The sequence below is a fragment of the Triturus cristatus genome, chromosome 7, assembly GCF_964204655.1.
Source record: "Triturus cristatus chromosome 7, aTriCri1.1, whole genome shotgun sequence".
Taxonomy (NCBI): domain Eukaryota; kingdom Metazoa; phylum Chordata; class Amphibia; order Caudata; family Salamandridae; genus Triturus; species Triturus cristatus.
The window spans coordinates 1259730736-1259802824 of record NC_140590.1 but is presented as its reverse complement, the minus strand read 5'-3'; the positions used below and the strand labels follow the sequence as shown (position 1 = coordinate 1259802824).

Below are 72089 nucleotides of genomic sequence, written 5' to 3'. Positions count from 1 at the left end.
TAACATAATGTTACTGCGACTGAAACCCCATCCTATTCAGGGCATGACTCCCAACGGGATTTTGTTTTTTTAATCACTTTTAATTTCAGCATCTGATTTCTTTTTATTTTTGTTCCATTTCACTCATTACATTTTCCCATTTTTAACAAACTTTTAACAACATTTTAAGTAATTTAGGGTCATTTTTATTAAGGGCTTGCATTGCTATTGCGTCACACAAGGTGATGCTAGGCAAACCCTTACCTGGGATTTAGTAAGCCACACAAAACCACCTTGCAGTGCTAAAATGGTTTAGTAAATCCAAAGTAATGCAGAGCAGCACATTTCACATCCTTGCCTTATCTTGCAGCAGGAAGGTGTTATATTTGTAATATATGTATAGCTAAAATTTAATGGAAGAAGACATGGGCAAATAAGTGTCTAAATACAGTATTAGCATCAGCAGAGGATTACGGTCGCGTGAGTTATAGTTGCCTACAGTAACTATAACGGGGGAATTTCATTGGTTTTTTATCAGTAAAATGTACAGCTAACTATAACATGTGTGAAACCTATGGTTTTTTCAGTGAATATATATATATATATATCTACATATCTATATATATATATATATATATATATATGTAGATATATATATATATATATATATATATATTAATATATATATATAGAGTTTTGATGCCTGAGTTGCTGTACTGTCCCAACACACAGGTACAAACCACTTAGATTCTTCAAGATGTTGAAAAAACCGCTTCAAACAACCGGGGTAGCTTCTTAGTTTTGGTTTATTCAGCCATTGTAATAAAAACAGACAAGTGTCCGCCCTGGACGAGTTTCGTTCGACAAAGCGATCTTGATCACTTGACGCGCCTGTGACGGGTTACCATATTTAAATTACATTCAACCAATGAAAGTCTCTCAACAATTGAATCCTCATGGAGATTTAAAGCAATACCAGCATTTAAAGTGACACAAAGGTTGTTAGCAGATTGCTTCGAATTCAAATGATTACAAAGTAACATGCAAAATGTAGCAAAGTCCGGTGCCAAACAGATAAATATAAATATCATGGAACTAAGATGCAGAATATTGACAAACAGTTATTTGCAGAGAACTCGCATCTGAATATTAATGTGAGCAGTGACTAATCATTTTTAAAGAGTGAATGTTAGACCTGTCAGCCCTTTGGGTGGTCCCTCCTCATCATTATTTATTTTGTCCCACTTTTGCCTCAAACCCTGTTTGAATTTTTCCTTTTTGGGAACCACCAGACTTTTTAGTGTTGCTGCAGATTCAGGGAGCCATTTTAGCTACCCCTGAAACTTCTGTCTGAGGGCCTGGAGCACAAAATGGTGGCCACCTGTGACATCACCAGCATCCACTGGAACCTACCAGCACCTTCCAGAACATTCCAGAACCCTGTGACAGTTGGAGGCGGTTTAGAATGTTGGGAAGCTAAGACAGAGAGTTGGCAGTTGGAGCTGGCAGTTGGCACCTGACTGGTGAAGAGTGAGCAGCAGAAACTTGAAGGAGGAAGGAGTGAAGCAGCAGGGGTGGAAACTTGTGCCTGGAGTGGGGTCCATAAACCCACCCTTGATACTAGTCCCTACTGACTGAGCCCAGCCTGGAGCCCTGTGTGGGAAGAAGCAAGAAAACCCATCCTAAGGACCTGGACAGCAGGAACAGGCCTTAGAAACAGAGAATAGCAAGATCCTGACCTGGAAACTGGTTTCCCTGGAGTCCGACGTCGAGTAGCCTGAGACCGGGAGCCCGAGGTGGAGAAGCGGCGCCGACTGGAAAGCGGACGTCGTCCCCGGAGCCGCCAGAGGTCGAGAGAGGGCGCCGTCAGAGGTCGTGAGGAATACCAGAGGTCGAGGAGGAAGTCACCCGAGGTCGAGTGAGCGGCGTCATCGGAGGAGTGAAGTCCGCCCTCCGGAGTCGTCGGAGACCGAGGTGAGGTGTACCGGAGGTCGGGAGTGAGGATCGCACTCCGGAGTCGCCGGAACCTGTGAGAATCGTGCCGGAGGTCGGGAGTGGAGGTCGCACTCCGGAGTCGCCGGAAACCTAAGGAGAGGAGCACCGGAGGTCGGGAGCGGAGATCGCACTCCGGAGCCGCCGGAAGTCGACATCGAGCCAAGGCCGGCCGGCCGACGTCATCGAATCCGAGGTCGCCATCGGACCGGAGCCGCCCGAGGTCGACATCGAGTAAAGACTGCCCGACGCCATCGAATCGGAGGTCGAACCGGAACCGCCTACCGGCGTTGTCAAGAACTGACATTGTGCCGAGGCCGCCGACATCGAACCGGAACCGCCTCACGGCGTCGACACGACTCCAGCGGCGTCGGAGCATCAGAAAAAGGGCAGTAAGTGGAGTAGAGGGCGCCTAAGGCCCTGTGGAGACCGGAGAGACTGCTCTAAGGGGCTAGGGAGGTGCTGGAACCAACCTGACTGTGCCAGGGGTGAGCTGGGACTAATCTAGAGAAGTTGTGTGGAGGGAGAGAGCCAGGTCTCTGGTATCCCCCCCTTGATCTACCTCAGTTTAGGCCTCAGCCTTGTCCAAGCCAGGGAGTAGACACCCCCAAGCCTTCCACATCCCCACAAGCTGTGCCTGGGCCAAATCAGCCCTTAGGAATTCAAAAGTGAACTGATTCTATGAGTGTCACTGTCAGCTTTTAAGTATTTATTAGGGGCACTGGATTTATTGTATTTAACCTATTTATTGCTTCACTGTATTTATTGGTCCACAGTATTTATTGATGCACAATATTGATTGGTTTACAGTATTTATTGCCTCAGAATATTTAATTGCCTGTATGTATTGCATTTATATTTATGTCTTCATTATTTATGATCACCCCTATTTATTGAATCATTAAGCCAGTATTTATTTGACCTGCACTATTTAAAGTTTGTATATTGTGATTGTTATTTATTTATCCAATCAGCAACTAAGAGAAAAAGAAGATAAAGAAAGATATTTTCATATTTTTTACGGTGTAGAGTCGTTTTTGGAACGGATGCACGCATGGTTATTGTATGGGTATGTCGTATGCTTAGCACGGAGCCTGATTCCTGACCACTCGAGCCAAGCTACCACAGTGTGTCCGGAAGACCACCACCACCCTTTCAGAGTGGGGGAGTTTTTTTCCAACAGTGAACATATAATCTCTGTCCACCAAGCAAATACAAATTTGAAATTGAGAACTAAAACGAACAAATTCATATATACAGCCCGGCAAAGGACCCCAGAACATGGATTATATTGTAGCTAAGGCAAGTGCCTAGTGAAACATCGCTGCAAATGTAATATAACTGAGTTCATATTTCTATTGTAAAGGCAGATGCCCAATATTGTCATTGATTTCTTAAATAAGATATTTATATAGAATGCATCAATGATCTAATCCACTTATTTCTCATGTGAGACTATTACCTTGAATTGACACCTGCTATTATTTGCTGTGCACTTCTCAAAGCATGTTATTGTGCCAGATTGTATCAACCTCCATGAATGAGAAAAATTATTTTGAAAGGATAAATCAGGGTTGATTTTTAGAGATTAAAATTACTTTGGGTGGTGCAGCTGGGAACAATATTTGTGAATGCCATCCACTAAATATATAAGAATTAATACATAGATACGGGCATCAGACATTGAAGTTTAATCATGTGTGCTGTGGCGATATTAGACAATCTCACTAATAGCCAGAATGACACCAACTCCACAAAAAATGTTTAGTAGATTAGACATGGAGAGAATTAAATCCCCATATTGCATTGCTTATGGCTTGACAGTGGGTTCACCTCCATAAACACATGGTACTCATAAATAAAGGTCTCCAAATACAAGTACAGATTTTTTTACACATACTGTATGTTAATTAGATTTGAAACTAAGACCTTTCATACTGTTTATAGAAAATGATGTAAGTCCTCACTAGTGTTCAATCCATGCGGTATACGCGTATCCAACATGAGAATGAACGAGGACTCCAACTGCCTCAATCTTTTCTCCCTGTTGCCTCCCCGAAAGTAAGGAGGAACTGCCCCTATTACGGAATAAGTTAAATCTTGTAACCTATTATTGTGAACTGCTTTAAAATGTCGTGCTACAGGATAATTTTCATCCGAGTTAACAATAGCACGCAGATGTTGAAGAATCCGGTTAAAAACCGGAAGCTTGGTGCTGCCAATGTACTTCAGTTGGCATGTACACTGCAGTTGATATACAGCGTAGTCAGTTCTACATGTGTAGTGTTCTTTTATGCAAATTGGAGAATCACTAAAGGCTGTACAGTATTCCGACAGGTTCAAACCAAATTTACATGCTCGGCATGACGAGCACTTAAAAAAACCCGGTCTGACCAACCAATTGGTTTTAGGCATGATCTCAGGGCATGTCTTAACAAGTGCATCCCTCATAGAGGGTGCCCTCCTGAAAGTTATAGCGGGAAGTTTTGGCAACAAGAATCTCAGAGTTAAGTCTGTCAAGACAATAGGCCAATGTTTATAGACAATGTGTCTTATGTTTTTTTCCTGTCTACTAAATGTAGTAATAAGGCGGATAGTTTGAGTTGTTTCTAGAGTGGGCTCATCTTGTGTTGAATTGATAAGGCAATTTTTAGAAATTAAACATGATTCTCGTGGTTGCGAACTAGCTTTATCCAAAGCCTTGGTTAAGTCTGAATGTGCATAACCTCTCATCAAGAATCGTGAAAAAGCCTCTTTCTGACACTTAACTAGATCTAAGTCTAGACTACAAATTTTGCGATGCAGGGCGCGCAACGAAATTCGTTTTATTTATTTAATTGTTTACTTACCTCCAATTATCCATATTCCGGTTTTTAGTACCCCCCACCCTGCCCCTCCCCCACCCCGCCTTTCCGCCCCACGGAACTCCCTCCACGGGCCGCGGCTGCCGAACACAACTTTGAGAAAGCCATCAGCTTTCATGTAGGCAAGATTTATTTGCTTGCCACGGCTTACTTTTAGCTGACAATATTTTGCAGACTGGAACATGTAGCTAACAGCGCCCCACTATAAATTTTAGCACGCTTAGAGTTGTAGGGTGAAAAAGAAGAACTGGCTGGAAGTTGTCCTATACATGCCATGGAGGAAGCTATGCCTAGTTCTGCTCGTGTTTCATTAGCAGTCAGCTACTTTGCTTGCATGGTTTTCATGTCTCCACCCGAGTGTTTATAAATCAGTCCTATCTCAGAAGAAATTGTGTCTTTTTAGGTGGAGCCTGGGCAGCGCATGCGCTGGTCTACGAGGTATGCTGTGTTTGAGTATGGACTTGAAGCTCCGACCCACTCTCCGCCCATAATTTTCATTGGCTGGTGTCATAGTCCTTCGTAAATGCTGGCTGAGCACTTTACCAGGGCCGGTTCTGGTTCCTAGTCCGGCCCTGTTCTCAGGGGCAGCCTTGAGCTATCGAGGCCCAGCTTGGCCAAGGCAGGTTCCCCGCAAAAATATTAATCCTATTTGAAATATCCAAACTTGCTTAAACTAACACATGGTAAAAGCATATAAACCCCCCCCCCCCCCCCCCACTGCTCCCCCACCCAAAAAAATAACCTAAAAGCAGAGTTATCCAGCACTATTCTTGATTAATAGCCCTGGAAACCCATAATAGCAGCTGACTGCTTACTCCTCTCTAGCCCAAACTATTGAAGGAAACTACCAACTGACATGTTGTTACAGTCAGTGCACGGGTGGAAGCAGACCTAGATCTGGAGACTAATTGATAATAACCAGGCGCTATGGGTTCGAATCATCATGACTTAAGTGATTCTTCAAGTTCCGTCTTATGACTTAGGTTGGTCATCTATCTACTTAAGCACCAAAAGCGATTCTGTCCGTGTGCACGCTGTACATAGGGGCATATTTATGAGTTTGTCACGCAGCGCCAGCGCAGCAAGTTACCTTGGTGCATCATTGCATGACAGGGAACGGGCTGGAATGTGCGGTATTTAATAGAGTGCGGTGCATTCCTGCCGTTTTCCCTGCGCTGCTGTTGTTTTGGCTGCCTAGCGACAACGCAGGCACCCTTGCATCATGGCACAAGGGTGCCTGCGTTGTAAGGTGGATTGATTATCTCCATGAAGGTGCACCTTCATGCACAAAAACAATCCCCTCAGGCATTTTCTGTTTCTATGTGTGCGGCAGAAGGCAGCACATGTAGAAAGAGGCAAAAACGATAAAAAATAAACATATTTCTCCTTGTTCCACCTCACCTGGGGAAGGATAGAGTTTTGGTGCATTACAAGGTCTACCAATTCTGGTAAATCTGGGAATGCATCGAAATCCATGGCTGTTGCATGGAAACACCCATGCAATACCCATGGATCGCCTCCCTGGCGAGAGTAAGCCAACACAGAGATTTGTGCTGCGTTGCTTTACTCGAGATTTATGAAGCCACTCAGGGCCCAGCGAGGTGGCCTTGCGTGGTTCATAAATCCCATTTTTAAGTTGCATCGTTCTTGCACCACGTTGCCTGGTACAAGAGTGACACAACGGGGCTTGTAAAAATGCCCCAGAAAGTGCCTTTCCTGCAGAATAGGGTGGACAGCAGGAATGAGCCCAGACACTGCAGGTACTTCACTCCAGACATCAAGGAGGAGCAGACCCACTGTACACAGACACTAGAAGTTAAGCAAGCATTGGCAAAGCCAATAGGTCTTGCCTATGCAAGAGCTGTTGGCTTTGCTAATGTGTTTAAGCCATGTTCTACACCAGTGTGGCTGCTGTTCAGTGTGGCTATAAGTTAGTGGTGTAGAAGAGAGTGACGTGGAGTGGAGTGGAATGTGAAAGAGTGGTGTGGCGTAGAGTGTTGTGGAGTGGAGTGGAGTAGAGTAGAGTGGATGGTTGTGGAGTTGTGTAGAGTGGAAAGGAGTGTCCTGGAGTGTTATAGAGTGGAGTGGCATAGATTGGCGTGGAGTGTCATATAGCAGAGTGTTGTCGAGTAGAGTGGGTTGGTGTGGGATAGAGTAGATTGTCGTGGAGTGGAGTGTCGTAGAGTGGCGTACAGTGGAGTGGAGTACAGTGGAGTGAAGTGATGTTGTATAGAGTGGAGTTAAGTGTCATAGAGTGGAATACAGTAGAGTGGCATACAGCAGAGTAGGATGGCGGAGAGTGCCTTGGCATAGACTGTCATGTAGTGTCATAGAGTGGACTGGCTTAGAGTGTCATAGAGTGGAAGGGTGTAGAGTGGGATAGGGTGGTGTAGAGTGGAGTGGTGTGGAGTAGAATGTTTTAGAGTGGAGCATCGTAAAGTTGAGTGGAGTGTCGTAGAGTGGAGTGTCATAGAATGGAGTGTGGTAGAGTGGATTGGTATAGAGTGTTGTGAAATAGTGTGATAGAGTGGAGTGGTGTACAGTGGAGCAGAGTGGTTTAGAGTAGAGAGGTGTAGTGCGCGACACTGCATGACACTTGGTACTACCCAACTGTGGCATAGAGTAAAGTAGAGTGGCGTAGAGTAAATTAGAGTGATGTGGAGTGTCGTATAGTAGCTTGGAGTGTTGAAGAGTAGAGGGTCGTACAGTGGTGTGGTGTGGAGTGGAGCGGAGTAAAGTAACCTAGAGTTAAGTGACGTAGAGTGGCTTAGACTGGAGTGGCATACAGTGGCACTGTGCAGAGTACAGTGTCATAGAGTGAATTCACGTAGAGTGGTGTGGAGTGGCATCGAGTGGTGTATCATGGATTAGAGTAGAGAGGTTTAGAGTCGTATAAAGTTGAATGTTGTAGAGTGTTGTGGCGTGTATTAGAGTGTCGTGAAGTGTTGCAGAGTGGCGTAGAGAAGAGAAGAGTGGCGTAGAGTGGAGTGGTGTAGAGGGTCGTGGAGTGGCATAGAGTGGAGGGTCATAGAGTGGAGTGCCGTAGAGTGGAGTGGAATCGAAGAGTGGAGTGAAGTAAAGTGGAGCAGACTGGAGTGACATAGAGTGGTGTAGTGCAGAGTGGAGTAAAATGTCATAGAATGGAGTGCTGAAAGGAGCAAAGTTGTATGGAGTGCAGAAGAGTGGAGTTGCATAGAGTGTCGTAGATTGGGGTGTTAAAGTGCAGAGTAATGTAAAAAAGAGTGTCATAGAGTGAAGTGGCATAGAGTGCTGTGGAGTGTCATAGAGTGGAGTAGAGTAGTGTGTTATTGAGTGACATAGAGTGGAGTGGCGTAGAGTCGAACAGCGTAGAGTGGAGTGGCGGGGGTGGAGTAGAGCAGCATAGACTGAAGTGATGTAGAATAGAGTAGAGTGTCCTAGAGTGGAGTGACGAAGAGTGGAGGAGCATAGAGTGAAGTGATGTAGTGTAGAGTAAAGTGGCATAGAGTGGAGTGGCATAGAATGGAGTGGTGTAGAAGGCAGTGCAGTAGAGTGGAGTAAAGTATCATAGAGTGGAGTGGCATAGCGTGGAGTGGAGTAGAGTGAAGTAAAGTTGCAAGGAGTGTAGTAGAGTGGCGTGTGAGAATGTTTTAGAGTGAAGTGTCATAGAGTGGAGTAGCATGGAGTGAAGTTGAGTGTTGTAGATTTAAATGGTGTAAAGAGTCATTGAATGGAGTGGTGTAGAGTGGAATGACATAGAGTGGTGTGACGGAAGTGGAGTAGAGTGGCATAGAATGAAGTAGAGTTGTAATGAATCTGCGTTTCACAAAAAGGACACACCCAAACTCCAACCCTCCCAAAAGGCAAGGCAAGACCCAGCACTAATGATGAAAATGGTGACGCCCCATTGCCGGCCCTTCAAAGGCCAAGGATCCACCAACCATATGGCAGAACCGTTTAAATGACTGTGTTGTTTTATTGACGGCTTTTCCGCACTGATGACAACAAGAGCCAGAAACACGTCTGCGGATGTTTTATAGCCGACACATACCCCGTGAGTGCACCTGACCTTGGGAGTATCATGAACTCCTTGTTTTTGCTGTTTCATAAGGGGTTTCCACCACCGCTTTCTGGTTGCACCTGCCGGGAGTTCGGCTGGCCCCAGGTGGAATACTGTGTTTTGGATATATATATATACACAGCAGAGGATTACTCTGGATGTGCACCTCCCACACCACAAAGCAAACACCTCAAATTATCAAAACCACTGGCTAAACATCACAATGGCAATAACTACAAAACTCAATACATCACCTAGTGCTAGCACTGGGGGGGATATTATCAACGCTTCGTGTTAAACATCGCAAATCACGCTTAGCGCGATTTTGAATATCGCCGCCTATCGCCTACTGCCATGTTAGCGGTGTATTTACAATGTCTTGCTCACAGGCGATGTACAAACCTGCAATAGACGGTGATATTCATCATTAGCGTGTGAAATCAAGCGATGATTTCACACGCTAATGAAAAGCTTGATAATAGGGGAGTGTGAACGTAACCAAACAATCCACCTCCCATTCAAAACATGCCTAAGTCAAGTTTTGACCAGGTGTTAAGGATCCTGCGAAAACCGCCGTTAGCGCTGCTTTCATCATTGCTTCGTGGTTCCGGGGCCGTGTTGTAAATAATGCAATGTCCTGTTCGCGACCTTTTGTCGTGGTGTTACAGGAAGGTATGCCTACTTTGCATCTCATTAGCGATGCATATTGCTAAGATGCGTGGCATTACAAAAACGGCAGCTAACATGAGCTAATGCATGTTAGCGCCGCCTTGCTAATAGGGTGATGAAATTATCGCCGCTTCAGCTGCAAAAAGTGCGGCTAAAGCAACGATAATGCCCTTGTAAATATGGCCCTGGATCTGCATCTTAGCCCACTTCTGGCCGGGGAAGTTCACAGCCGGGGCTCAGAGCTCAGCAACCAGGGTCACTCTGAGATAGACACGTCTGTCCTCGCTCGGATTCCAAACTCCCAGTTTCTCAGTCTGCAACCCTCAGCTTTAAACACACTAGAAGATTTGCGAAAGACCTCCTCCCAGCGCCAGAGGAATTTTACCAGAACTGGCCAAGTTCCAAGCAAGCATCCCCATGGCAGTAAGGAGCTCTCACGTCCCTTCCTCCATTCTCACATCTTCCAGCCTCTATCTTAACGAAGCTTCCACACGGCCTTCCAGAGTACATTAAACAAAAGCAATCGCTAGAAAAACAGAAAGACCTTGAATGTGAATAACCCTAACAACTTGCAAGCACTGCCGTGCACGCAGCAACAAGGCAGTCAGAAAGCAAGAAGACATGAGGCCATGTCAAAGCCAATAGTCAGAGCTCATAATTCTCACCAATGTACAACACCAAGCACATGTGTGTGAACCCCCGCTCACAACACTGCACTTCGAGACTAAAGAGTGCATTCCACACCTCTCTCTCTCTCTCTCTCTCTCTCTCTCTCTCTCACGCCTTCAAATGCACATCCCACACCTTCTGTTCTTGGCAAGAATATTCTACTCCATGACAGGTCCCACTGAAAGACAGCAAGATTTCAGGACAGAAGAGAAGCAGGCATATGCAGGACCATCCTACATCAAGGCTATGGCAAAATAACACACTGAAGTCAGTTAAAATGATGGGAGTCAGGGGTCATCATAGGGTACCAAATCACAAGAGCTCCTCTTTTATTACAAGAGTGGAGTGGAATAAAGTGGAGGGGCATAGAGTTGTTTAGAGTGGATTAGAGTGCTGTAGAGTGGAATAGCATAGAGTGGAGTATACATGGGGTGGTAGTGCACTGCCATATTATTAATGGAAATGACCATTACATTTACACAGGCATACTATTTTAATGATAAAACTATGCAGTGCACAAACAACTATGTGTGGAAATGGCATCACCTAGGGGGTCATAACGATGGCGGGCGGACTGGAGTCCGCCCACCATCGTGGTGGGCATCAGGACCGTCCGCTATGCATGCGGTGGTCCCGAGTACAAATTAGGATGCGAACGCCACCATGGTGGTCGCATCTTGCCATTTAACATTGTGGCGGGTGCTGCTGACTACAGCACCAGCCGCGGTACCAAAAGAGCAGGTTGTGCATTTCACTGCACTACATGGCAGGCACCACGCAGGGCTGTGAAATGTAGGGGGTACCATGGGTACCCCCCCCCCAGTACACCCTAATCTCCACCAACACAAGGGAGGCCCGCAATGGGCCCCCAAATCAAATCCCCATCAGCCTTTCCATGGTGGTTTCGCCACCATGGAAAGGCTGGCTGCAGCCAGCATCCTAATTTGGCGGAGGGTGCCTGCTAGGCACCGCCACCATTTTGGCCTATCTAAACCGTCTGCCAGGCAATCGTACCGATTGCCTGTGGCGGTTCCATGGTGGATGGTCTTTGTGTCCGCTACGGTCGCAGTCTGGATCCCCCGCCATCATAACGTGCCGGGGAAAATCGCAGTCCGATGGCGGAAGCCCCCCCACCGCCAGCCGTGCCTGGATCCCTCCGCCATCATAATGACCCCCCTAGTGTTTGGATTTAAAACATTTGTTTCCAGCACACTTGAGAATTAAAATAAAATATGCTTCATTTGTGCTTTCCTAATTATGATGTATTCTGAAATATTTGTAGTTCATTTACAGACATTTAAAATTTGTTGTGTGCTAGAAAAAAGCCTTTCCTTTCACATCCCAGATTGTCAGATCAAGCCTCTCACTTTGAAGTTAAAGAAAGAAAAGTAAACACCAAACTCCCTCAGAAGACAAAGGCTGACATTTGACCCCTGTCTTTGAATGTGCAGCAAATGTGACAAGATAGGAACACAATCTAAAGGCCTGTTTACAGACAGTGACCAGTTGTGGAAAAATACAGTGAACAGGCAGTTATAAACAAATAAAGCCAGCAAATAGAAGGGGAGAAAATGTGAGTTACCAACGCAAAGCAATGGGCAGTATGCATTCTTAGGTCAACTTTCAGAATGTCCCCAAGAAGTGTTAAGCAAACCAGACAACTGCGCTGGTAGGCTTTGACTCAAAACATCAGAGGCTACCAGAGTAGTCTGGGGACTAGAGTCCACCCCCTCCTCCTCACTATCCCAAACCTGAAGGAACAGGCATTGGCAAATCCAGCAGCTCTCGGCTACCAGCACCATTGGCTTTGTCAATTTCTTTTAGCCATCATGCAAAGTAGTCCGACTGCTGTGCAGCAAAGCAAAACGTTGGAAAAAAGCTGACCACACAATTTATTTTGTAATGGCATGCCAACACAGACAGTGAGACTAGCGTGGAAGGGGGCTAGCAACATTAGGGATAGACAAAGGAAGGTGATGGAGGCTAGGGCCAAGTCAGAGAGTGGAGGGAGGGAGAAGCAAGAGGGGCATTTTCCTCCTTTTATGTGTGCTGCAGAATAGACGAAGCCATAGTAGCATCCTTGCACAACTTACACACAGGGCTTGAACCTGCAGTAAGATTTGGCCCATCTGGAGAATGCACCAAGTACTTTCATTTAAGGATGAGGGCTCTGCCTAGGATGTATTTTAGCTCCTTTCCTTTTTATTTTATATACAAATTAATTAGATCAGTTTTTAAGGGATCATTGCATAGATGCCGTGAGGAAAGGACATTGAATGGTTCCCGCTTTGTGGTATGCGGATGATTCTGTTCTTATTTCCCGGACAGCAAATGGCCTGCAAATTCTACTAAACCATTTTCATGATTTTATGGAAAATTTGGGGTTAAAAATCAAGTATTTTAAATCACATACTATTACATTATACCCAAAGGTACTTAGTCTAAAAAATATGTGATAAAAGATAATACTATAGGCAAGGTGGATAGGTTCAGCTACTTAGGTATACTGTTGGATGATAGATCATCCTGGGAACCGTTACTCAAATCACATGTACAATCATATATTATGATTATTTTTAGCACCAATGCTTTTTCCATGTGTTTAGGCTATAGTCACATAAAATCTATATTACGCCTTTATAATGCTAAGTGTGTCCCAACTGTTACTTATGGGGAAAAAATCTGGGGATATCAATCGGCCATTTCAATACAAATAGCAGAAAATAAATATCTAAGGAAATTGTTACGAATCCCGCAGAATGTCCCTGCAGAAATAGCACATGAAGAGTTAGGGGCAGGGTATATAGCTGACTATATACGCTGGCGCCCTATACTTCTATGGTGCTCTATATGGACTGAAAAAGAACTGAATTTTAACATATTAATATTTAGAGATTGTTTAATTTGAACTATAGCTTGCGTATACCATGGCTGAGCTATATAGAAACTACCTTGTCAAATCTGGGCCTATCGCATGTTTTTACCTTGCCAGAGCGAATTTCCAAATCGGATATTGCAGGAGTCAAGAGAGCTTTTTATAAGTTTACCCAAGAAGCGAGAATGCTAGACTCACAGCGTAAACTTTTCTGTACGCATTATGCTATGGTAAAATCGATTGATAAAATTGATTTTTATTTAACATTCAATATGCCAGTTAACCATAGAAGATTTTTAACACATCTTCGTTTTAACATGTTTCCTCAACTTGTAGCAGGCTGACATAAGCAACAAGACCCTCCCATATGTTCATGTGATGAGTTCACTGCACTGGGCACTTTACATATTGTATTACTTTGTCCTAAATGGGCCAATTTAAGACAAAAGTATATTCGCCCATTACTTGTACATAGGAATTTTAACCGAGCGAGACCAGCTCTCCTATACCTACAATTTTAAAATAATTTTACTGTTTGCTATTATGTCTTGAGATTCTTAAAAGCTGTGTACCATGCCTATGCTTGAGACTGCATCCATATGGAACTTACTATATGAAATGATATAAATTGATGTGCTCATTATACTTTTATGATTGTTTTTATTGCAGTTTTATGATTGCTGATGTCAATCGAATGAAGTAAATATTGATTGATTGATTGATTGATTGCGTACAGAGATGACTGTGCCATACAAGCACACACCGAATCCCTAAAAACCCAACTACAAATGGCGGCGTCAGTGGTCGCTTTGAAGACAGGAATGTGTATAAGCCAGAAAGAAAATTTGATATTGTCCCCTCTCCAACAAAAACTCTCCTTTTTGTCATCAGATCAACAAGCACACCTGTATGTTCAAATAGTCCATCTGCTGGTTTGTCTAATTTAAAAAAATACTAGAATTTCAAAGAAAAATAAAGTGCATTGGTGAGTGTGGTTGGTTCCTACCTGGAAAATACAATTCCGTTTGGTGCTTCTAATATAACAACCTTTGCCATCATTCCCTCCTAAAAAAACACACCAAACGAAGTTTAATATCCTACCTTTCATTCTAACCACGTCTTTAGCTTGTACTGACGTTTCCGCAGCACCCATTCAATGAAAAAACACGAGGGAAAACGTGCAGGTTTTCACATCAGGGGTCCCTTCCAGGGCTTATTTCGTAGTCTGTGATCTAAAGTGTAGAAGAGTGGTGGTTAAGAGATCTCTCAACAAGCAATGTGGGTCCAGATGCCTGGATCTAATGTGGCGTAGGGAAAACAGTCGAGGATTCGTCCCAGGGAATTGTTTGGAAAAGTGAGTCCGAAAAGTCAAATAGAGCAGTGGTTTGAACAGATTAATCCAACAATTCAGGCCCTCTTTTTCAGATGTAGATCAAATTGCATCACCATGTGATCCAGAAGATGGGTTCAGCACACAGCCCGATCCAACCGCAGAGGACTCTCTTCATCCTGTAAGGTACTCGGTACAGTAGTGAATTGCCGGGAAGTATACAAGCCATAGTCCATTCTTACAGAGAGAGCCTACTCCAGTGGTGGATCTACTCTGATCACTCATCTTTAACTGGGAGAGGTGGGCGTAGAATGCCTTACTACCCAGAGGAGGTGCTATGTGCATGGGCAGCTCAAACCGAGCAGCACATCTTTATCGATTTGTGTTACGACAGCATGGCCCCATGGAAGGTTGTGCTGACTGTGGGGTTCAGAATGACCAGAAGGTCCACAAAGCATTGTTATTGCAACGAAGGAGAGCATACTTTGCCATGCATAGGCCGATTGCCCTGGTTGCGGCGGTGGGGTCTTTCGGCAGCTCAGGCAGTTGGCCCGTAGATCTCAGTTGGAGAGCCGACATGCAACATAAACCTCTGTCGCATCGCAAGGTGTATAAGTGCGGACCAAACGAGCATTCCTGCAGGTGCCAGTTCAGCAGGGTTGTCGGAGGGTCTGGGAATTGGTCAGGGAGATCCGACATGGACAAAACTTGCCTTTTCTAGGTGTCCTCCAGGAGGGGTCCACATGCCAGAGATACTGAACGGATCCCCATGTTCCCCTAAGGGATCATCCTCCTTTTTCAGCAAAGGGCTGGAGGGAGACAAATTAACATAGAGAGTGGCCACATGTCCCTCCTAAACTCTTTGTTCCAATCCAAAAGCAGGAATCAAACAATGGGAGAAGATTATTCTAGGAAGAACTAATCTGTACGTGGGGTGGAGCAAAAGGTAGATCCACGGGTGGATCACAAGGTATATAAACAAGGCAGCACACCTAGTCAGTGAGATCATAATGGACTATGAGGGAATGCACCAGCTGAACTCTATTCTTTTTGAAGGGGGATAGAATGTGACCCCAAAAGCAACAGGAGGAGACCTATGAATAGTCGACCCTTGAACTGACTTCTAAAGGAATATTTGTACCTGGGACAAGACTGACAGCCCAGGCAGTGTTCTTCAACATAAATTAGGAGATAAATGATTAAGTATGAATAAAAGACCACTAACCATAGAACTAAGAACATGAAGCAATTGTTGTAATATAATTATGACCAGCAAATAAAGCACAACTTCCGAAGAAGGAACTGTTGCCTCTGTGCTAACAGCCAAAGGTAGACAGGCAGTAGTATAGTTTCTTTTGTTGAGAAGTGCTGTAACTAGTACATCAACTCCTGAGAAGTGCTGACAATTGACTTATATTACAGAGCAGCCTGACAGGGAAGTGCCAATGCGCTCCCACTGAAAGTAAGCCATCTTCTGCTCAGATTTGCCTGCTCTTTCCCAACTAAACAACAGCAACCATGCTGAAAAATGTTACATTGTTTTGTAATAAATCCGACAGTCCTAATGAGAAGTGCGGGTGCTGTATCAATGACCATGAGTGTGTAAATATGCATCATTTCAGATCTAGAGGGTGAGGGTGGCCAGTCTGCGCACATCACATCTTTAGCATGTCATCTGTAACTGCTAAAAAGCGTCAGTGCTGTATCCATGAAACTGGAGAAGTGTGACTTATACTGTCCCATAAATGACTAAAAGTACTCAGTTGAGACCTGTGAATATTAAACCTGTGAGGATTTGAAGTGTTTTGGCTTCGATTGTGGGGTTTCAAGTCCAAACTTCACACCAGGTGCTTCCAAGGGCCATCTTTAGTGAACTCTGGGACAAAAAAGACCCTAAATAGGTCTTCGCTCCCCACTGTCTCCAAGGGATTTCCCCCCCCCCGACCCTTTAACCGATGCAGGTGACAGGGCAATTCATCGATGATGCACTGTATGGTGAGGCCTACTGGACCCCTATTGTAAATTACTCTGATTGACTTCTGTTACAATGGCCCTTTTGTGTGTGTATTCTTTTATATGAATGATGTCTCCTACCTTGAAGTTTGTTGCAGTCGCCTTAATGATCACAAACATCAGAACAAGCATGAATGGAGAACTGTGATCACTTCTAGTACATCGATCCTTGGGTTTACCCATGGCTGAACGCAAACATCTGTGTTTTAGACAAATGATCAGTGCGAGAAGGAGGATGGCCCACATATGTCTTCAACAGACACTCTCTGGAGTGAATGCACACATTTCTTACCAGAGATGCGTTCCTGGGCTAGCTTTATGTGACGTTACACACAGCACGAGACCGGCGTATACTTGCTGGAAGTAACGCAAGTTTGCCGCTAACCAGAAGGGGGGCTCTGAAGCCAGTCGTCTAGGCTATGCCTGTGTGTACCCTGCCCTGGCACCTTCTTGAATATGCAGTTGAGTGCTGTCTGTTTCCTCTAGGCTTGGACTAAACCTGATGCCCTACTGAAGTTCTGCTGGCCTGCCATGCTACTGGCCCTCAACCAGCTTACGGATAAAAGAGATGACAACCCAGCGCTCTAAGAATCCTCCTCTACCCATCACCAGAGCCCAGGCGAGGGCTGCCCAAGATTAACCTAAAGGTGCAGGTGAGCTGAGGAGTGATTGTTCCTGGCAAGCACCCTCCCATAATGCCAACATCTGATTGTTTTCACCTTTGTGAGTACGCTTACCTTGCCCTATCTCAATACCTACTACACCCCATCTGGCGTGGCACTGAGCACAGGCCCATCACCAACCACAGAGGCCTGGTGCCGTCACACGGGCCACTGAGCCGCACTTGGGTTATACTTACCTCACCCAGGGTACCCTGACCTAGCAGGCTCACTAGCCAGCCACACCCAAAGCTTGAGAAATGCTCCAAATGATGCTTGTGTGTGATCTTCGTCCTTGAGGGGAGGGGTTTCATGCTCTAGTTTTATCTGAGAGTCAGGACTCAGTCCTCTCCTCCTCATGATCAAGATCTAGCCTCCGCGGCCATGGAAACCTTGATCCAATGTAACCAAGAACACGGGGTCACAAGCTAAGGGTCACAAGCTAACCAAATATAAAGCACCAGTGAAAACCCTTTACCACAATCAGAGAAAAAAACCATTAATGCCAAAGTAAAGGATCTTGCGATTACTTTATCAATTTCTTGAAATTCCGCACAGGTTACACACATTTTTCTGCGCTTTACTCATAAGCTTACCTATGGTCGTGGTTATCTTGTGGTCACAGCCAACGTACCAGCTTGTCCTTTGAACATCCCAAGGAGCAGTGCTTAATTTGGGCTGGTGGTTTCCGGTGCTCGGCACCAGCACTTCATTGGTTTCTGGTGCTCGGCACCGGCACATACTTGGCATCACCACACTTATGACAGTCTGCCACATGGGGGCGCTGCTCATCTAATTTAGAGATGAGCAGAACAACGGTTGTTTATGAATACAATATACATTAAAAAGTACTTTTACCTGCCTCCCCAGCCATTTCTTTAGCCTTGGGGACATGGGATAATCTGACCTGTCGCACTTGCAGGTGAGAGAGATGGTTAGTAATTTTGGTCCCGTCATTAGCAGCAATGACAGGGCAATGGGAGGTGCAAGCTGCAGTGGCCTCCTGGTCTGGGCCCTTGCACGTATTATTTTACAAATTAAGCACGGCTAAGGAGGAAAAGCTGACTACTACAAATAAAAAAGTACAGAATTGTATTTTCTGCAGCAAAACTGAGTAGAAATCTGTAGACTGCATTTTGTGATATTCTGTGATTTTCAAGGCTTTTTATCTAATTAGTCCAATAATGGAATTGTCTTCTTTAACCTATTTGTGCAGCATGGTCTCCTACCTAAGTGGTTGGGATACAAATCTGCAATACTGGCTTTTGCACACAACTATCCACAATACACAGAATTTCAAGAAGTCCAGCAGTTATTTGGCCAAAGATATTGGAACCTGTTAACTGCTGTTGAAAATATACAACCACAATAACACACAGAAGAACTGCACAGAACACCAAGCCTTGTAGCACTCATTAAACTTTAAACACATTTTTTTGTGCAGATTTCAGACTCACATATTTGATAATTTCGCCATTACTCTTCCCTAAACCACAAACCTGACACATTTTTGGGAGGAGTGTGGTAGAGATATTTTCTGATTTTGTGCACTTTCAAATACATCACATTTGCCCAAATGGGAAAATCCAACTTTGGAAAAAAACAGAAAATGAATGAAGAGATTTTCACAAACAGAGTGAGAGATAGAAAGCATGCACTATAACAGAGAACATCTTCCCGGAATTCCCCCTCAATGGAAATAAAAAAAAGCATGTTTCAGGGAAGTCATTACAACACTTTGTTTGTACCGCTGAGTTCAATGAGTATCGTACAATATATAGAAGGTTAGGGGTGAGCTAGCATTACTGTCAGGTTCTGGATTAAGAATTGTGGTTACATTTAAGGTTTTTGTAAGGGTAACTGGGATCTGACCTTGTACAATGAAAACTGAGGCTCATGTACAGCGCTGTAATGCCCTTGAGACAAAATTGCGCTATATAAAATGCAAAACAAATGTTTAGATTGAAGGATAACGTGAGGATTAGAGTAGGGATAAAGTTAAGGAAAGTGTTAGGGGTGGACACAAATGTATCAGTAGGGGCTGAGGTTAAGAAAATGACAAGGGTTAGAGAAAGTGATTGGTTAGGACTGAGGCCTGTTAATGCTTATGTTTGGAGCAATACAAAGTTATGATGGAGGCTGGGATATGGGGCAGGTCGGGGATAGTGGGATAGAAGGGATATGTGCAAAACACAATTTATCCTGGAAAACGTCGTTGTTGCAGCAGATAATCTAATGTACGTCAGTAAAATTCATGTGAAAGGTTCAAGTTAAACGAGTTTATGTCATGGTAATGTGCCTTCATTACATTTTTGGCGAAGACATCATAACATAGAATCTAAGCTACCCTTCTCCCTTGCGAAGACATTTGCTGCCACTAGTGGTAACATGTGCCCTTTACTTGAGGCACTCCAGTTGGCTTCCTAGCATTGCGGTGCCCTTGCCACTGGATTCAAGCTAGCCTGGCTGATGAGGAGTGATGACCCGAAACCGGTCCCAGGATGCTTGTTTCCGCTCCGGGGAGGACCTGGTTCGGCAGTTCGGGCTGGACTGTTCCCATGAGGAGCAGGGTTAAGACTGATTTGCATATGGCTGGGTCTGGACTGGGGTGCCGAAGTGAGCTAAAGAAAGATGGATTTAACCTGGATCTCTTGACTGGGGGTGAATTTTAGATTTGCTCTGCATTCCATTGTGTCTTGTGCCGTTGACAGTGGTATAACAAAGGCACACACGCCCCGCAGTGCAGGGGGTGAGCACCAGGTGGCCCCCTCAGCACAGTACCCTGGCCAGAGAACTCCAGAGTAAGTCCGGAAGGGGGCCCCTCCCTGTACTTTGCAGGGGAGACCCTCAAGCTTCATTGCACCACTGACCCTTGAGTCACATCTGGGTTGATTTCACAGTGCAAAATCGATGGCTCTTAATTACTTTTAATGCCAGAGATGGTAACATGGCTTCTCCTCAGGCCTTTCCCAGCCCTGAGTCCTGCGCAGCACTGGAACAGGTCTGTTGGATGGTTCCACCCTTCTTCTCGCCTTGTGTCTAGCAACTGATGTGCAGACAGTGCATTTAGGCTTATGTACTTGGCATGTGGATTTATCCACTGATGATAAGAGTGCATGTAAAATGCAAAAGGAGGTTCTCTCCCTGTACACATATGTCACCACCATGAGTACAAGTGTTGCAAAGTAAAGTACCAAGGTTTCAAGATGCAATGAGAAGAGCCTGTCTCTGCATTGGGGCACAAATTGACCAAGTTGTTTATCCCTAAAGAGTAAGTGATGCAGCAGAGACAGCTGCTGGTTCTAGGCTGGTGCATGTGTAGGTAGCACAATTTTAGTGTTGAGTTAAAGGCACTCATTTTGTAACCATCGAAAGCAGTACCACAATCCCTGACTATCAAACCTCCCACACGGCCTACTTTTTCCGACACCTGCTCAGCTGCACAACCTCCATGATAGCGGATATGACGCAGACCACTATGTTGATGCCGGCAGTGAATGCTAGAGTGGCCAGGGCCATCTGCTTATCAGTGCGGCCGAAGATGGCGCACTCCACATTCTCAGGGCACAAGTCAGCCCAGCATGGAAAGGTGTGAGGGAACACTTTGGGCAGTTGCAACGCAACCAGAGCCCACAGGAAGACTAGCTCAATGGACAACAGGAAGAGTATGCAAGCAATGTGCAGAATAACAACGGATGTGCTCTGCGGTGGCAGCAGCGTGGATGATTTGGGGAAAGCCTCTCTAACAGGATCCATCAGTTCAATGTCCTTCTTCTGTGAAGCAGCCTTGTGGGAGCCTCGCTGGACGAGACGCATGAGCAGCACCGGCACGACGACAGCCAGGAAGCTGAAGCTCCAGAGAGGGGACAGTGGGACATCAAAGTGATTATTAAAGCAGAGGGTGGTGCAGAAGGCACTCATCGAATGGTTGCAGGTGAAGTCAGGCTTCAGAGAGGACCAAGGGTTGTCGGCTGTGAAGAGGGCGACCAGCCGGAGGCTCAGCAGGGCATACCAGAGCACGGGGCCTTGGCTGTCACCCATCGAGGCCAATGAGGGTTGGAAGAGACGCACCAGGCTGGTCACAATGGCTGCCATCTACAGAGAGAAACAACACCAGAGACAGATCAATCACAGCAAGACATCCACCGCACAACCCAAGAGGGAGATAATAATGAACAATACAATTTACTCACATTCTTAATTGTTTTCCTTCAGTCTTTGACGTTATGCATGTGCAAGTCTAGTCCTTGTCCACTATTTTATTAAATATCAACTCTGCAAAAGTCACATCCTGTGTAACTTATACTAATGAACAGAGTAATGTTTACTCGTGATGAGACGAGGATAATCAGCGATTACACCATCTCAGCTATCTTACTTTATGTTCCACTTGACATTCATTTTGTCCGCGTCTATGGACCATGCATCAGCGTATGGAAATTTGCACTCAGAGTGGACACATTTTCTTTATTGTTCATTGACTACCTATCCAAACCTGGTAGAGACAAAATGTTGTTTGGCCATACTTTAACTCTGACTGTGAGGGACCTGTGGGTTAAATTAACCAGTTATTTTTACAATGCTAATTGTCCTCCAGATAATGATGCTTCATTACTCCCAGTGTAGCACTGTGCAACTTGTACTCATGATTGTTATTCATGCACCGGTACAGAGCCAAAAAATCTACCTCCATTATTCCAACATTTGAATATTTTCAGTCTGTGATCCTACAGGGTGAAGGCAGCGTCAAAATACATTTAAAACGTATAGAACTGTGAAACTGAGTGCAATGTGGTGGTGGGGTCAGTGAGCGTGGAGCAGGGTCAAAGGGGTGCCTAAAAAGAGGAAAATATTCTGCAACTATTCTGCCGTTTTTTCACCTTTAGGTAACCCCATATAAAATAAAGCACACCTTAAATGAAACATTAATACAAGTTAAAATAACCAGTGGGAAATTCACTATTACACACAGTATCAGATATGCTACCAAAAATACACAAAAAGGTTTAGGTTGAAGATAAAAAAATGATTCCAAAAGGTCGATATAGGTAGTTCGCAGACTATACCAAGTACACACAATTTTCAACAATACATTAAAAGCACACACTCCAAAGCTCATCTGGTAACATCCCTACACTACTTCTCAAAAAGAATGCATCTTTTTCAAGTGATTCCACCAATTAAGGCTAACAGCTCTTCCAGGGTGGCAGGGTCTTGGAGTTGGCAGGTTTGCTGTCTCACAACTGTAACCCAGACGGTGACCTTCAGTTCCACCTTTAACTTTACTAGACCCTTATCCACCCCTAACCATGACCCCGCCTTACCTCCAACCATAACCCTTGCCATGATTCTGAACCTAACATGACTCTAACCACCTACTTGACCCTCTTCCTCACTTTATCGCCCTAATTGTGTTTCAGTGATTTTGATTTCGAAGTCACATACTTTTTCAATGAAATGGTTCTTTAATTAAATGTTTTTATATGAAAAAAGAAGTGGAATGAAGTGATAGGTAGTATTTTGGTCGGTAATGTCCTGGTTACAAGTTTGGTGGAGATGAATCACTGGATGAGGCGGCAGCCTCAAAAGTTTTGATTTTTGTTTTTCTTTTGAGGGGAGGCATCGTGGGAGGCCTGTTGTGGGAGGGGGCTGTGGATTTAGAAGTGTCTTGGGTTGTGCTTGGTGATAAGCCCCGCTCTCTTCTTGACGACGCCCCCCTTCTCACACGGTGAAAACAAATCACAAGTTGCCTGGTCTGAGATAGTTAGGGCAAGAGTTACAGAAAAACTGTCATGGTGGATTAGGGTCAGGATAGGGACCAGATACAATTAGGCTCAGGTCTGGTGTCAGTTTTGGCTCGGGGTTACGGTTATGTTAGAGTTGTGGGTTAAGGTCATGGTTTCTGTTAGTTTAGCTCCAGGATAAGGATTAGCGGCTGTGTTAGGGGCTGGGCTGGGTTCAGTTACTAAGTACATTAAGATTAAGAAAGAGTTGGGATCCGGGCTGGTTTTAGGGTAGTACGACTGGTGCAGCCTCACCTGCCACTGACCAATGGGGGCGGTGGGGGTGCTGTGTTTAGAAATAACTTATGGTTTTAAAAGCACCCGCTACAGACCTCCTTGTGCATCCAGCAGTTGCCATGCAGCATTAAAAACGTCAAGAGAACTCGGGTGATTAATGATCCTGCTGGAAAGAAATTAGAGTTTTTTCTAGTGGAGTTTTGACTCATCTTAACCCCTTGCCTGCTCATGACGGAACCACTCCGTCATGAGCCACGGGCGCCGTGTGCTCATGACGGAGTGGTTCCGTCATGCTGCGGCCGTTGGCGGCCGCTCCTCCCACACGGCACTGATTCCCCGCCTGTGCGGGCGAACAATGCAAGTGGGCGGAGTAGTGACGGACCCACTCCGTCATGAGCACAGCACGCCCGTGGCTCATGACGGAGTGGTTCCGTCACGAGCATGGCGGCGCCGCGCTGACCCCGAACCCCCCCAGCACCGCGGCGGAATTCGTACCGCGGCAAAGGGGTTAAAGTAGGAGATGGTTAATATGCTGCTGCAAAGAACACATACCATGCAGATCACATAACTGTATTTTATGTGGATAGCTCAGTGGGTTGCTGCGTTTGCCACAAGATCCTATAGCAGTTCCTAAATTACAATCCTAATATGGAACATTGACTCATGTACTGGCATCAAAGAGCTGCATAAAAAAACTCATTGGATAGGTTATGACGTTATGTTTTTTGCTCTTTAAGCCACATTAAATGCATGTGAGAAAGGCGCTATGGCGAGATGAGGGTTACTGTCAGAAGGTGGGAATATGTGGATTAGGTTATTGGTGCATGCAATGGAACATGGGAAGACCTGGAAAGAGGGAGATTTTAAAACAAAATCGGGAGAATATATTTTTCCCATTGACTTCTATTGAAGCAGAGGCAATTTCAGGCTGTAGCCAGCTATAATAAGGCAATTTTTTCCATGAAAATCAAGATTCTCTCGCCTGAATCATGTCTGTTGGCATGCATGTTGGTGGGGGGCACCAAAAACTGATGTCGACAGGGCACCACCAGCGATAAAGCTGTCCCTGATTGGGCACACCTCATTTTTAGGGTTAGGGTCAAAGTCAAGGTAAGGTCGGCCTTAGGGTTAAGTCGGGGCCAGGCTAAATTGATTAGGCTTGGATTTGGGTGTTCGGTGAGTTTAAAAGTTAAGGAAGTGCCAGGATTTGTGGGAGGGTAGGCTCAAAGGTATTTCTAAAAAACATTTAGATAATTATACAAAATGACATTGCACAGGATTTGGAGGGCAGTTTAATCTAAAATCATAAATGTTTTGCTTAATTATTATTTTTATTTTTTTAAAGAGGCGTGTTGTGAAATTTGAAACTAGTGGGCTCAAAAATCCAAGAGTGTATTGCACCAACGAAAAGAGTGCAGCTACAAAGCCCAAACTGTGTGTGCAGAACCCACAGCTGGAGGGATTTCTCATCTGATGAAATATTGAAAAAATGAGCCAAATTGAGTATTTTGAGCACACTTTTCCAAAATAATTGTCTAATGGTGAAACGATTTTACATTTAATGGAAAAACTTGTGAATGGAAGTTGGCACCGCCTCTTTTTAAAGACTCTCTCGTCCTGTCTGCCTCATATTTCCTTTCAATTTACCATCATGCCTCTCTAAGTAACATAGAAGTTGTATCATAGGAGCAATAATCTACTTAAAATTGTGACAAGAAGGAGGAAATAAATTACTCAGATCTCACAACCTAATGCCATGGACTACAGAGCTGTTCAACAAGTTCGAGAGATCTCTAAGGCACAGAAAGCAGACAATCTCTTCTGCTTACACCAGTAAATGCAGGCATGCCTCAGACAGCCTTCAAATGATGTCTTAAGATATTATAAATTACTACACATGGGTCGTGAAATAAGGTCCAGAGCAGAATGTGCCCATTGGCACAAAGAAACTAACATCAGCAGTAAGTTTTCCTAGCTCGGCATGCACTGTCACTCACACACCAGCTTTGGACGTAAAATACACACATTAGCCCTCTTATAATAGCTTCTCATTTTTGGTGAATTCCACCATTTTCTCGAACTCCCATTATAAATAAATCATCAATGTCCCCTTAGTTTAGTCACACTATTGTGCAGAACCTGTTGGCCTTTGTTTATAATTGGAAGGGAGGAGCCCCAATGCCCATTATAAAGGAGCCTTCAATGAAAAAAACTCAAACTCAAATAGTTTTCAATGAAACACCAATCGGTGTGCAAACTGCAATAGATCCGACATCTTCCAATGAAAGAACTTTCAAATAAATTGATTGCCTTTGAAGTGTGCCTGCCTAGATTGATGTAGATCAAACCGAGATTTAAATTTGGTTTGATGGGATTTTTTAGTCATCATAACCTGTTGGAGTGGGAACGACCCCTGCATGGCCCAGAGGTGCCCCTTAGTTTCCCATAGCAAGTCTCTATTTCTCTTTAATGATTTTTTGCTTAAGTGCCTATAGAATAAGGTTTGTATGCTTAAGGTCTGTGGCATGATGTGGGTCCCAGAATCACTTTCAAAGCACAGAGATGCATCATATTTACAACAATATGTCGCATCTCTGCGCTTTCCCCTACGCTGGAGAACAATTGCATTGCCATGCGCCAACGCAGGCACGCTTGCACCATGGTGCAAGGTTGTTTGCGTTTTAGGGGAGATTGGTTTTGGCTAGGGAGGGGCAGCTTCCTGAACAAAAACAGTCACTTGAGGTGTTTTTCTCTTTCTATGTGTGCTGCAAAATGCAGCACTGCATAGAAATAGAAAAAAACAAGAAGAAATATAAGTATTTCTCCTTGTTAATGCCTCCTTACGACTCCCCTGGAGAGGCGTAGGATTCTGACACATCCCCAGGTTTACAAAATGTTGTAAATCTGGGAATACAACAGAATCCATGGGTGTTGCATGGGATCAGGCCCAGCAACACCCAAGGCATGGACCTTTGTACGCACTGAGTGAAAAGGCCCCATATATACAAGGCCACGTAAAGCTTTACGTGGCCTTCTAAATATGGAGCAACACACTGCACCACTGGCGCGTCAAAAAAAGTGGCGCACTAGTGGCGCAAGGGGCTTGTAAATATGCCCGCAAGTGCTTACTGGGAGTACTTGGTGCTCAGTTTGGGGCCCAATAGTAGGTTCGCCCTGAAACATTGGAGGCAAAAGCCCGAGTTGATACAATCGATGCTCATTAAACTTTGGTGTCCCAGATCCCGACAGCCGTACCCGCACATCCCTAGAAAGACTGGAGCTAACGAAAGAAGAGGAAAGGAACAGTGGGAAAGAATAAATATGTTATTTATCTCACCTAAAACACTTGGATAAACTACAACCCTCCAAGAGGGAACTGCTATGTACAAAACATGCAGTACAAACATGCCAATTGTCATACAGATAAAGAGATAAAACGATTAATTGATCAGGAAAAATGACAGCCCTGCTGATTCGATTTGTATAGAATCTGAGGGGAATGCACAATAAAATATATATTTTGAGCTGTTTGCCATATATAAGGGATCAGCAGAAGCAGAACCGAACAGACAGAGGAGCCCATGCTTAAAAAACTAGAGCAAATGACTTTCAGTTTGGAAATTTCGGCAAGACCAGCCTCTTTACTTGATTGTTAGGAGGAATACTTTCACCCTCCAGCCACCCTGAGGTCTGCAAACCATCGACAAGTGCCTCACCCAAGGACAAGTGCCTTGAAAGCCAAGCAGCAAACCTTGAAAAGTGCAAAAAGAGAACCAGTGTACCTGTGATGCGATCAAATGTATGCATGCAGAGAGGACTCAGCCCACAAAGAGACGTGTAGATCTTGGTGTGGCCGGTGGAGAGGAAGTAAAACCAGCAAAAATAGCATTTCCGCTACCCAGAAGGAAGAGAACCATGACATGGACAGCGAAACAGAAGTCACTCAGATCCCCAAAAGACTGCAGTAAAAATGTGGCTTGAATTAAGTTGTAGTATGAGAGTAAACGTGTAAGTTAACATTCGGCACTGGAATAAAAATCAAAGACTGTCGGAAGGATTTGAAGACATATACCCGAAGAACAGCTCCAGAATCCGCACTCTTTGAGTATCTTCAAGGTATATATGGCATCAAAAAGAGTGAATCTACACTTAGCTTTGTACACGTGGATTGAGACCAGGAAGACACTGTTGTGTTCTGGGTCCCTTTTTTCTAAATTACACCAAATTACTACCTAGCTCCCCTTGGTAGTAAACTGTGTATACAAAATGCCTCTTTTGTGGCTATTAGCTAACTGCATATCTTTCATTCATCAAACTTGTGATTTCCTGTTTGTAAAGCAAAAATAAGTTAGCCCTATTTTGAATCTGTAATTTAATGCATCACAGTTTGTTCAATTTGCTATGGCTTTACTCAGAATTGCATTTAGCATTTAGGAGTCACAAACCAGTTTGTTACTAGTTTGTTAATCGCTAAACCTTGGTACATCTGGCCTTTAATGCCTGTGGGTCCTGGGTTATGATGGCAAGTGACAGAAGGTCCGTGAGACTCTAAGGCATGGGTACTCACAAACTGTCTCTCGGGGGCCAAATTTACGGTGTGGTTTATGGCCGAGGGCCGCACCGGTGGGGGCGGGGGTAGTGGGGGAGGGGGGCAAGGCTAGAGCAACAAAAAAAACTATGCTCTCTCTCTTTCGCTCTGTCTCCCTCTGTCTCACTCACTCTGCTTGTCTCCCTCTCTCTCTTTCTCTCTGTCTCCCTACCTCTCTCTCTCTTTCTTTCTCTCTCTGTCTCCCTCTCTGTGTCTCCCTCCCTCTCTCTCCCTCTGTCTCCCTCCCTCTGTCTCCCTCTGGTTGTCTCTGTCTCCCTCCCTCTGTCTCCCACCCTCCTCCCTCTGTCTCCCGCTGTCTGTCTCCCTCCCTCTCCCTCCCTCTGTCTCCCTATGTCTGTCTCCCTCCCTCTGTCTGTCGCCCTCCTCCCTCTCTCTATTTCTCCCTCCCTCTCTCTCACTGTCCCTCCCTCTCTCTCTCCATCTCCCTCCCTCTATCACTCTCTCTCTCTCTCCCTCTCTCCCTCTCTCTCTCTCTGTCTCCCTCTGTCTCCCTCTGTCTCACTCTGCCTGTCTCCCTCTCTCTCTCTGTCTCCCTCCCCCTCTCTCTCTCTGTCTCCCTCCCTATCTCTCTGTGTCTCCCTCCCTATCTCTGTCTCCCCCTCTCTCTCCCTCTCCTTCAGTCTCCCTCCTTCAGTCTCCCTCCCTCTATCTCCCTCCCTCTGTCTGTCTCTGTCTGTCTCCCTCCGTCTGTGTCTGTCTCCCTCGGGTTGTCTCCTTTCGTCTCCCTCTATCTGTCTCCCTCCCTCTGTCTGTCACCCTCCTCCCTCTGTCTGTCCCCCTCCCTCTGTCTCCCTCCCTCTGTCAGTCCCGCTCTCTCTGTCTCCCTCCCTCTGTCTCCCTCCCTCTGTTTCCCTCCCTCTGACTCCCTCCCTCTGTCTCCCTCTGTCTGTCTCCCTCTCTCTCGGTCTCCCTCTCTCTCTGTCTCCCTCTCTCTCTGTCTCCCTCCCTCTGTCTCCCTCCCTCTCTCTGTCTCCATCTCTCTGTCTCCCTCTCTCTGACTCCGTCCCTCTGTCTCCCTCTGTCTGTCTCCCTCTCTCTCGGTCTCCCTCTCTCTCTGTCTCCCTCCCTCTGTCTCCCTCCCTCTGTCTCTGTCTCCCTCCCTCTGTCTCCCTCCCTCCATCTCCCGCTCTCTGTCCCCATCTGTCTCCCTCTGTCACCTCACCCGCTGCTCTCACTCTCTGCTGCCCTCCGTCACCTCACCCACTTCTCTCACACCCTGCTGTCCTCCTCACCCTCTGTCACCTCACCCTGCGTGTGTCACCCCGGGCTGAGACTGCTTCCTGGGCACACAGACAGCTGCACCCGAGTACTTCACAGGTCTTTAAAAGACCATTCACTTGTTAATGAGGCTTTGTTGTATTTCACCTCTTCTTAGCGCCCCTGTATCTCCACTCAATCAGAGGGGAGATGCAGGGCGCTAAGAAGAGGTGAAATACAACAAAGCCTCATTAACAAGTGAATGGTCTTTAAAAGAATCGCCCGGCCCCCATAGCTCCGCGCTGCTGCAACCGGCGGTGTTTGTGGACACTCTTTCTTTTTAAAAAAAGCACAGGTATGATGTCTGCAAGGTCCGCGGGCCGCCAAGGAAGGCTTGCCGGGCCGCTGGCGGCCCGCGTGCCGTACTATGCGTACCCGTGCTCTAAGGTGTGTTATTTTACATCTTTATCTTGCTTTGTGATTCAGGCCTAGGGTTAGTGTCATTAGACTTGGCTATTTATACTAATGGAGGCTAAAAGTGCCTTGTGCATGCTTCAATTTGTAGAAGGCACTGTCCAAGCTATGTCCCGGCTGAGGTATTCATGTCTGATCCAGTTTTGTCAGTGCTAGTCACAGCCTGCAAGGCAAATGTGATTCTTGCAAGGGGAGCCGTTCTTCAATGAAGGTGGACTGTAGCAAGAATTCCCATTCACAATCAGGAAGGAGTAACTGATGCTACAAGTATGGACCAATTTCCTCACAAGACTCATTGGGTCACATTTTTGGACAGATAGTTCTTTCCGAGTATTATCTTGGATAGAAATCAAAAGATCTGTCAAACATGTTGTTCTTTGGCCAATAGTTTTCATCTTTTTGTGATTATCATAAAATATAGAAATATTTAAAAAGATACCTAAATGTCAAGCTTTATTTAACTTTGGAAGATCATTCGATTAGGCCAATGGGACAAACCTCTTGTTACCAGGCGTGCAGATGGGATCTTCCCAATATTAGATGAACTGGTTAGGCTTTTGAATTCAATCAACAAATCAACTTTATTTGGCTAAAACAAAATAGTGATACAAGTACATAACTAGAACAATATATATAAAAACATATTTAAAATACAGATTAAAAAGGTAAAAAAATGCATGCACAAAAAACATGGTTCAAAAACATCTTGTGGTGGCTGTATTACTCTAATTGAGATAATCACAATGTAAACATCATTAATGGGAAAAAAATCATTACAAATAATAAGCCGAGTAGCGAAAGTGCATTAGGTAATTTCAAAAATTTGTTCTTGTAATAAACAAATATTTTATAAAGTGTCACAGCATAGCAAACCTGGGGGCTCCTCAACTGCTGTAAAAAAAAGAAAGCATGTTAGAACCCGAGTTGGGTAGGCAAAGCCGGACCCGATGGGGGCTCGGGTAAAACGCAGTCTGGAGGCGGGTGGCCCTCCCTCTGCTCCCATTTGCATGGCTGCTAGGCCGGCCGGGCTAGGATTGGCCCCCCTCATACAAGGCGATCCCTCCCCAATCAGGGGGCGAGCTAGTTAAGGCGAGGGTTGGCTAAAAGGGGTCCAAAGGCCCAAGCGAGCACATACACCCTCCCCTCGCATTCAAGGAAGAAGAAGAACCCCACCCATCCACACCTAAGATACGGGCGTCGCAGCCGCATGGGTAGAGGGGAGGCAGAACAAACACAACAAAGTTAGTACAAGGGGAAAATTTACTAGAAGGTAGAGGGAAGGCCCTCGCAGTGTCCTTTGGATGCCTCATGGCAGGGGCACTGAGTGAGCCAAGGGGCGGCGTGCCGCCAGAGAAAAATTAGATGTGATGCTCCCGCAGGACCCTTGGGATGCCTCACGGCAGGGGTACAGAGGTGGAAGATGGCAAGGGCTCAGCCTCAGGAAAGGTAGAGTAGATGCTCAAGTATGGTCCTTGGGATGCCACATGGCAGGGACCCCTGGCAGAAGGGAGGGCCCACGAAAGGGTTACAGGGCGAGCGGGACGGCACTTGCAGCCCAGGCAGGTCCAGATGGACACCCTCCAAACTGGTAGCATGCTGAAGCCTAGACCTGTGAATCGGAAGCCCAATAAAAGGGGCCCCTCCCCTCCCAGGATATTGAGGAGGCTGGGTCCATAATGCAAGGAAAAGGTTTAAAGAGCAATGATGTAAATATATAACATGGACAATGAATGTAGATATGACCATAAACTATTTGAAATGTATAAAGTGATGTTGATGAATAAACTGCGACCTTTGCAGGCACCAAAGAACGTGATCAGTGGTGATTTTGGTAAAAAGAGCGCAGTTGGTAAAGGCAAGGGGAGCGGGCGGAACGACTCGCCGCCTGGAGGGGGTTTATAAAATTTAGTTTTTGCAATTCTTAAAATTAGGATCAAAAATTCTTTCCGAAGGGTGGTATAAAGCGTCAAAAACAATGTAAAGTGCAATGTGCTTTGCCTAGAGCGGCCATCACAGGAACACAGAGGAATGTTTGTGAACCAAACACCATGAATGGGAAAGGCAAGCAAAAAATTAACAAGATTAAAGTGTGGTCTTGTGAGAAGAAATGTACACCATGGGTTTGAGATAAAGCATAGATAGGGCTATGGAGCAGGTCTTAGATTTGCGTTCCAGAGAGACCCGCCAGACAGTCTGGCACGTATTTCCTCCTTCCACGCATTATGACACACGTTTAAAAACTGGCCTTTGCCCAAATCCATTGAGTGATGCAGAGTACTCTCTGGATTTGTTTTCAGTTCAGGGTCCCCTCCAAATCACTGAAGGTTTGCTTTATATATGTGAGATGCACGGTCCAGAGAGAGACACTTGTTTATATTACAGCTCTATTAAAATGGGCTTCCGGGTTTTCCACACTCAAAGCCACAGCAATAGAGGTTGCAATTTGATATAATCCTCCATAAATCCTAAACCAACCTCTGCATGACAAAATTGTGGGTGAGGATTGTGGCAGAGGGGAAATAGCAAATACCACGACCACTGAACAACGTGTTGCCTCTGTAATGTGGGCAGTACAACTAATGCATCTGAACCACGCATTCCTTTACAACGCAATTGTTACAATGACATGCCTTAGGTAAAGCGGCGTTGGACTTTAAAGTCCATCACTTCCTCTACTGTTGCAGGGAGTAGAGTTGGAATAGAATTGGGCTTTGGGGGGGCGGCCGACCATCGGGAGGCCTGCACCTCCCAGGGGGTTTTGGGGCGGTGGGGGCAGCCAGAGCCCAGTTGGGCTTGTTGGGCTACCCCGGGCTATGTTGGGCTGATTTGGGCTGGTGGTTGGCCTACCTTTGGGCTGTATAGCATATAGCCAGCCATGTTGTCACCAGCCACCATTTTGGTGGTTGTGACACGACAGTCGGACATAGGGGTAATCAGAGTGAATTTGTCAATCGGAGTGAATTTGTTGAATTTGTGTAGTTACGGTTGTTTGGTGCGCGTGTTAGTTGTGGTAGGGTTTCCTTACGGAAGCGGTGTGGAGATCGCGGATGGCGCGTACTCAGGATCCCGGGTACTGGAGGCGCTTCGGCTGCTGGAGGACGTGGGCCGCATGGACATACTGCGGCCCAACGTCAAAGTGCGGCCCTATAGGAGGGCAGCGAGTGGCGTCGCGGCGGCGGTAATGGCCTGCGAGCCGCCGCGAGCCTGCAAATGGGTGAGTGCTGAGGCAGGAGGGCACGGCCACACAGCTCACGCGGCCGTGCCTGGTAAGCGCGTTCGAGGCGGGAGGCGGGGCTCTGCTCACTGAGATTCCGGGAGGGGGTGGGGGGTGCCGAAAGTGCAAAATGTGGAGAGGAGCGCCAGGCACTGGGCAGCGGGGGGCCCACCACCACGATGGTTGACAGCGGGTGGTCCTCACCATTACTGATCGATAGTGGGGAGGAGAGGGAGGAGGTCGGGGGGTTTCTCAGCGGGCATGAGCATTAGGGGAAGCAGGTGGGGGGTGCTGGGGCCCTCGCGAAGACAGCCACGAGGCCGCAGGTTGGGGTGCGGGTGATAGGGGTGGGGCAAGGGGGAGGGGGGACGGCACGGGGGTGCAGGGCTCGCCTGGCAGGTCCAGGAGGGGAGGGGAAGGGGGCGGAGATGACGGTCCCGGAGGGGGCACGTTGGGGGCCGAAGCAACTACTGGAGGCAGGGGGATGGCTGGAAAGGGCCCAGGAGGGCCTTCGCACTTGGTGGTCAGATGCAATGGGTTGGGGACAGCCGTTGGGGGCGGTGGGAGGTGGGAGGAGTGAGGGGGCCGGAGGGGGGTCACGGGACTGTGGCGAGGTGCGGCGGGTGTTTGAGTCCTGGGAATGGAGTGATGGGGAGGGGGGGAAGGGGTTGGCGTGGGGGTGTGGGGCGCCTGGGGCGGGGGGACAGGACTGGGCGGTCCACTCCATGATGGTGGGGGGCCATTCCTCCAGTGCATCGGGGGCGGGTCGGGGGATCCCACGGGTGGGAGGTTTTGGGGAAGGTTTAACCCCGGCATGTCGGACTCCACTTCTTTTTGGCAGGACAGCCTGGTGAGGTGCTCGGGAGAGCTTCATGCGGCACCAACCCACCGAGAGGATGGGCCGGCTCTGCCTTATGCAGGCAGCCACGCTCACATGAGGGACCTGACGGCAGTGGCAAACAGGAAGCGGGGAGAATTGGCCCCGGTGGCTCCACCCCGATCGGTCGATGTGGCCTCTGGGGGCTTGGGTCAAGGGTCCCATTACACTGACCGGGACCATGTGGAACAGCGCGCATGGCAGCAGAGAGATAGTGTAGACTTGTGGGGACTTTCTACGCACGTGCAGAGAGCGGGCAGGCTTGAGCAGGCTGGAGCCCACGGAGGGCGGCCCATAGATCCGGGATCCGGTGCGGACACCGACCTTGACGCCAGGTAAGGCGTACACATGGTTGGTGAATGCAGGTGGTGTTCCGCAGGCCAGGGTTTCGATGGGCACTGATGCAAGGGGGTGGGGGGAGGAGGGGGGTGCGATTGAGCAAGGGGACGTATGGGAAGGACACGGGGTGGGGCCGGAGTTGGGGAGAACGGGTGGCATGAGTGGGGGAACGGCGCCGGTCGCAGTGGAGTGATCCATTGCGGGGCCTGCGGGGGGGTCTGCAGGGGAAGGGAAGGTGGAAGGGGGGGCGCCCAAGGAGGGTAAGGAGAGCCATGACATCCCCGTAAAACAAATTGCCGTATATGGGCATTAAAAAACCCTTGGGGGCCACCAAAGAGAAAATCTGGAAGGGCGAGTACGTGGATATTTTGAAGCTCCTTCATAGGGAGCTGACAGCAAAGGAGGGCTCCAAGGAAGAGGAGCTGGAGCTGGCCAAGAGGCCAAGGGTGCCGATGAATATCGAGAACTGGTCGGCGGGTTTTTTGATTTTCGCTACCGTGTACTGCGAGAAATACCCTGACAGGTCCGTCGCACTGTTCAAATACATGGTCGTGATCAGGCAGGCGCAGGTCACATACGGGTGATACGCTTGGTCCCATTAGGATGAGGAGTTTAGGGCGAGGCTGGCCTGGGACCTGGAGGCGAAGTGGGGGGAAATTGACACGGACCTCTACCAGCAAACCATGGGGGGGGGCAAATTCGGGAAGACGATCTACACGGCGAGCGGCCTTCCGCTAGCACCACGCCCCTTTCCGAACTGCCCCACCCGCGGGGGTGGGGCAGGCGGGATCCACCGCGGGATGATCAGTGGGCGCGTGCTGGGATTTTAACAAAGGCAATTGCGCGCGCCATTATTGCAAGTTCCGGCACGAATGCTCCAAATGCGCAGGGCGCCATCCCGTGGTGCAATACTGGGGGGCCGGAACCGGCGGGCAAGGACAGCAGACAGGGAGTAGAGGGGGCAGGGGAGGACAGGGACATATCGAAAAAGGCTCTTACTCCAATTAGGCTGGACCGGCTCGACACAATGTTGGAATCTTATCCTTGGACTGAGGACACGGGACCACTGCAGCAGGGTTTTCGGGAGGGCTTCCGACTGGGGTACGTGGGTCCGCGGGCTGCCAGGTGGGCCGAGAATTTGAAATCCGCCAAGACCCATGGAGCAGTGGTGCTGGAAAAATTGGACAAAAAAGTCCGGGAAGGGCGTATGGCGGGCCCATTTCAGGATATCCCTATGGGGACCTGATCATCTCTCCCATTGGGGTGGTCCCGAAGAAGGAACCCGGCCAATACCGGCTGATACAGCATTTGTCCTGGCCGGAGGGAGCGTCAGTGAATGATTTTATTGCAACCAAGCTTTCCTCAATTTCCTACTCTTCCGTGGATGTAGTGCGGTGGTTGGTCGCAACGGTGGGGATGGGCGCCCTCATGGCAAAGTGCGACATCAAGTCGGCGTTTCGGCTGCTCCCGGTACAACCGGAGGATTATCACCTGTTGGGTATACAGTTTGATGGGTTCATCTTCATGGACAAACCATTGCCCATGGGGTGTTCAATACCCTGTGCCTTGTTTGAGCGTTTCAGTACCTTCCTGCTGTGGGATTTTTTCGTGGCACACAGGCAAAGAGACGGTGACGCACTACCTGGATGACTTTTTAGGTCTCGCCTGACGAACGCAGCGCGAAGCGCTGTCGCCAGCGAGATCTATTGCTGCTGACTTGCCTCGGAAGTGGGACAGGAGATGGGCACGCGCATGGTCTCGGCGGATTTGAGTTGGTGTACGCGCCGACAGCCACGCGGCGTGCACATCTCCTGTCCCCCTTCCCTCGCAAGCCAGCATGCAGTTTCACTTTCGTTAACACGCACGTCCTAGGCAGCCTCATGCTATTTCATTTTTTTTTTTTAAATGCGCACGCGCGCTCCAAGCACTTACCGGCTCTTGTTGGGACTTTGCGCTGCTCCTCTGCTTTTCCTGCCGGTCACTACAGCAACACGCGGGGCTCTGTTTTGCTCACAGGAGCCCCGCCTGAAATCCTGCTTTGTCCACACCATGCACCATTCACGAAGGCGGGGTGGGCTCCCGCCGGACTTCCTGTACTGCTTGGTGGCCCCCTCCCTGGGCCGCACGAGCTCCGCAGCACTAATTAAAAGTCCGGCGGTGTTGAAGTCCGCACACGCCGCCACTGGGCAGGAGCTGCAGAACACGCAAAAGTTACATGTACTGCGCATACGCGGGCAGCCCTCGCAGGTCTTCTCCCCGGCCCGCATGTGTGGAGCTGCTTTCTCTTTTGCTTGTTCTTCCTGGTACCAGCGCTCGCAGGTTCTTGCTGCTTTCCGAAGAACTGGTTAGTGTCCCTGGCTGCGGCTAAGCCCTCTTTGCATTTTTTATTTTCTTTACAGCAGTGTGTTCTAGTTTAGCTCTGGTGCCAATTAATTCTTCGTACTTTGCAACCACCTATGAGAAGTCGATGCCCATATGCCAGCTGTAATCTCTGCAGCAGAGCCGCGCCGGCCATGGTGGAGAACGCGAGCACCGCCCATGGAGCCCTGGTGAGAAGGGGGCGTAAGCAGGTGGGAGAACCCGTACCTAAGGAAGGGTGACTTGGATCCTAGCGGACGGGGCACAGAGCTTTGGTTATAGCATACAGTTTGAAAGCAGGCAGGCTGGTGAACCTGCGGACGGGGCTGGAGCTCAGCGCCGCGCTTCAAGGAGGAAACGTTTGTTTAGAAGAGGAGATCTGAGTTTTCACCTGAGCACTTCTCCAGCTCCCATAGAGACGGTACATCGGCGTATCCAAAGTTGGGTCGATGTCACAGGGAGAGAGCACAGGGTTCATCGGGGCAAGGTGGCCGGTGACCAGTTTATGCTCCTGGCCCCAGACTGGAGAGGATTTCGATTATCTCCGAGACTATGGATTTTAGACAGTGTTACTGTGAGGCGGTAAGCACCGTAAGGAAGGTGGTTGTGTAAATGTTAAAGCTTTGCTGGTTGTGAGATGTTTTGTGAAGCTATCACTGCAGCAGGGCGGGGTAATATCAGCAGGTGATAATGACAGGAGGGCAGATGTTGGGCATGCCATTACGAGAGTAACTGAGGTGTGGACAGAAGTCACCATATGGGGTGTGTAGGCTGCCCGGAAGTACATACTGCACGCAGGGTGACGATAATGCGAGGAGTAAATCTTTGGTTCTTGTGTACGTTGTTTAAATCAACTAAAGGAAGATGAGTCGTATAGTGGAAGATAGATCACCAGGCTCATGTTGGGTGGGAGTCTAATTGGAGGAAAGTGCTGGATCTCACGAGACCAAAATCGCGGTTTGCTTATCTTTGCACATGCAGGTCCTCCTTGGAAAGTTGCCGCACCTGTGGCAGAACGTGCGCTGTACTAAAGCCTATAATGCTTGTACGCTATGACAAATGTATAGTTACGCCTCTGCACGTTTGCCTTTGTTACAAGCTGCCGATTACCATATATTATATCAATATGACATATACATAATGCTGCGTGGGAAGAATGTGGTGTCGTGGTCTTTCCCTAAATCTGGTCACGGGCTACCCACTATAAATACGGATAACTGCTGTCAACACACTTGTGACAGTCAGCACTGGTATCAACCAAATATAAAAAAACTTTACAATTGGGCGTGTGTGCATCTGTGTGTGTGTGCATGCCTGTGTGCATGTGCATGCCTGTGTATGTTTGCCTGTGTATGTGAAAGCATCTGTGTGTGTGTGTTTGCCTGTGTATGTCGAAGCATGTGTGTATGTGCATGCCTCTGTTTGTGTGTGTGCGTGCATGCGTGTCCAGGGCAATGCAATCCTGCACTTCTGTCAAGATTAACATAACAATCATTTGCAATGCAATAGGTCTCGCATTATTAAAGTTTGAGCTATTGGTGTTGCATTATTTAGCAATGCCAATATCTCAAACTTTAATAATGCGAGACCTATTGCATTGCAAATGCTTGTTCTTGGTGGGACTGCCTGGTTCAGTGGACTGCCAGCAGCAGCTGGACAGTTTTACAGAGCTCATGGGCTACCTGGGTGTGCCCCTGGCGCCAGAAAAAATGCAGGGTCCCAGCACAGTGCTGTCATTTCTGGGTATTGAATTGGATTCGGTGACAATGGAAGCCCGTTTGCCTAGAGACAAGAAGGTGTATATACTGCTTTTGAATGACACCCTGCTGGCAAAAAGGAAGGTGACGCTACGGGAGATACAGGTCCTCCTGGGGCACTTGAATTTCGTGTGCCGGGTGCTGCGTGTGGGGTGGACTTTGTGCAGGCGACTCGGCTTGTTATTGTCGGGTTGACGCTGCCGCATCACCATATGCGCTTGTCGGCGGGCACGAAGGCGGATTTGCGCATGTGGAGAACATTTTTGCAACACTTTCATGGTATTCCAATGGCCCCCATGGAAGACTGGGACGTTACCATCTCTTCGGATGCAGTGGCGGCGGGCGGCTTTGGACTGTATTGGCAGGGGAAGTGGTGCGTAGAGGAATGGCCGTCACACTGGAAGAGCGGGGGAGGAGCATAGCGTTTCTGGAACTGTTCCCGTTGGTGGTGGTGGTGGTGGTGTGGGCGTGTGCGTTGGCGCACAAGAAGGGGATTTTCAGGGTGGACAATATGTAGGTGGTGCAGGTCGTGAACAGGCAATCAGCCAGGGACACACAGGTTCTCAAGTTGTTGAGGGTGTTTGTGCTTTGCTGTTTGGAACATGATATACTGTTTCAAGCCAGACCCGTGCCGGGGGTGGACAATGACATTGCGGACGCTTTGTCTCGTTCACAGTGGCAGAGGTTCCATGGGCTAGCCACGGAGGCGGACGAATGCAAGACACCGGTGCCAGCAGGGATGTGGTCGGTAGGAGAGAAAGGGTCGTGCAACTGGTAAGAGCGTCGGTAGCCACATCAACCTGGAGGGCGTACGAGCAGGCGTGGTGGTATTTCTTGCCGAGTGGCGCGACGCTGCATGCCAGCCCCTGAGTAAGGGGTTAACAGGTGGTACAATCAATTCTAGCCATGATGGACAGGGGCCTGTCCAAAGTGACAATGGCAGGCAAGCTGTCGGCCATAGCCTTCATGGGAAAATTGTGGTGGGGGTACGCGCCGTCGGCCGGTGAGTTGGGTGCGCGCTTAATGGAAGGCTGGGCACAGGAAAGAGGCAACAGATCTTGGCTGCGGAGGCCCATAGCGTTGGGCATGCTCATCCGCTGTACACGGCTCCTGCCTCACATATGCCGCAATCGCGAGGAAATAGTGCTCTTTTCCACGTTGATGTTGTGGATGTATTTTGGAGCTTTCCGGATTTCAGAGCTCCTGGGCGCACGGGGAACGAGGTGGCTTCAGTGGGGGGAGGTGGATCTGTGGTCCAGGGAGGTGGCAGTTCGCCTGGAGCACTCGAAGACGGACCAACGGGGAGTGGGAATGTGGGTAGTCATGGGGCCAGTAGTGGAACAAGAGGTATGCCCTGCGGCCTGGGGTAGGATCTTGGCAGGCGGGGTGTGCCAGGTGACCGTGGGGGATTTTCGCCGGGAGGAGGGGGGCAAGGTGACAGCGGCTCAACTCATCTGGGTATTGAGGTGCGCCCTGCAAGGCCTAGGCGAGGATCCCAGGCAGTTTGGGACCCATTTGTTTCACATAGGTGCAGCAACGGACGCAGCGAAACAGGGGTGGGGAGGGAAGATCTGATGTGCCTGGGGCAATGGAAATCTGACTTTTATAGGACGTACATCAGGATGCGGGGCTCCGGGGAGGGACAGGCATGATGTTCCTTCCTCGTTCTCACATATTTGTCTTTTCAGGTGAGGTGGCGGGGCTTGCATCGGAGGGATTGTCCATCCTCATCATAGGACATTCTTTTGTGAAAAGAGCTGAGCGTTATGAATGGGACAAGAATCACAGTTTAAATTTGGAGTTGGATCCTAGTTTGTTTCGGTGTCACTGGCAGGGCAAAGGGGGCATGAGATGGCACGAGTTGTTGCCGGCATTGAACAGGTCGATTAGAGGCGGATTTGCCCGGATGTATTGGTTATCCACTTGGGGAAGAACGACCTGGTGACCTGTAAGGGTTTAGCTTTGCTGAGGCAAATGAAGAGGGACCTTTTGGAGATTCTGCGGCAGTGGTCGGGTTGCCATGTGATATGGGCTGAGTTTATTCCCAGGAGGTATTGGAGGGGGGTGGCGCGACCAGCGGCCATACATAGGGCTCGGAGGAAGATTAACAGAGATATGAGAATTTTCTGCAGCAAGGAGGGTTTTGGTAGGATGGAACATCCAGTGCTAAGTTATGCGGCTGTCTATTTCTTTAGGAAAGATGGGGTCCATCTGTCCCGCTATAGTATGGAGTTATATATAGTGCAGGTGAAGGAGGCTTTGGACAGGGCTTTAGGCATCTGTAGATACCCGAAATGACAGGAGTCCTAAGGGGGGGGTCAGAAAAGCCTTTGCCCAGACTTTTCTGAGTGGCAGTTTTTCCTGGGTAATGGTGGGTACAGCGGTTTGCAGTTACTGGTTATTGGTTGTGAAGGTCACTCCGGGAGCAGGTAGGAAGGGGAAAGAGCATAGGGAGTGTACTTAGATAGTTAGGTGAAGACAGGTTTAAAAGTTGCAAGTTTTGGGGTTTATAAATGTTTTGGAGGGGGAACAATTTTAGGGGAGGGGGGTAAGGTAGGAGGATAATATTTAGTGAGGCTTAGTTTTGTACGTCACAGGTCAAGGATTATTGATGTGAGGTGCACCTGTTTTCAATAAAGCGGCCTTTTTCACACCAACAAGCTAGTCTGTGCTGCACCCCTCTCGACCCAATAGGGCTTTGTGGGGGCGGCCGACCATCGGGAGGTCTGCACCTCCCGGGGGGTTTTGGGCCAGAGGGGGCAGCCAGAGCCCAGTTGGGCTTGTTGGGCTGTCCAGGGCTATGTTGGGCTGGTTTGGGCTGGTGGTTGGGCTACCTTTGGGCTGTCTGGCATATAGCCGGCCATGTTGTGTCACCAACCACCATTTTGGTGGTTTTGACACGACAGCCGGACGTAGGGGCAATCGGAGTAAATTTGTGCCGCCCACCCTCCCTAAGAAGGGGTTTTTTTTGTATGGAGTTTCCGGGGGGTGTGGCGGGGTAGTCGTTTCTGTGTTTTTTTCTCCTTGGGGTAGTTTTGTGGGGATCAGGTGCACTGGGGGGGATGTATGTACTTTGGTTGTTGCTGGAAACAGGTGCTGGTGTGGCGAAGAATGGTTTTGGGGGATGTTTTTCCTGGGTAATGGTGGGTACAGCGGTTTGAAGTTACTGTTTATTGGTTGGGAAGGTCACTCCGGGAGCAGGTAGGAAGGGGAAAGAGCATAGGGAGTGTACTTAGATAGTTAGGTGAAGACAGGTTTAAAAGTTGAAAGTTTGGGGGTTTATAAATGTTTTGGAGGGGGAACAATTTTAGGGGAGGGGGGTAGGATAGGATGTTAATATTTAGTGAAACTCAGTTTTGTATGGCACAGGCCAAGGATTATTGATGTGAGGTGCACCTGTTTTCAATAAAGCGGCCTTTTTCACACCAACAAGCTAGTCTGTGGTCTGTGCTGCACCCCTCTCGGCCCAAAAGGATACTATTCTAAAGTCCAGCACCCCGTAATTCAAGTCATTGTAACAACTTGCATTGTGAATGGAATGGGTGGTTCAGATGCATTCATTGTTTAATTTGAGTTGTTAAGGAAGGCGTGGGAAAGGAAAGCCTGGTTGTGCCATACAACCGTGGCAGAACCAGAAGTCTGCATAAAACATTCTTTTCAGCCTTTTGAACATCTACGTGGCTTCCACACCCCGGCACCATAAGTGCAGATCGAAAGGCACTTGTTCCTAAAGATGTGAACTAACTCCTTTATTGGCTTGTGACCCAGTCTTTTTGGAAAACGAAAGATGGAGTCAACTGACCTCTAAAATTTGAGAGACCACATTTTTAGTAGAAACTTTCAGTTACTTGCTGTATCTATCAGTATTCCCATGTAAGCAAGATTATGGACTTTAACCACCTCCTCCCCAGGCAAAGTACATTTCTTTTATTTAGAGTGTTTTCTTTGGCTCACATTTCATTATAAACAATTTTGAGAGATTTGTTTTCAGCCCCAAGTCATTCATGAAAATGCAAAAGCATCGAGGAGGACCTGGAGCCCATTGGCAGTTCTAGCTAGTAGCACTGTGTCGTCCATGTACAATAATACTGGGACAGAATGGAAGCCTAGTTTGGGTAGATATTTCCCCTTTGAGCACAGACATTTCTCTAAGCCATTGATATAGAGTAGAAATAAGAAGGGGGCCATAACACAATCCTGTCGTACCCCAACAGTGGAGTTCATTTCAGGACAAAGTTCATCCTTGTTACTAAACGCTATCTTTGCTGAGGTGTGCCAATGAAACCAGCAAAGCAAATCTATCAGTGCCGTATCTATACGTATGTCCTCCATTATGTCCCAAAGCTTATGGCATCACACTGTGTTGAAGGCACAGATCAGGTCTATAATGTCCAGATGCATAGATCCTTTCTTTGTCCTGACATATTTTCCAGTAATTAGATGTACATTGAGGCACTGGTCCACGGTGCCCAGCCCGGGACGGAACCCAAACTGCACATCCGACAGTGCCTTGCTCTTAAGTGTCCATTCCTCAAGTCTTGAGGGTTTCACCCTATCCAGGTTCTTGACAGTGCTATCTAGCTGGGAAATGGGGCGATAAAAGCTGGGTAAGCCTTTGTCCCCCCTTCTTGAAGATTGGGAAAACTACTGCCTCCTGCCAAGTTGGAACAAGTGGGCCTGGGATAGCAGCTCTAAGGACATTTGTAAGTATAGGGGCCCAGAATGGAAGATATTCTTTAAGTAGATTCATGGAGATTCCGTCAGGGCAGGTCGATTTACCTGAGGTGCTGGTCTTGATTGCTAGGACCACATTCTTTAAATTGATAGACTCACTTAGGCGAATGGTAGCCGCTTGGTCATAGATGATCTCATCCATGGTCACTTGGCTGTGATCATGGTTACTGGGGTCAAAGGTATTGATAAAGTGTTCAACCCATGCTTGTACTGTGGTTACTGTACCTATCTGTGGCCTATCATAACTTGAGAAGAAAGGATGATTAACTACTCTCCAGAAGGTGCTGCTGTCCTTCAGCTCTACTGCAGATGCAAGGTCTTCCCAGGCTTTGTTCCTAATTTCTGCCCTCGTTGCTGCCACTGAAAATGTATAAACCTGTCTGGCTGAGATTACTTTCTTCTAGTCACGTGGGTGCTCCCCTAAAGCTGACTTAAGATGCGTGAGTGAACCAACCATGTTTAGTTGGACAGGGTGCATTTGTGTGTTGTTAACGTTGTTGAAATATAAGGACATAAGGAATTATGTGCATCAATAACAACATATCGGGCTTCCCTCTGTTGGACACTCAAAGTAAGTGCATGCTGTTTTTTTCTCACAAAATCCAGCATAAATTGATCCTTGTCCACCATATCCCACTTGATTTGGACCCCCTTGGTCTTTGAGTAGACAATGTCCCTAGTTGAAACCTGTACTTCCTTATTGACCAGATCAATATTGAGGTGAAGGATAAGTGGGTTATGATCACTTATACAGCTTACCAATACCCCATACTCATTTAGAATGGGGACAAGATCTGATGAGAGATTCATAAAATCAATGTCATTGCAATTTCCAAAATGTGTGATCTCTAAATCTGTGATTCACTGTAAGCCACAGGTCATGGCAAATTTGGGATTACATGCACGAATATTAAAATCCCTCACCCCAAAAATCAAGGCCTCTTTTTTTGTTGGTCCTCAAAATTTAACAAATGAGCTTCAAGATCATTGACATCCGATTCCTTAGTCACTGAAGGATCAAAGATGTTGTGATAGAAATTCATCAACAGAAGGTCATAGGTTTTTTGGAATTTGAAAAGTAATATCTGATAATCTGGAGTAAAATACAAATACTCAGAACCAATCTGGTGCGATTAACTGAGACGTATGTTTCCAGGTCTCCCTTTGCCCTCCCTGCTGGGGATGGAATGGCTGGGCCACAAAATAAAGAATACCCATTTATATGATGAAGACATCATAACGATTTATTAAATATAGTCAATCTGGAGTAGACAATTTAGATTAAAAACCTGCCATGGTCCAAGAAATAACCTTTTGTCCCTGCAGTGCAGCATGGAAAACAATGCTGATGTAGTTTTCAGTCAGTTGTGGGGTGCATTCCCCATGCAAGATGGGATCATTAGAAGGCAGACTTAATAGATTGTCCAGCTGGTCCAGGATGAGAGTGCCTCATATCTATTTGTAACTGGTAGGTTGCCTGTTGTGTTCAGGTTAGGGAAATTCTATGTTAAGTTTCTGGCCTCTGGAAATCGCTGGTTCTTCGTAGTCCCACTAATTGGACCATAGAAATAATCTAAAGGGTGGGTTTTGATGTTCTCTGCTTTATAGACTAGCTGGTCTAAACAGTAAAGCATCGTTCGAGTAAAAGAGGGATTTTTGAATTTAACAATTACACAGTCCCCTTGAGAGCCCTTAGTGTGCATAGCAACCCAAGCAATTCTTCTGACAAAATGAATATCTGCATGCAGTTTGCGTGTCCAACCGGAATGATTCCTGAACCAGTGGACCACTTTGTTTTCAAGGGACGCATGATCTTCCTTCTGAGAATGCGCTAGTATATAGATATTCTCCAGCACGAGGCTATATGGTGTACTTTCTGAGGAATCTGAGGATGTGTGCCATTTGTTGCAAAGCAATTTGAATTAACAGGGCTGAAATCAGTCAACACTAAGGTTGTGGGGCATCCCTCTGAGTGCTGTGTCGACTAAAGCCTGGCAGTGCCCTCTTCGTTTCATTACCCCCTCAACAGGCTGCATTGATAAGTGCGTGTCTTTGGGCTGCACTCCCTGATGGCAGTGATTATACAGGAGATTTCCTGGGATGTTCACTGGATGTCAGACTGGAATTTTTGCCAAGGGCTTTGCAAAAGATCATAAGTCTGTCATCCAAGTCCTCTATGTTACTCAGAATTTGGGAGCAAAAAATGTTAAACAATTCATCCAATTTATCCAACTTTTCAAGGCATTTGCCACAGTGATCCTTGAGTTTAGTTTCAAATTCAGTCATGGCCAGCAGGGCTTTTTTACCAACTGTGCTACCTTACTTTTTGCGTGGTGAACTGGAAGCATCTTCACAGATTCAGTATAGGACTTTGCAGCTTTCTCTCTCCCATTGGACTCTTGATTGTCCTTTCTTGTCCTCTTCATTTGGTGGGCTATTAGGCGCCACTGATGTAACATCAGTAATTGGGTCTTGTATCACGCACAGGTTCTTAGTGTCAATTAGATGGAGGGCAGCTTTAACCATTTCTTAGGTTCCATCTTGAGTTGTGGAAGGGTGACACAGAACCACAGAAGGCTCCCCGTTAACGTGACGGTTAGATCCCGATGTTATATCTGATTGTATCATCAAGGAAAGAGTTTGATTCCTAAGTATGGCGTATAACCTGGCCTCAACCCACCCTTTTTTAGAGTAAATAACCCCCCAGACTGAAGACAAGTATTTCTCGATGGAGTTTGTGGTAGCACCCTTCTTGCTTACTGTTAAACCTGACAGCCTTAGGGTGCTCTTCCCCCCAACTTTTTGCCTACCTCCTCCACTTTTACAATCTTGATTTTGGGATTCAGTGCACTTTACCACTGTTAACCAGTGCTAAAGTGCTTGTGCTCTCTCCCCTAAACATGGTAACACTGACTCATCCCCAATGGGAATATTTAATTTACTTATAAGTCTGTAGCAAAGAGCACTACATGTGCCCAGTGCCTGTAAATGAAAGGCTACTAGGGGGCCTGCAGCACTCATTGAGCCACTCACTGCAGTAGCCCTCTAACCATGGCTCAGGCCTGCCATTGCAGAGCCTGCAAGTGCAGTTACACTGCCAATTCGACCTGACAAGATAAATCTTGTGCTAGGCCTAAACCTATATGTCACCCCTAAGGTAGGCCCTGGGTAACCCAGAGAGCAGGGTGCAAAGTAATTAAACGACAGGCCACGTCCTTTTAAGTTTTACATGCCCTGGTAGTGGAAAAAACCCAAATTAATTTTTACACTGCTGCAAGGCATATCTATCCCATAGGGTAACATTGGGATTATTTGATTACATCTTTTAAGTGTAATTCTCAATTATAAAGAAATAATCTTTTCAGTTTTGGTGTCTCTAGGCTCACAATTTATAATCACAACTGATGGTGAAGTCGGATTTTAAGTTGCACGTCTGAAAATGCCACTTTTAGAAAGATGACATTTTCTTACTGTAGCCATTCTGTGCTGCTGCCTGTCTCTGAACACACGTCTCAGGTGGGTGACTACTGGGCTTTGCGCATTTTCCTCTAGACAGCCACACACAAAGGAAGCTTAGGCGTGACCGATGGGCCATCTACATCCTGATGGGCCAGCCTGGGCAGGATGGGAGGGGGTAGATGGACACAGACTCACACTTCCACCTGAATAGGCTGTGTCCTGTCCCCACACAAAGGACTGCTTAACCCCCTGTAGTGAGTTAGGAACCAGGGCAGGAAGGGAGGACCTCCATGGACTTCGAAGACCTTTCTTTGAAGTTCCCCCATGTCAAGGCACACCTGGGTATAAGTACTGGACCTCTTACACCACCACTAATGTCGACTTCAGAACATGTGAAGACTCTGCCAGGAAGGAGGATTGCTATGCTGCTGAAGTCCTGCCACTCTGCTGGACTGCTGGCTTGTAGGACTGATGCCTTGCTGTGCTGCCCTCCTGCCTGCTGTTCCCAATCCTGGGTAATAAGGACTGGACCTGTATCACTTGAACCCAGAGGCTAGCCTTCTGTTTTGAAGTCTCAGGGACATCAAAGCCTTCCAACCATTCTACAACAGCCCCTGGACTCTGTGAGTCTTGCCCTGCCAAGTGGTGCTAACCCAGTCCTGGACCCATGGAATTGGGTATAATGTGCTGCACCCTATGAAATCCATGCATCTAAACCAATTTGCCACTCGGAACTGGCACATTTCCTTCGACAACGACAACACATCACAGTGAGGGATCGAAACTTTGTCGACTCTGTGTACACCGTAAACGCGTTTCTAATTGATATTACTCATGTGTAACAGTGTCTTAACACATCTGTGCTTGTGCTATTTGAATGTATAACATGCAAGCATTCACTCTGCCTGATCCTCTGTTTTAGTTTTTTCTTTTATGTTTGTGCTTCATATACACACTTACTAGGATGCAGGCTTGTGTCCCACTTTATTGTTTCAGTTTTAACTTTACAAATTAAAAATTATCCCTGTCCGGCTGGACAGCTTTACATATAGTACTGACTCTGGGTCTATTTTCATCTTTCTTTGCATCTATTGCTCTTGTTTAGGGACCATTGTGTTTAAAACTCATTACTACCCAAGGTCCCTGACCATTTGAATTGGGTTCCCTTGACCTTTATAGCACATATTTAAATGAAGGCTTAGATAGTCTATATTGGCCAACATTTTACTATTTTAAAATTAAGGGGACATTAAACAAGAGAGAGGATAGATATTCTTTTTTTTATTATTATTATTATTATTTTTATATACTGTATACATTCACAAATACTGTTGCAGGGTTAGCCACACCTGGCATAGACCGCTTGGTTATCCTCTTGCTGGTTAAATTTTGATAGAGAAGGAGATGTAAGGAGGAAAGGACAGAAAAGTTAGAGATGAAAGGAAAAGGGGGATAGGACAGGCATATAGAGAGGTACACTTTCTTGGCTAACATTAGCGTCCGTTATATCAACTGCATTTTGTTTTATCACAAATCAAGGTTATTGATTTCATCTTCGAGCCCACCCAGGTTCTGCCTTGTGCTGTATCTTTAGGGTGTAGATATTCTGAGGAAAAAAATGTGGAAAGGGAATGCTGGACTTAGGTAGAGCTCTCTATCATTTACTATTTTTAGCCTTTAAAATGTATTATGCCATAAATTACTTAATAACCGGGCATGCATTGGGGTCCATCTGTTACAGACAGATCTTGAGAGTGACAAAACCTCCCTTAAATCTCAGTTTATCTCTTAGCTTGTGATGTCACGCACTGAAGGTCTTTGTTAGCTTAAATTGGCACCCATCTGTGTTTCCTGTTAGGGTGTAGGTTCCAGCTGTGACATTCTATTGTTTTTGCCCATGTACAACAAAAGGAGTTGCAGCTATGACCATGCTGGGCACTCAATTTAGCAACTCTGAAAAAAAAATGCAGATCACACCGTCAACTTGTGCTGGTGTCATTGAATTTGTCCTGGTGTCACTTATCTGTTTGCATGTGGGAATTGTATAGCATGAACGCAGCAGAGCACTATACAGGTTTGAAAGCAAACATACTTTCAATGTATGAATAAATGGGGTATCTGATTTCTAAAATCAAGGGTAGACTATTGCTACATCTTGATTTATTGTTCTTTAAAGAGCTCTTCCCTAAATTGGCACCAGTTCTGCCAGTTTTTACGGATGCAGGAATGTTGTTCTAGATCCTGGGTCTGTAGATGAGATGTCTTTGACTTTTTTGGTCTCGGCTGGACAGCGCATGCGCTGTCTCAAACAGACATGCTGTTTTCAATCTGTGGCCTTCAGCTCGCCCATATGCTTAACATTTGCTCACTCCCTCGTTGCACTCATAACCTTTGTCCCCGTTTGTCCATGGCATGCATACGTCATGCCTCTTCTTGTCTTTAGCTCTCCCCAGAGCATGGACCAAGTACGTTTGCCCATCCACTACTCCCGTTTTAGGAGCTACGTCTTTCTTTGAGTTTCAGCACTCCTCATGAGTGCTCATGTTTTAACTCGTACGTCCCTTGTTGCCTCTTTACTCCTCCCATCCACCTCATTTCAACCCCATCCTGATTGATCTCACATCCAAACACGGTGCACCCCATTAATGAACTCATGAATGCAGGGTGTTCCCTGTATGGGCAGTGCTTCAAGACCCTTCAACAGTGTGCCCCTATTAATGCATATATGCGGTGTGATGTGTTTCCCCAAATGATCCGTGCTTCAAGACCCTTCAGCAGTGCACCCCATTAATGCATGCATGCTTGCTCCCCATCTGCCCTGCCCCTCTCCTGTCTCTCATCCCCGCCCTGGACACCCGACCTTGTGTGTGATAAGAACTGGACGCGGCTGCATTCCTGGCACTCTACCACATCACAAGCCGGGGACGTGACTCTGGAGGCCTAGTCACAGGGCCAGCTAGGCGCTGAGCCCTACCATGTGGGCTTTGTCCCGGCGTGCCTCAGTCCTCCGTCACTCCCCAACTGCTGCTGGTGTTAGCAGAGAGACATGTATGAAGTCAAAGGGCTATTGTGCTCTGGGACACTGACATGCGCCTAGTGCGCCTTGGCATGCGTCTTTTGGCTTTATGTAGCCCTTAATGCTGCATTTTGCCTGTTTCTAGGTGCGATCAACGTTTTATTTGCCCAGGATCATTGTGTGGATGAGCAGGGGACTGAAGTTCAGTGCACAAGGATCTCATCTTGTGCATTTGTTAACGCTTCTTGTAACAAGTGATGAAGTGTGACACATTCAGCCAGTCTTCCCTTAACAGCCCACATCACTTTGCATGCTGGTTTGTTTGAGCCCGTCTTTAATAGTTAAACTGAAACCACAAGTTCCAGAATACACTGGCAGCGTACCTCCTTTATAGCTGCCAGTTCGTTTTATAGTGCATGGCAAAACCTATGCAGGTAGGGAGAGTTTGTTTCGTTTTTTTCTTTTTAGGTCTCGGCTAGACAGTGCCTATTTGACTGCACGTCTTGCAAGGACTGTCTTTAAGCAAATCCACCACCATTCAAGTGCACGGCAGCACATGTTTAGGTCTCGCCTGACCCAGCACATGCGCTGGTCTGGCGAGACTTATTGAGAGGGCTCCAAAAAGTGCTACCAGGCCAGCCTAGAGCTACAGTGCATGTGCGCGGGCGCGCGCGCCGCGCTTTACCGCGATTACTTTCACTTTTGCGGCCGCTTTGATGTTTGATCGGCCGCTTTGCATAGCCAATAGGTCTCGCTTTTGGTACCTTATAAGTATTTAGTTATGCAACTGTTGCATGGCTAAACACTTATAAGGTCCCAAAGGCGAGATCTATTGGCTATGCCAATGCTTGTTTTATTTTTGTAGTTATGAACACAATTCTACAAAGAGCTCAATGAGTTGAATAGCTTTTATTGTCCGGAACTTCTCTTCATGTTTTTATTTTATTTTTTTGCGCTGTACTGCTGGTTTCTTGGGCTGTGGTTTGGCTGCTCTTCCTGACGGAATTGCCTGGTTGTTTGAGGGTGAAGGTGAAAAGACACACTGGGCTGATTAAAAATCAAGCAAGGCAGGGGGTCGGGTCTGCCCTTCTCTCAGTCAGTGGGAATGTGAGCAAATAGAGACATCAAAACATACAACTGCTCAAATTATTGTTTGGAATCCTTTCTTCAAAGGCGGCACAACTGGATGACCAACGTCATGGTAAATAGAACTTCCTAGCTCCAGCAGCATGTATCAGCACAGGGAACCCACTATGCATACAAATAAACTCCACACAATAATGATATATTTATGTAGCCTTAAGTACTGAGTCTTGCTTTTTCTAAGCGCTAAATAAGAGTTGCAAATATTACCTTCAATATAAAGGTAATCATTTTCCAACCTCCGAAGTGTGGAAGGCTGAGCTTACGTTTGGTAAATGTCACTGCTATTCAACATGGCTACAAAAACATTGACGTTGACAAAGCCAACAGCTTTCGGATTGCCGAGACCTATGGGCTTTGCCAGTGCTTTTGTTACACTCTATCTATCTGGAGATAGTGTCAGGATGCTACTTTTGGAGTGACAGTTATGCTTTACAAATGCAATATTCATTCATTCATTCATTCATTCATTAGATGGTGTTCTGGCAGTGGGTGTGCAGCGTGCCACAGAGAGGGGGAGGCTGCCAGCCAGGACAGCAGGGGATAGTTTGGGAGATGATGCAGCTGGTGTTGACTATGGGAAGAGGAGGCAGCAGAGTTCTGTCAGCGGAGGGTGACCGTGGTGGTATTTGCTCCGGTTCTGAAGTGGGGCCAGTGTGGAACCGAGCAGGGCGTGGAGTGGGGCATCATCCCCACCGTGAGTGGGGGCATCATCTCCACCGTGAGTGGGGGCATCATCCCCAGCGTCCAGATGCAGGAGTGCAATGGCTTCAATGATAGTCCGAAAGTCACTTTCTGGGAGGAATGTGTTTGCTTGCCTCAGTGGCGTAACGAAACTTGAGGGGGGCCCCCTGCAAAGTGCACCATACCCCCCCCCCCACTCAGTCAAGTGGTCTCAAGCCAGGATACTGTGCTGAGGGGGCCCCTTGGTGTTCGCCCCCTCACGCATGGCGGGGGCTGCAGTGGCCTATGTTACGCCACTGGCTTTCCTTAGTAGAGAGAGATGGTACCAAGTCACAGTCGGTAAGATGTGCTGGAACCGGCCAGGGTCTGGCTCAGAAACAGCTGCGCCGGATCTGGCATTGGGCTGGGTAGCCCTATTCCAGCACCATCCCCAGTTTCATGATAATCATTTTCTCAATGTGTAAACGATGAAAAGTGTTGCTATCTAGAAACCTGACACCTGCAGGTTCACACAAAAATCTGGAGTAAACGCCCAGCCCAGGATCTTACTCGAAATGAACACTCGTTTACAGGGTGACACGGATCCCTGCAGCAGATGGAGTGACGCCCTGGATTATTTTTCCAGGGTTTAAATCTGCACTTCAAAATTACACACGTGTGTGGTCTGGAATAGGTGATCAAACCTGTGCTACAATACTACATGGATTCAAATCCGAATTTGTAACTGGCAGGCAACACACAGATTTCGGCAGAAGAGCCATTAGGTCACTCATTAACTATTTTTCTACGTCATCATGAGCCATAGGCTTTCAAGCGGTAAATGCATCTCTGCCGCATGCGTTAATGTAGGGGCCCTTCTTACTGGGATTTGAACCTGTGACACGTTTCTGAGCAGGAGCCAGGCCCGCTGAGTTGTTCGACTAGTTTGAAATCTGTGGCTTGCAGCACAGGTGCGATTCTCTGCAAAAAACAAGCACCATGTCCCTGAAAAACAATGACGTGACCAGATGATTGAACACAGATGTCTGCAGCAAGCATGTTAAACTCCACCACATCTCCTAGAATCCTACGCCATGGCGGGAAAGAACTGCGAACGGGTCTCCGCAGGAGGCATATTAACCCACTAACCTATTTCACTGTGTCTGTATTCTGTAATTTGTGGGTTACGCAGAAATATTTGCAACAACAAGTGCATTGACATATTGAGCTATCTAACTAGGGTTCGAGTCTGAAACATTGCTTAGAAGATTTCCAAGCCCCTTGCGCCACTTTTACGTCACTTTCCCCATATTAAAAGTGAAGCAAAAGTGGCGCAAGGGGCTTGTAAATCTGCCCCTACTTATTTAAAATTCCACCAGAACCTCCGATGCGATTACCTTTCTGGAAGGGTTGGGGCTCCTTCCTCTCGCCTCTCATCCCACGCCTGCAGGCTTCGAGGCGCTTGCTTCTACGTTGCACGCCTTCTGGATTCTTTGAGAAGTGTCGATGAATCTCCGCCCCGGGACGGTTTCCTGCCCCTGGTTATGTGTTTGTCCCCGTTTGGGCCCAATCCAAACTGACGAATGTGGATGAGATCAGGGTTTCCGGAAATGACTCCCACCCATTGGCCGAGAAAGGAGCGAGCTATTGTGTTAATAGAGGAACAGAGAGTTCACGCAAAGCTGAAACTGTTACTTCTGCTTATGTATTCATCCCATCCGAGGACTCTGCCCTTGAGCAAGAGGAGACGCGCCTCTCAATCTCAGGGGCTCAGTCAAGGGAAACATGACTTCAATGCAAACAAAGAAAATGCCCCTTTTGCCCCCACAGCATCATACATTACATGCCAACAGACCCGATACAGGTGGGAGACTTCCGATTTTGGAAGCAAAAAAATGGTTTTATTTTGTCAGTCTCCTGACTAAAATTGCATCTTGTTGCAGTAGAAGTCGATGGGAAAATACATTCTCTAGATGATTTTAAAATCTCCCACTTTCCTCTTCTAAATGTTGGCATGCATGCTGTAGGCAGGGGCACAACTAGACTCAAACTTTGGGGAGGGCGAACACATCGAACAATTAATTGGGAGGTGGGGTGGGTGGGGTGCATATTCAGAACTGGATGAAAATGTCTTGCAGGGGCTTCTTTTACTGTTGTTGTATGCTACACACTACGAGGAGCATTTTTCTGGATAATATGCAGCAACTGGTGCATTTTAAAGCATACTTGGCCAATAACATTTGTCTCAATTTAATATTCTTTAGTGTGGTTTAAAGGGTTCCCATTCAAGGAATTTTAGCTGGATGAAAGGTGAATGCTACATTTGAATACACATTTGGCCAGTAGACCAAGCAGGATGTGGAATTTCAGGCACAATACACAGGATATAGTGCATTCCAAAATTCACTTGGCCAGTTTAACTGGTCGTAAATAATTGGAACTTAAAAAAGACAAGCTATTTTTGCATTCTTCCACAAAGGAGATTTTTCAAATGTTGTTGCAAATGATGCAGTTTAAATGTGTTTGTTTTATCATTCTTCTGTTCATAGCGCATTTCTCAGCACACAATAGGTTGATGTTAGAATACAAGCTTAAGAAACGACAACTCTCATGCAGTTCCTTCGAAGGATGCCTCATGCCCAGGCACTGTAGCTCACAAAATGCTGACGCTATATTCAGGGCACAAATCCTACAAAAAGAGGTGGGGGCAATGACCAAGTCAGGCAGTATGACAGTGACACCATGACGTGTGCTATCAAAGCACATGACAAATGCAAAAAGAACAATTGATGGATAGAATGCAAACAATGTCATACATTCACCCCGGTACAGAGATCTGGGCCTAAATCCATAGTTTTTTTGCTCACCATGCCATTCCAATTTGAACCCAGCCTGACTTGCATATATTTGGCAGGGTATGCCCAGACGTGGGTCCCTTGCTCACTTTGCCACTGGATTCAACCTAGCGTAGCTGATGAGGGCTGTTAGCCTGAAACCGGTCTCAGGATGCTTGTTTTCGGTCAAGGGAAGACATGGCTTGGCAGTTCGGGCTGGACTGTTCCGATGAGGCACAGGGTCAAGACTGATTTGCATATAGCTGTGTCTGAACTGGGGTGGCAAAGTGAGCTAAAGAATGATGATGGATTCAACCCAGATCTGTGACTGGTGGTGAGTGTTTGAAAAGTTTCAGCACTTCGTCCATCATCTCCTTGTGTTTGCTTTGTTCGCCCCAAGTTGGCAGGGTATGCCCAGACATGGGTCCTTTGCTCACTTTGCCACTGGATTCAAGCTAGCCTGGCTGATAAGGGCCGTTAGCTCGATGCTTAGCAGGATGCTTGTTTCCGGTCCAGGGAAGACATGGCTTGGCAGTTCAGGCTAGACTGTTCCCATGAGGCACAGGGTCAAGACTGATTTGCATATAGCTGTGTTTGAACGAGGATGGCAAAGTGAGCTAAAGAATGATGATGGATTCAACCTAGATCTGTGCCTGGGGGTGAGTGTTTGAAAAGTTTCAGCACTCCGTCCATCATCTCCTTGTGTTTGCTTTGTTCGCCTCCATCATCTCCTTGTGCTTGCTCTGTTCGCCCTAAGTTGGCAGGGTATGCCCAGACATGGGTCCTTTGCTCACTTTACCACTGGATTCAAGCTAGCCTGGTTGATGAGGGCTGTTAACCTGAACTCGGTCTCAGGAGGCTTGTTTCCGGTTCAGGGAAGACATGGCTTGGCAGTTCGGGCTGGACTGTTCCCATGAGGCACAGGGTCAAGACTGATTTGCATATAGCTGTGTCTGAACTGGGGTGGCAAAGTGAGCTAAATACTAATCTATTTACTTGACCTATAGTATTTTTATTTCTATGCATGTATATTCTACCTATATAGGACCTTTAAAGCGCACTGTATGTTACCTATATCTGCCCTGTAAAGCGCTCTGATACCCGTAAGGGTCTTGTTCGCGCTATACAAAACCTTCAAAATAAATAAATAAATGATGATGGATTCAACCCAGATCTGTGACTGGGGGTGAGTGTTTGAAAAGTTTCAGCACTCCGTCCATCATCTCCTTGTGCTTGCTCTGTTCGCCCTAAGTTGGCAGGGTATGCCCAGACATGGGTCCTTTGCTCACTTTACCACTGGATTCAAGCTAGCCTGGCTGATAAGGGCTGTTAGCTCGAAACCGGTCTCAGGATGCTTGTTTCCGGTCCAGGGAAGACATGGCTTGGCAGTTCGGGCTGGACTGTTCCCATGAGGCACAGGGTCAAGACTGATTTGCATATAGCTGTGTCTGAACTGGGGTGGCAAAGTGAGCTAAAGAATGATGATGGATTCAACCCAGATCTGTGACTGGGGGTGAGTGTTTGAAAAGTTTCAGCACTCCGTCCATCATCTCCTTGTGTTTGCTTTGATCAAAGCACATGACGTCACGATGCATGACATTCCACATGGCATCACAGGAAGTGACCTCACTGGAGGTGATGCTCTGATATGTGAATGTTATAACATATGCCAACTGAAAATGCAATAAAATATGTTTTTAAAAAAAATGTTGTCTCCTGCCAAGCATATCATGTAACATACAGATCACAGAGTTTTATTTAATGTAGATAGGTAAGTGGATTACTACTATGAACACAGAGATCCTTTTGTTTCTTGCAGTTAATACATTGTAATTCTTCTAGTGGTAACCTATGAAGGGTATTTGACTCCTACACCTTGTAACTCTGTCTCATGTAACACATCTTGTACATTAATTTACACACATACATGATTTATTTGGAATGGATGTGTATGTTATGTAAAGTGCTCTAACACGCTGCATTGAGATGAGTAGCACCATAAACAAAATAAAATAGATCTATTTAAATTGTTATTTGTGTAAATACTGGGAGAGACCAACCCTTCTGACATTCTTACAGTGCATGCACTTATATAAAACAAAGTAAAAAGCCTGCATCTCTTAAGTACCTGTGAAGAGATAACAAGCAGTGTGCTTTTGTTTTCTCGCCGGTGCATTTGCATGGTTCCAGGACGTCTCCAATCCCATACTTGATCAAAAGAAGGCCTGATAGGCCCTTAACTTCAGCCCAGCTGAAATGGAAAAAAAACCCCTCACTGCCTGCACGTTGCTGCTGGGGATCGAAAGCAGACAACATGCAGGAGCTGATGAACTTGGCCCGGTGTAAAATTGCACTGGGACAAGTTCAACCTATTTCTGTGGGGCCCAACTTCTTAGCAGGGTGTACGGCGTCCACCCTATGAAAAGTGTGGGTGGACACTGTGTGTAACGGTGTTTGTCCCCGACTAGTGCCCTGGCCATATTCAGTGGTACTGCATGGTAATCCCGAGTTCCAGCTCTCATCATAAATTCATGATTTTCATACACTTGGTGAATGTTGTAGCCTTAAATGCAACTCTTATTTGGAAATATTTCGATGTTAACAGCGCAGAAACTGAGCATACAGTGCGATTGTCGGTATTCGCAATCAACGAAGTAAAGCACTTAGTAAAATAGAGCGCCAGCTGCTGCAATACTAGACTAGTACAGCTGCGAAAGCATAAGTCACGCAGCGCTTAGATGAGTTGTGCGCTGAGCATGTAGACCTATTGGAGAGGCTTAGATGCCACAACTATGCAGCACATTCTGCACGCACACATGCAACATCAGACAGGGCAGGGCGGATGCTTGCATGTTTCCTGTGTCAGAAACAGGCCTGCCAATCTATATGCGCTCTGTGAGACGACGCGGGCACATGTTATATATGCAATATGAAATACATGCAGCAATGATGCGCCATTATGCATCACTCTACCAGTCTTCAGGGCAATGTGACAAGCAGCAGCTAAGTGCCTTTCCAGGCTCGGTAAGCCTGCCCAAGCGAACCCCTGAACAGCGTGAGACATTAGACGCTTCAATTTCCCCTGATGAAATTTGTGACATGGTTGAGGCACTAGCAACAGGAAACACTCCCTGGCCTGATTGACTCCCAGCCAAATATTATAAGGCGTATAATGCAACACTGGTTCCGTGCTTGCACACCCTTTATAATTCGGCACTGGCAGAGCTCAGACTCCCCTCGTGAATGTGCAAGGTGAGTCTAATGTCACTGCTGAAACCTGACAGCCACCCCACAGACATGGACTCCTATAGACCACTAACCCTCCTAAATGCAGACTATAAGGTACTGGCGAAGATCCTAGTGGACCGGCTGGCACCCGTCATCCCAACCCTCATTCATGCGGATCAAAATGGGTTTGTAACCCCTCCAATCACCTCCTTATACCTGAGGCGCTTTTTCAGAGTCTCCACATATTCCGCATCCCATTGACCACATTCGGGATGTCTAATATTAGACCTGGAAAAGGCCTTTGACTCCCTGGAATGGAAGTTTGTATTCTCTGCCCTAGCTCGATATGGCCTTGACGACATGTTCATCCATATGGTTAGGCTGCTGTACAGTGTACAGGTAAGAGTGGTCCCATATATATCTGAGCACATTTTAGTGAAAAGTGTGACCAGGCAGGGATGCCCGATGTCCCCGCTTCTCTTCTTGTTAGCCATAGAGCCACTAGTGGAGGTTATCTGTGCCGGAGAGGCCTGGGGCATCCCACTAGGGGATGGCAAACACACGATCTCACTGTATGCAGACGACCTCCTGGTGTCCATTAGAGATATCGATTTCTATGAAACTGTCACACACTTTAGGAGACTTTGCCTACATGTCAGGCCTGAGAGTTAACGCTGCAAAGTCATGTTTATATCCTTTCAATGAGACATGTCAGGACCCAATGTATATACGTAATGAGATGCATGTGCAGTGGAATGCTGACAACTTCCGCTACTTGGGTATTTGAATATATAGTCAGCAGGCAGACCTGCTGGATAGCAACCTGGGCAGAGCATTGACCACTGTCCGCTCTCAAATATCTTTCTGAGACAGGCTCCCACTGTTAGTAACAGGACGGGTGGCCCTCACAAAGATGGTGATCCTTCCTCGGATCCTAGATTATTTCACAAACCTACTTCTATACATTACTCTGCCTCTTTTTCCTACCCTTGAGAAGATAATCAGAGACTTTATATGGGGCAGCTCTTGACATCAGGTGGCGATGAAGAAACTCTACTTGCCCACAGACCAGGAAGGCCAGGTGGCACCAAACATGGAACAGTATTACTTAACGGCACAATTGCAGTGGGCAGCAAGGTGGCTGGCTGATCGCCAGCTCTGTAATACAGCGACCACACAACGGCCCTGGTCCTTAACTGCACTGATTAGGCTGTTTCACCCTGGTGTGAAAGCGAGACCACCAGTGTCACTTATACTTAATGTGGCATACAGATGTTATCGCAGGAGCCTGTATATCACCCAGAGTGTGATGCCGCACGTGCCTGCTTTACCACTGGAAGGCTCCCCTAGGGGACGTATCACAACTATGGCAGTCGAGCTACGTGACTGGCGGAAGGTGGGGATTCAGGATGTGGGAGTCTTGTACCGGGAAGGTACCCCAATCCCATATGATAAATTGGTGGAGGAAGATGGGTTGCATACAGGCCAATTCCATGTACTCCGCTTGCTGTTGGATGCCCTTGCCTCTAAATGGGAGACCTGACTAGCGAGCCCCCAACACATCTCACCATCCAGTAATTGCATACAATAGGTCGAGGTGGGTATCTCATGCGGTGGTTTGCTGCTTCCCTGAGACAACACACTGCAATCACATTGGCGCCAATGAGACTTCACTGGGAGGGGGATTTGAACCACCCACTCACAGACCCCAACTGTGCCACAGTGTTGGAGGCTCCTGAACATATCCCCAGGAATGCCCGCCTACACCAGTTACAGTTCTCATTATGCAGAGGGCATACCTCACACCCGCTAAAATTAATCGGTACTTTAGCCGTTTTGATGACGTCTGCCCTCACTACCACCGTATAGATGCAGACCTACTGCACATGTTGTGGGAGTACCCCAGCTTACAGGGATACTGGAGGGAGATAGCGAGCGCCCTTTCCCAATCACGGATTGCACTCTTCCCTTTGAGTGGAAGACCCATATTCTATACCTCTACCGTAGTAGCCAAAAACATAAAGTGTCATCTTGTTTACTAGATCTAGGATTTGCAGTGGCTAAGAGGCTGATCACCAGGAGATGGAAGGCCTCTGAGCCCCCCTCACATATAGGTGTGGAGGCATTCCATGCTGACAAGGGCTAAAGCAGAGAGTGTTGCACTATGCCGAGAGGACACACTGGGTATTTGCATATTGGTCAAACTGCAAATCATTCACAGCACTGATATAGACGCACTGCCCTTGGCTGGCAATAATGCCTAGCAACACACACTGGAGGGGTAGGGTAGGCACTGACAATGAAGCGGTACTGAGTTAATGGCTGGTGGACACGGTCACACAATACCTAACGCTAACCTTAGGGCATACACCAGACTACCCTTACCGAAGACAGCAAAGGGGACACATTGATCAAGGGGACCAGGAAGAGCTCCAGTTTATTACACAATCACCTGTTATGCTTTATGCTGTCCCATTTCATTATTACCCACCTTCCCTGTTAACAGACCACTACGCAGTCGGAAATTACAGGGTTGACACACATTATGTACTTAGATACTGAGGATCTCCAGTTGACAATGATGGTCGGTGTGTGAGACACACGCGTACATAGCAGAAGCTCATGCGCATTGCCAATAGAGACATGGACCCGTCCTGTTTGGAGCTGTGTCACTATATACTCACCATTAATGAACCAACCAAATGGCGGATACAAAAAAGTATTGTATACTGTGCAAAACAGATGAAAAAATATATATGTGTTTGTCAGTGGTGCCTCTAACCACACAAATTAGAATTAACTAGGGTATCAACAAGTAAACCTTGCTAGGTCATGTGCTATTACTGGCACTGTCCTATTAGCTGCTGGTTTTGAGGTTTATGAATACAGTGGCAAGATCAGAAATTAAACCTAGTCAAAAAGTCCTTTGGTTTTCACTCTTTTGTTTCCAGCTGGATTCAGAGCACTCAATGGTGGGGGGGGGGGTCTTTTAATAAAATCAAGGTAGGTGAAGGGGTCAACTTTGAATAGTCATTTGTGGTGAAAGAGTGTTTGATGTAACTTCCAGTTTGTTTTTTCAGTCATTTGAAGCCCAGGCAGCACAGAACAAATACCCAAGCATGTATCTCATACATGAATATTATTATCTGAAGAGTTTCCACTAACAATGCTTTCTAGAAACATTCAGCCACAGTGTATGGAGAACATTTTTTATAACTTAAAAACTTAAGTCTGTGGAATTCAACTTATTGTTTTACAGATGGCATGGTGCATATGTTTTAAATGGAATCCTTGTGTGGGGGAAAATGATCATGAAATATGATGCGTTGGGGTAATGTTCAGTAGAAGCATACAAATGTATGGTAGGCTAGCTTCTAACAGCAGTGATGCTCCGTTTACTTACCGGTAATCTTCATTATCCTTAGTCCATTGTCCTCGTCACAGTCAATTACTCGTGAGGGACACCCACCTCGTTGACAGGACCAAAACCAGGAAGTAGGAGTGGACATGCATTAATCCCACCCATTTAGGGTGGTATAAGCTATGGCCAATCCCCTTCCACTTCCTGACATACCAAGCCAGCCGAGGCCAGTCATCACAGGGAGGGAGGGAGGACCGTATTGACTGTGACGAGGACTACGGATTAAGGTTAATGAAGATTCAAAACCGTCAAGTAACCGGAGCATTATCCCTATGTGCTATGTCCTCGTCACAGTCAATTACTTGTCAGGAATACCAAAGCCAAGACTGGCAGAAGAATCACAGCAAACAGATATACTGCAAAAAAAGTAGTCAATTTAACAAACACAAAAAAGGCAGAAGCATCACATGAGATACAGCAAACTGAACAAAAACTCATGAAGAATGCAAAACCTATTCTAAAGCCTTGTGACCAAAGGAATCGGTACACAGCCCCACCCCATCAATCTTATAGTGGCCTAAGAATATTTGTGGAGTGGCCTCAGTGCCTTATCTGCAAGTCGGTTCCCTGTCCTTGTTGTGCCAGTGGAACTTCCTCATCTAGAAAAGCACCGTTGTGCACCCGGTGAGATATCAATGTCTTGGGCAAAATCCGCTTAACCCACAAGTCTCCTTTCTCATTCTCTCTGCCTTACCCATGCTTTCCCTCTCTCACTTCCTCTGTGCTGTGAAATGTTACTATGACAGCTTAAACAGCTATAAAAATAAGCAACATAACATTTTAAGACAACCAGAGACTACAACTGAAGTCCCCTTGCTCTAAAATGATATGTTAACAGTTTATTTACTTTGAACCACTCTGTGTCTCTCTGTACAGAGCAAGAACAAGAGTGATTCAGGAGACTTTTAACATGAATATGCAATCTCTGCCATTGTTTTCTCTATGATCCTTTGCCAGACAGTCCCCAATGCTCATGCTTTAACCACAACCTCTCCCCTTATCCATCGCTCCCATAGCAATTGGCCTACTCATACTTCCTTCTTCAGATCTACCACAGTTTCCTCCTCCTTCTCCGCTTACCTTGCTTATCCTTTCACTGTCCACATCCTTTACACACTTTCCCATCTTCCACCACAGTTACTTTTTCAAATCTCTGTTCTGACCTTTATCCAAACGTATTCGCCACTGGGAAATCATTTAGCTGTCTTCATCAACCTCTCATCTGCCTTCTCCTCAGCCCTCCCCCACACTACACTGCCAGGCTTACTACAAAATATCCTGTAAAAGTTATCTTTCGGTTGAACTGCAAGAACTTTTTACATCAAACGCAGATTGCACAAAGTCAGAAACTTGAACACCCATCTGGAGGGAACGCTTGCTGCTGGATTGTCACCATGGTTCCTGCTATCAGTTCCCCGAACCTGCCCGCCCATCCCTCTTTGAGTGTCACACTGAAGAAAATAGAAAAGTGATGGATGGAATGCTTGAATTAATCTCAGCCACTGGTAATTACTCAAAGCAACATTCTACTCCATCGTTTTTTTCTCACCATGTGACCTCAGACAGGAACCACCGATATTCAAATCACCATGGACCTGTTCTAATCTTGCATCACTATAAATGACACGTCTGCTATCCTAAACTAAGTGATATCCATTTTATCAATCTCAGAAAGATGAAAGGTTGAGACGCTCCTACTGGAATTCAACATTTATGCAGGCTGTGTGTGGATGTCTGCAGTAGGCCCAATAATGGTACATATTATGATCGATATGCAGTTGCCTATAATGTGCAATAAGAAGAATAAAGCATTATTTTTTCATTGATGTCAAAATGCAATATTTTCCTTCTGCACTTTATGTTTAAATAGTATTGCACAATATCAGTGTTTTTACATTACTACGAAAACATGAGACAAAATTCTATTAGAATGTATGTTGAACTTTAATACGGTAGGCTATCTTGTTTAGATTTTTACTGAAGGTAAAACTTCTTCTGGCATAACATTGTCTATCTTTTAACTGCCAATCAAAGGAAACGTATTCTCGCTCCTGGTTGGAGGAAAAGTGTTTCTGGGTATAATTACAGCTTTGGCCCATCTCACCTGTTCACTTTAAATGACTGAATCACAACTCTATATCATTGACATAAAGCAATCAAATAATGATAACATGCATTTGTATTTTCTGATACAGGAAAGCAACAGAGATTGCATAAAGCAAAACATATAGACCGAGGACTGTCAGGGCTGCAACTGTCCTTGCAAAAATACTAATGTTATGGCTGAATGTCAGGCCAACAGCCTCAGCCCATCTAATACCACATGTGTTAGTCGTGGACCTTTCTGCATTGATTCTGGGCACACGTGGCACGCACAAGCAGTTTTGGAAACTCTCAGGGAGAGCGGTCTTGTCTTCTCGTGTACGTAATCCCAACTCGTCGCCAGTTGTAGCGTCTTCCGCAGCACAGGTGCATGAAGATGAATTGTGCCACACGGGATCTGCAGTCAAGCATTACTTTATTCCTTAGCATAGCATACACTCATGCACTGTGCATTACATCATACTTCCCATTAATCACACCCTAATACCTCCCCGCATATTACGTATTTCCTCTTCAAAGTCCGCCTAGAACCAAGACGGTCCAAGTACACATAACATCAATATGCTACATCTCCCCATTGTCGAGGCGCTCGCACTTGTCTGCCAGCTCGGGTGATCTGAGGTGATTGAGGTCCACTCTGATTGGGCTGCAGCCACATAGTCTCAGGCGCTTGAGCAGGACCTTCTGGTGGGGTCGGCTCACGCATGGGTTCAGGACTCGACAAGTGTTGTGGTAGGTGTTTAAAATGTGATATGTTCTCAGTGATGGTTTGTCCAGGATGATGTACTGTCACCATATTTCACTAGCACACCACGTCCTGTAAAGGATCAGTGACAAAAGGAGTGTCCGTTTTTCATCTTCGTCTCTGCTCAGCCAGTACCCAGTCCTTTGTCAAAGACTGTCTCTTGGGCATGGCGATGCTGATCTGCATACATTTTCATTTTCTAAGTCGTGTCTCAAACCTTGTCAGTATTCATTGATTGATCTGGGGTTCATTGAGATAGTTTGTTCTGATGGCTCAGCCGAATAGCAAGGTGGTTGAACTCTTACCAGTTGTGGGGTGAGGAGTTGATCGATAGGCCATGACTTGGTTCAGAATGATTCCCTCCATGGATGCTCATTAAAGGACGCTCTTGAGGGTACCCATGAATCATTCAACTACACCATTGGCTTGGGGCCACAGGAGTGTAGTCTTTTGGTGTTTAACGTTGAGTTGGATAAGAAAGTCTTTGAACTCTTTGCTGTGAAGGACGGGTCATTATCAGATTTGAGGATTTCAGGGATACCCCACATTCCAAAGATGTCTTCAAGCTGTTCTATGACTTTGCCATGGGTTGTCAAAGATAAGCCTTCCACCAACGGAACACATTAATATTCGTCTATGACTACCATGAAATGGTGTCCATTTCCTAAAGGACACAAAAAAGTCAACTGCAACCCTTTCTCAAGCACAGGCAGGAATAGCAGACATTGTCACTGGGTGCTGCATCACCTTGGGGGACAAACAATTGCAACCGTGGCATGCCTTTAGTTCCTTCTCGACTCGCTCATCTAGCTGAGGGAACCGCACTCAATCTCTTAAAGCTCTTTTGGTTGCTACAATACCATGGTGTACCTAATGGGCAAGCTCGATGACCCGCTGTCTTAGGCTTCCAGGTATGACGATTCTCAAGCCTCGCAGTATTGCGCTTACTTGGGTGATTGCTAATTCATCCTGTACATTTTTGAACTTTTGGAATTCAACATCACCGGCAAGGGGTCAAATACTTCTTCATGGTTGTGTGGTTATGAGTTCTTTATTTATGGTCATGTCTTTATCTCTATTGGTTTTTGATATGGGGTGCTGCAGCAAGCAAGAGCTGTCAACACTTGCTGAATGAGATACCAAGTTTATAACAAGTACTGAGACTTGTATTTGCTGTGCACAATTCACTAGGTGTTAACACCACAATGTAAACATACACTTTTCAAATGTTTATGTTTTATTCTTGTTTACAACTCAATTTTAACTCATAAAATCATTTTGATTGTACATAACATTTTTTCAAAGACATTTGTACATAGAGTCACTTTATATACATTATATTCATGTGCTTAGGACTCAATATAACATTTACAAAATCATGCACTGTTGAATGCTCATGCCCATGGACATCAATACATTTCTCACACAATGGGTATATTTTTAGGTCCTGCTTTAGCCAAGACCATTTGATTTTATACACTACGCCTGGCCACTCTAGTGCACTACATGGCACTGCACTATACAACATGCCACTACACTATATAACAATTTACTCCACTGTATGCTATGCCACTCCATTCTACTCCACTACACTCTACTCTACAATACTCCACTTTACCCCACTCCACTCTATGCCACTCTACTCTACAAACTTAAAGACAGAGGGCCCGATTCACAGAACTAACTTAAGACAAAATCCTAAACTTACTACCATTTTCGTATTCACAGAAGGCACTTACTCATTTCGGTATTCACAGAAGTTAGGAGTCCTAACTTTAGGACTCCTAAATGCCTTCTGTGAATACCGAAAGTCTTAAAAGTAGGCTTTTTCTCAGTTTAGGAGTCCTAAAGTTAGGACTCCTAACTTTACTACTACTAAACTGAGAAAAATCCTAATTTTAAGGCTTTCGGTATTCACAGAAGGCATTTAGGAGTCCTAACTTTACTACTACTAAATTGAGAAAAATCCTAATTTTAAGACTTTCGGTATTCACAGAAGGCATTTAGGAGTTCTAAAGTTAGGAGTCCTAACTATACTACTACTAAACTGAGAAAAATCCTAATTTCAAGGCTTTCGGTATTCACAGAAGGCATTTAGGAGTCCTAAAGTTAGGAGTCCTAACTTTACTACTACTAAATTGAGAAAAATCCTAATTTCAAGACTTTCGGTATTCACAGAAGGCATTTAGGAGTCCTAACTATCTTACTACTAAACTGAGAAAAATCCTAACTTTAAGACTTTCGGTATTCACAAAAGGCATTTAGGAGTACTAAAGTTAGGACTCCTAACTTCTGTGAATACCGAAATGAGTAAGTGCCTTCTGTGAATACCGAAATGGTAGTAAGTTTAGGATTTTGTCTTAAGTTAGTTCTGTGAATCGGGCCCAGACTTAAGACAAACTTAAGCCAGACTTAAGACAGACTTAAGACAGACTTAAGACAGACTTAAGACAAACTTAAGACAGACTTAAGACAGACTTAAGACAAACTTAAGACAAAATCCTAACTTAAGTCTGTCTTAAGTGTGTCTTAAGTTTGCCTTAAGTTTGTCTTAAGTTTGTCTTAAGTCTGTCTTTAAGTTTGTCTTAAGTCAAACTTAAGATAAAATCCTAACTTTACTACTACTAAATGCCTTCTTTGAATACCAAAAGTAGTAAGTTTAGGATTTTGTCTTAAGTTAGTTCTGTGAATTGGGCCCTGAAACAGTAGAGTCGGAATGAGATTGGGTTCCATAAAGTAATACGCCATAAAGTGGCACAACATGGTAAGATTTTAAATCGTATGGGGTGCACCCTGAATAATGAATTCAGAATATTGAACATGTAATTATTGAGGGCAAAATATTGAGTCCAAATTATCAAAAGGTGAGTATGTATAGATTTTCTATACCTAACTCCCCATCTATATATCTTCAAGGTACGTAAATACGGAATACCAAAATGGTAGTAAGTTAGATATTTTGTACATGATACTCTTGTATGACGATATTCTTGGGCTCGATATTCAGTAACACAACAAAACTGGACATATTTTTGTTGTTGCTTTTTGGTATTAGTATCCTCTACTTTAAAAAAACAGAACGCAGGAATATTGGTTGAAACTAAATAGAATTTTACAGAGAGTTTGATCCCCTTAGAATTATGACATTTGTGAAAAATAATATCTAAATTACACAGGAACAGTAACCTTTGGTCAAATGTAATAAGATTTAAAGAGAACTTTACTGGAACATTCTGGGGTCCAAGAGTATGGAGTTTGATAGAAAATGAGGGGTGAAATTTAAAGCACATTTGGTCAATAAAAGTGGTGACAACTGAATTTATTTATTTATTTGGACATTTGGTGTCTTGCATGACTCACTCCCAGAGGAGTATCTCGGGGCTGCACTGCTCAGAGACGATAGGAAGTTCTAAAACAACCAGGTCTTCAAACCCTTCTTAAAGGTGGTAAAGTCTGAGCATGCCACTTAAATGCATTTTTATGATAGGAGTTTACATTGCTTCTGAATTTATTTTTGAAATGAGGATCAAATATATACTAGAAACATTGATATTATGTGACTACACTGTAAATTTACAGGGAAGCAAAATGTATGGCAAATGATGGATTTTCAACTGGATCTGAATGGGGTTTGAAGGTACAGATGCATGGACATGACTGCCTCATACCCTCAGCAGTCAGTGCAAAGGCTACAAAATGTAGTCCAAACCAGACTACCAGAAGCATGACAAGTGGTCATAAAAGGGCCAGGCCACTGGGGAAATGTGAACAGAGATCCTATGATGGCTGTGCTGAGGGTGAGCATTCTGGCTTCATCTCCTTTCACAGGAACATGAGTTAGCATGGTGGAAGTGTTAATCTGGATTTGGAAGTGATTTTAGCACATGCACAGCACATATCAATTGAAATGATGGTGAGAAGGATCCAAACCTAGTGAAAGAAGAACCACCATCTCTTCAGCACATGTCACAGACCTTACTTGGACATACAGAGAGATATTCTCTGTTGCTAGATATGGAAAAAAGAATACTCTGAGAATTTACCATAGTAAAATGAAGGTTGCTAGGAGCAGGCATAAGGGTTCACAATGGAAGGCAGTTGTCTATTTAAAATGAAGTTATATTGAAACCAGCACTTATATACTTTTCATAAACAGTGCCAGCAATTCTCAGCAAAGTTACCACTCTTTGTAATGACAGGGTCAAGACTTCTTTGTTGGTGCATCTTTTGGAGATTATATAATTTAAAACTTTGCAAAGAAAAGGAGAGACATAAATATTGGCCAGATTTTGAAACGATTTTCATGTCCACTTTGTAGAGTTATTTGAGGATGTTATGTAAAGGAAATGTTTAAAAATCCAAACTTTATATGGTTTAAATATTATATAACTTGGCTCACTCTTTTCTTAGTCTATCTTAATTTATCGGATTGCCTATCTACCATATCTCCATTTTGCTATTTATCTGGCTATCTCTTCCTCTCAATTCTCTCTGTCTTCCACTCTCTCACTCTTTGTCACTTATCCATTTAACTCCTCACTTTGGTTTCCCCTTGTCTGTCCTGCTCTTACATTTGGCTTCCTCGTCCATATCTTTGTCCATTAAAATCACTTTACTCACTTTGCCTTCATTCCCCTCACACCCCTCAGCATTCTTAAAAAATACACCAGAGAAGTGTATACAGCATGCATCTTATCAATGTCATGAGACACGCTTTTCTGTTGTATTACTGCTGCCGGCAGCACCACAAATTGTATCCCCAAACACATCTACTAACACACACATGCCAAATACACAAAAAATATACATCATTTTTTGTGTGATTTCGTTTATAAAGCACCTTACAGCCGAAGGATAACAGGCATTGGAAAGACAGTTGAAGATAAAAATAAAGATAGTAGAGAAAGAAATATAAAATACACATGCAGGTGAAATGCTAAAAACCCGTACAGTGGAGTGATGTATAGTGGAGTTTTATAGACTAGAACAGCATACAGTGAAATAGCATAGAATGAGGTGGTGTAGAGTGGAGTTGCATACAATGGAACAGTGTAGAGTGGCGTGGCATAGTATGGAATAGCATAGAGTGGAGTGGCATACATATGAGTGGGTTAGAGTGGAGTGGCGTGGAGAGGTTTGGCATAGAGTGGAGAGTCGCGGAGCGGAGTGGCTTAAAGCAGAGTCGCACAGAGTAGAATGGCATAAGATGGAATTGCATACAGTGAAATAGGGTACAGTGGAGAGGCTGAGAGTGCTGGGGCATAAAGTGCAATAGTATAGAGTGGAGTGGCATAGAGTGGAGTTGCGTACAGTGGAATGGCATAGATTACAGTAGTGTGCAGTTGAGTGGCTTGGAGTGGAGTGGGGTACAATGGAGTGGCATACAGTAGAATACCATAAAATAGAGTGGCGTAGAGTGGAGTGGCGTAGAGCAGTGGTGACTGCTCTACTTTTGGGGTAGTTGGGCAATGCAGGAGGGGGTGAGGAGAAAATAATAAATAAAAACACTTACCTGCCCCTGCGTCTGCCACCTCAGGGCTCCTCTGCCGATGCTGGTCAGGGTGCACAGGCTCCCAGCAGGCAATCACTGTGATGCTCTCATGCTGATAATACTATTTACCAGCATGAGAACAGTGCTGTGATTAGCCTGAGCGGGCTGACTTGAACGTTCGCTCAGGCACAGGGAACCTGTGGCTTTTCTCCAACCCGGCTGTGCAACACAGCTGGATTGGAGAAACATAAGTGTGCATATGTTTGCCCGGCCTAAGATGGCCGACCAAACTGACATGCTCACTTACAAGTGCCCAACAGTCCTCTCTACTGTGATGTAACACTTATCAGGATGGCAAACACACACAAAAGAAGTAGGAGTATTTGAAAACACTCTGTTATACTTGGTAGCACGCATTATTTGTTTAAAACTGCCCTCAACCACAAAATGTGGCATGCTTAGTCATAGGGCTTGCTAAACAACACCCCTACGCAGACCGACACCTGGGGTGAAGCAAAAGGGAGGGGGAAGACAATACAAACATAAAGTTTAGGGGACAAAAGATTGGTGTGGAACATAGAGTTAAAACTGGCTCAGGAATGTCTGCCTATATCCTTTATTCATGGACTTCCCGGTCAGAATTAAAATAAATATAGTATGGTGGTGACAGGGAATATTAGTAGCCCTTCCCCCTTCCTAACTGCATATATGTCAACATGTTTCAGCTGGTTTTTTGGCAGCCCTTATGCGGGTCTTTACTGATATCATCAGAACTTAAGATCCTCTTTGTTCCCCTACTTTCTTACCTTACTTTAGTAGGTTGAGGATAGACCCATTCTGGTCTCAAGCTGGTTATACACACTGCGGTAATACCGTCACTGTTGTTGAAGCTCTAAAAGGCATGGGGGTGATGGCGACTCCCTGTAGTCAAACATTCGTCAAGGTGAGGCCGCCGTCCCTGTATTTCTCTCCGCGCGCCGTGCGCATCAGGATGGCCTGTCCCTGTCCGTCTTAATAAGGTTACATAGCAGCAACTTGAAGGGCTGTAAACATGCTCTGTGCAAATTAGCCATTTGAGCCATTAATTATGTGACATTTGAGGTTGGAGTGCTCAGTGGGGAATCAAAATGCTTAGGGGCATATTAGCAAGGGCTTTATCGCCGCTTTAGTGGCACTTTTTGCCACTAAAGCGGCGATTTTTTTATCGCCCTATCAGCAAGCAGACGCTAACAGGCATTAGCGACAGCTTTCTGGCGATAGTGGCCGGTTTTCCTATCGCCTTGCATGCCAGGGATAATTATCGCTAATGACATGCAAGGTAGGCGTTCCCAACTAAAAGCAACTGAAAACAGTCGCTAACACAACTACCCCCTATTAGCAAGGCAGGCGAAGCGATAAAAAAAGGCGCGCTAAGCGCGATTATCGCTGGATTTTAACACCTGCTAAAATCCTGACTTAGCCATTGTTTTCTATGGGGAGTGGATTCTACGTCTGAATCCTCACCTGCCTATTAGCGACCTTTTCCTTAGCGATGGTGATTAATTGCTGGTATTCACGCATTATTGATGGAGAATCGCCGCTATCACTGGTTTATTATCGCCTTGGAGCGAAACGTTGATAATAACGCATTATCTCCGCGATGTAAACAAGCGATAGCCGGCGATAAAAAATACAGCGCTAAGCACGCTTTGCGATGTTTATCGCAAGTCCTTGCTAATATGGCCCTTGGTTTTTTCCCTATTACTCCAGATTATGCTTTGGCAGTTTTTTCATGCTAAGGACATACAATTCAAAAATTTCCCACTAAACACAAGTTCTTCCCCTTGAAGGCAGATTATTACTGCCCGTATGTATTCCTTTTTTTATGAAATGGTGCTTCAGTAGTCCTTTTCTCACTTCCATCAAACCACAGCATGTACAAACGATATGACTTATGTTCTCCTTAATGTACTGGCACAGCCGAAATATAGTCACCCAGGCCGGGGTGTTGCATAAGATTTTAAAACTGCCCAGTTGGTAACCCAGCAACTTGATCTACGCCTTCAGCCAAAATAGTTCTCCTAATTACAGTTGTGGCTTTAAGAAGCCGTAAATCCTGATGGTCATCTGTGCATGGGATCTTTTTTCCAGCAGGGCTTTATCTGTCAGGGAAGAAAGCTTCTTCACTGCTGAGTTGGTTGCTTTATTAAAAGCCGCCTGGCAAAGGTTTAGCTACCAGAGTGGCTCAGCCTGCAGTATTTTTATAGCCAGTTTCAATTATTAATGTGGCTGGATGTTGCCTCAGTTGGATATTGCACACCACACAGCATTGTTTAATGTGCCTTCCTTCACTGTTTCGTAGTTTGTGACAAGTTTTTAAGTAGGCACGAAGACTAGTCAGGTTCTGCCTCCATAGTCCAAATTCTAACCTTATTTGGGCTGGAGATGTTTGTCGTGGAAGGCAGAACACCCACCGATAAGTATCACAAATTGCAATATCAATTACTTTGTCTGCAGTGGCATAGAGTGGAATAACATAGAGTGGAGTAGTGTATACTCGAGTGGCATAGAGTGGAGTGGTATAGAGTGGAATACCATACAGTGGAGTGCATAGTGTGGAGTGGCATACTGTGGAGTGGCATATCACAGAGTAGAGTGGAGAGGCATACAGTGGTGTAGAGTAGACTCCAGTGATCTGGAGTCGAGTAGCATGTTGTACAGTAGAGTGCAGTGCCATAGAGTTGAATACTGTAGAGTGGAGTGGCATACAATAGAATAGCGTAGAGTATAGTGTTGTAGAGTGGAGTGGCATAGAATGGAATACCATACAGTGGAGTGCCATAGAGCTGACTGGCATGGAGTGGAATGGCATAGAGTGGAAAACCATACAGTGGAGTGGTGGAGAGTGGAGTGGCATAGAGTAGAATAGCTTACAGAATACAATGACATAGAGTGGAGTGGTGTACAGTGGAGACGTGTAAGGTGGAATAGAGCAGAGTGGAGTGGCGTACAGTGGTGTGGTGTAGAGTGGAGTGGCATAGACTAGAGTGGAGAGGTGTAGAGTGGAATAGCACACAGTGGAACAGAGTGGAGTGGACCGTCATAGAGGGACACTGTTGTACACGCTCCCTAATTCTCTTGTTATCATTCCTATACAGCCGTGTTTGCTTAGCTTCTCATGTTCCAGGATCTGCTTCCATTTTGGACCGTTTGCAGAATTACTCAGTTAAACAGCTGCATCTGACGAGCAACCTGAGAAGATACAAATCTTGTCCAACATCCCCAGTTTACCAATTGTGCTCCTGCCTTTTCTTAAGGCACATCCCACTGTTGTTGTCT

General features: G+C 46.0%; 1 protein-coding gene across 1 annotated transcript; it reads right to left on the bottom strand.

Moving 5' to 3' along the window:
- Positions 1-18491: 18491 nt before the first annotated feature.
- Positions 18492-52482, bottom strand: LOC146811769 (gap junction beta-5 protein-like). The gene is made up of 2 exons (XM_085618759.1): positions 52347-52482; positions 18492-21184 (listed from the first exon to the last, which is right to left on the bottom strand). Exon 2 carries the CDS (start codon positions 21182-21184, stop codon positions 20504-20506), a length of 681 nt encoding a protein of 226 aa, XP_085474885.1. The 5' UTR covers positions 52347-52482; the 3' UTR covers positions 18492-20503.
- Positions 52483-72089: the final 19607 nt, after the last annotated feature.

What these genes read in the sequence shown, in the direction of transcription:
- LOC146811769 (XM_085618759.1), bottom strand. Translation starts at nt 21,184, where the DNA reads ATGGCAGCCATTGTGACCAGCCTGGTGCGTCTCTTCCAACCCTCATTG.